Below are 72,089 nucleotides of genomic sequence, written 5' to 3' on the forward strand. Positions count from 1 at the left end.
AATCTCTTCTCCGATATTTATCTTTTGATGTCAAACCCAAATGTTTTCAGTCTACAGCAAAAAATAAAGGAATTGGCCTCATTGTCCCAATACTTTTGGAGGGGAGTGTATATAGGTATATGGTGCATATATATATATATATATATATATATATATATAAATAAATTACCATTTATACATCTTAGTAGTATTTGTTTTATTGATTTTGAGAAGATATAAATTTAAAAAATAATTAAATGACTAAATATTTTTCTAATTTTAATATTACTATACTAATTTCAGTAGTGTTATTTTCAGTATTGCAATAATAAGAATATAACAACCACCACCACTGGGACAAATGTCAATTACATTAAAAAAAAAAAAAAAATATATATATATATATATATACACAAGCACATTATGGTAATAAGAATTTGTGTAAGATGCACTTAACAATCATAAGAATAATGTCACAATTAAAAAAAATTTAAATGCCCTAAAAAAATTTTTTATAAAAAGTATAATTTCTTTGGTTTCGGGTGAAATGCTTCTGCGAGATTCACCCAAACTTGTATAATTGAATCTGGTCACACATTGTCCTAGCCAAACATGTTTTGCCCAGATGCATTAACAGTTTGTTGGGTCACAAGCGTCATTTCTCCAGGGCCGTGGCCCAGACGTCGTTGGCTGCTTGGTCGGGCAGAACCCAGCCCTGAGGAACCGATGTACCGTCAGGGTGTTCGGCAGAAACCAGGAACTGATCCCACTCTCTCCTGTCAGGGGAAACGCGATATGAACACATTCTTTGAGTTGTGTCACATTTACACATTTAGAGAGTTATTTTTAGAGCTTATTTCTGATCTGAAAATAGACCTTATTTGAATCAGCGCAGGAAGAGAGCGCTCTGCCTGTGTGTAGTAATCAAGGAACGGCTGAAGAGGGTGATCAGGAGGCAATTCAGCTAAACAAAAAGGAATACAGTTTACATGCGTGCAGTTAAACAATTATTAACAATGAAACAGGGGAACAAGTGCCATATAAATACCACTGCACAAATAGATCAACAGTAGGTTTATTCTGTACTATTTCAAGATGTGCTACACTATGTATATATCTGTACACACAGTGAAGCACATACTGAAATAGAAAAATGACTATACTGCCAACTAGTGGTGTCTTTAGGAAAACAAGCCTAATGAATGATAAGGAAACTTGCTTTGGACATATTTTGTTTCATGCATATTTACATTTATAGTGTGCATATAGAAAAAGGGACAAAAAAATTGTTTTCCATTTTATTACATTGGCTATATAGTATATTAACTACACACACACACACACACACACACATATATATATATATATATATAACATATTAACATAACAGCACAACTGTTTTCAAAATTAAAAAATCTAAACAATTTCAACATCAAAATTATTTTCTAGAAGCATATAGAAGCGATATGTTGATACACACACACACACACACACACACACACACACATACATATATATACACACACATAGATAGATAGACACTCAGACAGATAGATACATAGATATGACAGATAGAGATGTACATGTAAAATTACCTCCAAATAGCATCGCATCCACCTCTCGCTTCTTCTGCAACAGTTTCTCTTTTTCTTTCTTCTGTCGTTTCTCGCGGTCTCGTTTGCGCTCCTCCTCCTGCTCTCCCTCCAGCATGACTCTCAGAGCTTTCTCCTCTGTCGCGTACACAGCAGTGCGTTTACAGATCAGACTCCTCAGCCGCTCCAAATGACCCTCAAATCTCTCATCACTCTCCTTTCCTGGAAACATGCCTGGTAAAATTGGAAAAAGGAAAGAAAATTGAACATTATAGATGAAGTAATTAGGCAGCGGCTATTTACACTAAGTGCAAATAGCTATAGATTCTATTTACACTATGTTAAAGTAGCAAGATTTTCTGCTATTTATACTACTTATTGCAAATAGTGGCAATTATCTGCACCTCAGTATTGTAGTACATTATAAAACAGCGTGCAATAATAACGTATTGAGTGCAAATTATAGTTTTAATTCAAATTATTAAATGGATGCCACCTTATAAAGCCCTCCCTACACCTACCCGATACTTTTATTTTCAACTTTGATTATTTCCTTCATTTTTATTGAAAATAAATGCCTTTCAGATGCGATATGAGATTTGAAAGGGGAGAATTTTTTTTTGGCAAAAGGTGGGATTGAAAAGCATGCGCCTTACCATCTACACCACTGAAACTGATATGGGGTTAGCGTTTTTTTTAGTGTTGACTAACCGAATCAAACGTTGGTGGGCGGAGTTAGTGTAAATAGCCTTTGCCAACAAGACGGGCTATTTGCACTTAGTTTAAATAGACACTCCGAAGTAATTAAGCTAAATTATTTTTTGTTGAAATTATTTTTTAAATCCCAGTTTAATATATAGAAAAACTACAAAAAAGCCATTCATAGACTGATTTCTACAAAAGGTGTGAAGAATAATGTTATACAAAAAGTGTCAAGATCAATTTCTTTGGGATATTTTTTACATTAAATCATGCAAACCTAATCATATTTTTATGTTTTACCCTTCCTGGCCGCAGCCTCTTTCCGGAGTTTTCTGAGTTTTTCCAGAGATTTCAGGATGTCCAGCATTCTCTTGGCATCGGCTTGTTTCTTTCTGACCTCTGAGAGAACAGCATCAGCAGCCATCTTCAGCTCTTTCTCCTGAACAACAACAAAACATTTAGATCGGACACTGTTTGACATTTAAATGCATGCTCTCAACTGCATTCGAGAGTATGCACTCTCAAACTACAGTATATACTCTCTCTCTCTAAATATATCTATACCATGAAATATATAACATAATTAGCAATAGATGGTTCTGCATGGTTAACACAGCAGTGATGTCCAATTTGTGAAAAAACTGTTCCTTTGAGTCGGTTCTTTTACAAGAAAAGTTCATTAAGAGACTTTTGTTTGTTAAAATGTTATTAAAATTATAATCTGATTAGAAACCAATATTCACAAAAACATGTCTGATTTTAAAAGTAAAGACTACAGAAACATCCAGAATATTCTTAATAAACTGGCCATTTTTGACAAAAACGGCATCTGTTCAAAGCAAAGCAGGGAGAAATTATTTAAAATTCATAATACATTTAATTTCCTCTTAACTGAAATGTTTTATTAAAAGAAAACTCATTGAAATAAATTATTTGAAATATATTTTATACAATATCTAAATAAAATAGTGCAATATTAATTAAAATTCTAAAATTATTTATATAATATTACAATTTTATAGTATTATATTTATATAGTATTATTATTAAAATAATAATGGTCTAAAAAATAATATTATGAAATTAATTAATGATTGGTATATACATTGTTATAGGACAAATTAAATATATTATATGGATATCTAAATAATACAGTAGAATACTAATTAACATTAACAATTAAAATGATAAAATATATAATAAAACATTTAAATAATATGGTATGTTATTAATATAGTATAATAAATATATATATATATATATATAGAATAACTCCAAAATCATAATAATAGTATAATATTAATTAGTTATAAGCTCCGTAATAGTATATGGAACATGAAATATGATGGGGATATTTGAATAATACAGCACAATATTAATTAACATTATACTGTATTTAGTAATTATAATATATTATCTACATGGTATACTAATTTTAATTATTATTTTTATTTATTCATTATACTATATTATCTACATGATATACTAATTTTAATTATTATTTTTATTTATTCATTATACTATATTATCTACATGGAATACTAATTTTAATTATTATTTTTATTTATTAATTATACTATATTATCTACATGGTATACTAATTTTAATTAGTATTTTTATTTATTAATTATACTATATTATCTACATGGTATACTAATTTTAATTATTATTTTTATTTATTAATTATACTATATTATCTACATGGTATACTAATTTTAATACATACATATACATGTATATATAAAATATCATAATTTAGTATCAAAATAGTATTATAAAACTATATAGTATAATTAATAAATAAAAATTATAATACAGTATATTATTCATAATATTTATAAATGCACTATTTTATGGGACATTATAAGAAATATATGATTAGGTAGTGTAATGGATAACATGAATGAACCATTGGTGGCAAAACGCCTCTATTGGAAGATACTGATATAAGCTGAGTTTTCCTCACTCTGTTCTTCTCCTCCACTTCATGAATGCGTTTCATCTGCCATTTATCAACCTCCGCCTCTCGTTCAGCGCGTCTAGCCTCCCGTTCTTGCTTTTCCTCCCTTTGCTGCATCTTTCTTCTCCTCATCCTTGCTCTCTTCTTGTTAATCAGCAGTAATTTCCTCTTGACGCTGCTGACACAGTCCGGGTCCTTCAGGTCCATCAGGCTCTCCTGGATGCTGCTCTTCAGTTTGTTTGCTTTTGAGAGGCTCTCAATCCAAACATCTTCATTCTCCAAATGATCCTTCAGCATCTGACACACGATATTTAACTCAGACAGCATTTTAACCGTCCCATACAGCTTCTCTCTGAACTGAGAGATGGAGGGTTTGGACTCGGTTTGCTTTGGTTCAGTGGATTTATTTCTTCTTTTAAGCAGGAAACTCTGAAGCCACTGCTCATCTCTCAGTCTCTGCATGGATGCTTCATCAGATGATGTTATTTTTTGCCAGGGTCTGTTCATGGTCTGGTTGTTAAATGGGTTGGAGGTGTAAACCTGAGCTGGATTATCCGGTCTGGTGTTGGACTGATACGATGGAGGTGCTGGATTTGGAAACTGTTGCTGATTTGGTGGGAATTGTCCCCTGAAATTATGCTCAGGAGGAGTCCACTGGTTCTGGGGCCAAGCGAGAGGCGGTTTCTCGCTGTGCTGATGAGGTTCAAAGCTCCCTGGAGGTGGTCTGCTCGGGTCGAAGAGTGGAAACGGGGGCCAGTGGTGCTGTAGCGCCGGTGGTGGATGCCGATACACGCTCCAGGCTTGTCCCGCTGCAGGAGGAGGTGGAGGCGGCACCGGTCCATCTAAACCCGCGGGAGGCGGAGGAGCGCCCATATAACTGAACTGCTCAGGGTTATCCATTATTTCACCCTGAAATCATCTGCAATCCGGCGCTGTTGTGAGGTACATTCAGAAAACAGCCTATAAACAGAAGTTATGAAGGAAGGACTTCCGGGACGTCTTCAAAATAAAATCCCCTTCAAATTAAGAGTCAGATGTTCCTACTAAAGATGGACCCAACTAACTGTCCAAAATATATATTAAATTCTATATGAAATATATATATACTTTTAATTAGAAATTATGCATTAAATTTATTAAAAGCGAGAGTATATACTCTTAGACTTTTATGTTCTTGCAAAATATTTTTTATTTAAAAACTGCTGTTTATTTATCAAAGAATCATGTACGGTTTCCACAAAAATATTAAACAGTGCATTGATATTAATAAAAAAAAAAAAAAAGAGACATGTGACACTGAAAACTGGAGTCATGATGTTGAAAATTTAGCTTTGCCATCAGGGGACTAAATTACATTTTAAAATATATTCGAATAGAGGACAAGTTATTTTAAATTGTAATATTTTTTCACAATATTACCCTTTACTGGATTTTTATTAAAGAATGCAGCCTTGGAGATCATTAGAGACAATAAAAATACAATATTTATAAATATATTAATAAAATATAAAAGAAAAGCTTCTGTTCTTCTCTACTACACACACACCTATTGAATGAAACATTTGTTAGTGTCTTCAATATTCATTATATATTTATGCATTATTTTGCCAATAACTTCCCTCTATTTTTCTGCTCTGTAAATAAGGAAATTAAGGAAACATTTGGTATTTAAAACAGTTTAACTTCAAATTACAACTTTGGCATCATTTACTCACCTTCATGTTATAACTTTCTTCCATGGAACACAAAAAGAGACATGAGACAGAACGAAAGCATCCATCATCACTCACTTTCATTACTTCTTTGCATGCTGTCAAAGTGAATGATGACTAAAGCTGTCATCTGCTTTTGTGTTCAATGGAGGAAAGTCATAGAGGTTTGAAACAGCCTGATCTTTCTCTAATTGTCATTGCAGTGTTCCTTAAAATACAACAGAAGACCTGCATTGCTCAGTGAGAATATTTAGTTTATTCCTACATATATGCTTTGACTTGAAGTGTGAGGATCAAAAACATACATGGTTTGTAGTCTCTCTATACAAAAAAGTAACCCATTTGCACTTAATCAGAGTATATTCTGTAACAATGCAATTAAAAAAAAAAATCTTATTTCTGTGAAGCGACTGAAAATGAATTACATTGGGAATTCAGCAGCGATCACTTACTGATGCACAACTTTCTCAACAGAAATCATGACAGCACATTAATACGATTCAATACAATTCCAGCTAGTTACTGATTTTCTTGACCCTTATCATAATGTAAATAGCAGTAGACTCAATAGCAGATGCAAATTGAGTGTACTAGCAAAATTGACGTAAAGATCCCATAGCATTGATTGAAGGAAAAAACTAAAACAAGGAAGCTCATTCAGAGACCTAATTAAGTTACGCAGACCTTAATAAAATACATATTCTAATTACTATACACGTGGTTCAGCTACAAAAACTGATTTACCATTGGGCATATTGGGATATTTTATGAAAGTGATCTGATATAGCTTTATAATGAACTCTATTTATATCAATATAACAAGTACATGACCAGTGTGACACAAAAGCGTAATTTTATTCCAAGCAGGGCAAAGAGAGACACAGGGAATCTGAAGTCAAACATACATTGGTACAAGCCCTCTTCACGTTTCTGTTTGGTGTCCAATCAAACGGTTCATAAAAATCACTTACATGATCAAGTTAATAAAAATAAAATAATATTCTCTTTAAGTTTCACATACTGTTAATCTCTTTCCAAGGAAAGTGTCAGGGGAGAATTTGGTTGACTTTAATTTCTCTAAGTGAGAGAAGATTTGGGATATTTTGGGAAGGAATAAGATTTTCCAAAGTGAGTAACAAGTCTGCACAAGCATACAGTGAGAAATGGACCCTTAGGAGAACCAAGGAGGCAAACAATCTGCTAAAGAAAAGTCTTTACTATAAACCGGGTTTGTAGTTTTTAGTTCTTGGCGGCATCAGCCTGTCTTGTCCAGTTTTCCTCTTCGATTCCAGAGTCGTACTCCTCCTCAGAAGAGTCTTTAGCTGCAGCTCTGAGTGGAAAGAACAGCAATACAGTCAATAACACTAATTCAAATGACCACAAAGTGCCATTAATCGAATGAGAGGCAGTACATTGAAAGGGACAGCAATGTGTGCTGGTTTACTTAGAGAACACTTTCTAGGTTATCAGTGTGTACATAATAACAACAGTTTAATATTTTTTTTTATTGAACCCAGAATGAGGAACCATTATTTGTTTGCATTAAAAAAATGATACAGAGCAGATAAATATTTTATTCTTATTTCGAATACTTATTGAATTATAAAGTGTGTGTGTGTGTGTATATATATATATATATATATATATATATATATATATACACACATACACACACACATATACAGTGCCCTCCATAAGTATTGGAACAGTAAAGACAAAATTGCTCTGTTGGCTGTGGAGTCAAGACATTTGCAAATATGATTAAAAGATGAATATGAGACAAAACTACAGAATGTCATATTTTATTATTAGCCGTTTCAACACATACACGCTTTACCAAATAAAAATAACAGCACTTTTAGAGTTCATCCCACTCATTGATGTGAGCATAAGTATTGGGACAGTTGAACATAAGGCAGATATAAAAGATTAAAAGCTATTATTTAGTTGCAGATCCCTTGCGTACAATCACAGCAGTGAGTCTGTGACCCATAGACATCACCAGACTGTTTTGGGACATTGTCCTGATGCAATATGAAGCACTTCCCAATGAATCTGGTGGCATTTTCTTGAATATTGTAGGCAAGATGGTTTTGTACCCTTCCAAATTCATTCTGCTACTGTCATCATACATTAAGTCATCAGTAAAGTTGAGAGGGCCTGTTCCAGAGACAGCCATGCAGGCCCATGCCATGACACCACCTCCACCATGCTTTACAGATGAGGCTGTATGCTTGGGATCATTTGCAGTTCCCTTTTTCCTCCACATTTTTGCTTTCCCATCACTTAGATAAAGGTTCATCTTTGTCTCATCGGTCCATAAACACAGTTCAAAAACTCTTCTGGCTCACCTTTGTGCTTTTTTGCAAACTCTAATCTTGCCTTTCTATTTTTGGTGCTGGTCAGAGGTTTGCATCTTGCTGTGTAGCATCTGTAATTCTGTGTCAAAGTCTCCTGAGGACCGTAGATTGTCAGAGCATCACCCCAGCTTTCTGGAAGTTGTTGGTGATTTTACAGACACGTCTTTTAGGGTTCATTTTCACAGCTTTTATGATTTGTCTGTCATCAACTACTGTTGTTTTCTCAGGCGATCAGGTCGTTGTTGGTTGCTGGTGTCGCTGGTGGTATCTTGATTTCTCCATACCCTTTGTTTTTGCTAGAGCTCTACTTAACTTCCTCTTTTCTTTTAGCATCCAAATTGCTTGCTTTTCTCTCAAAGTCAGCTCCCTCCTCTTCATCCTGGTTTGTGTGTGTCATCATCGAATGCAAGATTCAGAATGCAGAAGTAATGGATATAACTGATACGACACATTCCCTGCTTTTAATATCTGAAGAATTAATGCAACAGGACACAGCTGATCACTTAGAAAGACCCGTGAGGCATCTGTTCCAATACTTATGCTCACATCAGATAGAGGGATGAAACTCTAAAAGTGCTGAACTTCTTAGCTGGTAAAACATCTGTGTTGAATCATCCAATAATAAAATGTGACATTCTGTAGTTTTGTCTCATATTCATCTTTTAATCATATTTGTAAATGTCTCGACTCCACAGCCAACAGAGCAATTTTGTCTTTACTGTTCCAATACTTATGGAGGGCACTGTATAATTTTTTTTTAATTATTTTGATAAAAAGGGTTTAATTGCAACATGCATTACAGTTTAAATAAATCTATAAACAAATAAAAAGATTAAATAAATTCTTCATTCTGCATGACAGACCTACTTATATTTTAAATTTTTAATTAATTAATTATCACTCTCAGCACATTTGTTCAGAAAAATAATAACTTTTAAGGCATAAAAGAGTCCATAGTTCCAAGTGTGTCAAGTGAGACTTTAAGCTTTATTGCAGACACACAAGATGACAAAATAACAAAAGGCAATGTGAGCTCTCACCGTATGTACTGAGGTTGTGCTTTTCCTTCAACAACTTCCTTGTTCACTTCCACGGCTACAATATCTGAATGTGGCACCTCAAACATTGGATCTAGCAGCAGTTTTTCCTGTTGAGAAATGGCGGCTTATGACCTCACAGAGCACACGTCATTATACGAGCATGCCTTTGAGGAAGTGAAAACTTCACAAAACAAACAACAAAACAGCATTCTCTTACCATTATGGATCTAAGGCCACGTGCTCCGGTTTTGCGCTCCAGAGCCAGTCTGGCAATCGCTCTCAGGGCATCAGGTGTCATGTTGAGATCACACTAATACAAAGACATTCAGAAACACTTCATGATTCACTTTTAATTTATGTCGCATTACATTATACTACATTATATATTTACTGAATTAAAAGCATTATAAACCATTGGTTTATTAATCAAATAAAAATTAATATAAATGCAATATTAATTTAAACATCTATGCACCAAGGCAGTGTTGCTATAGTATCACTGATATACAATTATATTTTATTTTCCATTTAAATTTTAAAGTTGTTTAAAACTTTGTTTTTGTAATTTTAGCTTTTTTTTTTTTTATTAAAAAAACAATTTCAAATAAGTTTAAAAAAATTTTAACCTATTTTATTTCCAATACCGAAAATGTTTTTCTTTGTGGTTTTAGTGTAGTTTTTATTTTACTTAACAATAATAACCCTGCACCAAGGAAATACTTATGACTACATAGATTGGCACAGGACTCTTTTTACGGTTTGTATATTAGGCACCAACCTTGTCCATGTTGAAGAGAGCCTGATACTGAGGCACAACAGCATTGCGTGGCTCTGTGAGGATCCGCACCAGTGTCTCCTCATCCAGACTGTGCAGTGGAACCACAACAGGAAGACGGCCCACAAACTCAGGAATCATGCCGAACTCAATGAGGTCTCTGGCCTCCACGTGTTTCAGAAGCCGGTCCTTCTCCTCGATCTCGGCCACCGCGTCCACCTCTCCACCCGTGGTGTTAGCCAAGTCAGCCGCTGCTGCTGCCCGTCGACCTTTCCCCATGTTAGACGGTGTTCCAAACCCAAGGTACTACATATGGAATATGAAGGTAACAGTTAGATTACATAAATATCATTTTCAGTCAATTTTCCAAAACACCTAACTCTTCCTAGACAGTTTTTTTCACCAAAATTAATTAATCGAGAAGATCTTGCATCATTGTGTGAATAAAACCTTGTTGTTATTTGTCAACATTCTGTTATTACTCACCTTCTCATTCTTTCTCCTGCTGATGATACGATCAAGGCCATTAAATGCTCCAGATGCTACAAACAGGATGTTGGTGGTGTCAACTTGGACAGTTTCACCTCTCAGTTTTCTCGTGTTCTTCTCAGGAACATTAACAATAGTGCCTTCCAGTAGCTTCAGTAAACCCTATCAAAAACAATGAAACATGTCAGTCATCACCACAAAATTGTTTTTTTTTTTTTTTTTAATCTTGCAGTAAAGACATCATATTTTTAGGCATGACTCAAATCTGTTTTCTGAAGGCATTGAAATGCTGCATTTTGTTGAGGTTTGTTTCAGCCACAGGATACAAAAACCTAAAAATGGAATTGCAACTTTTTGTCACAATTTGTGACTATTTTTGTCACTTTTGGTTAGGGCTGGACAATAATTCAATATCAATATGTATTGCGATGATTTCACATTTCTTGTTTGTATGAAGGCTAAATACAAATAAAAGGTGAACATTATTTATTTGTGCATTTTGTTTTTTAAATAAAATATATCGTCTTATAGGAGGAGGTTTCGTAGACTTGGCAAAAGTATTTTTCATAAGTTTGTAGGTACAGACATCTGTTGCGACCATTCTTGGCAGTTTTTATGAAGCTTTTTAAAAATAGTTCTTATCGACCGAAATTAAGAAATATATTGTGATATAAATTTTGGCCATATCGTCCAGCCCTACTTTTGGTAGTGAATATGAAAATGGGGAGGAAAATAAATAAATAAATTTTATTTATTTTTTTTATCCTGTGGTGGAAACAAGTTTTTGTAGCATTTTGCAGAAATGAGTCAATCGCAAGTTATTTTTAGTGATTAAAGGAGTACAGAAATACAGAAGTGAGATGAATTATTCCAAGAATAACAAACTGTTTCTGTTAATCGTTAACAGCCATGTGAGCATTCTGGTAATTTAGGGCAAAGTTCAGCTGAATATCAGTGACATATCTGAAGTGTGACCTAGGACATGGAATCTGGTTCATTTGTAATGACCAACCTGCTGCACTCCCTCTCCTCCCACATCCCTTAGCTGATGGATTCCAGGAACGCTACCTATCTTGTCTACTTCGTCCAAAAACACGATACCTGAAACAATTTCAACATCCAAATCAAAGTTTAATTGAACAAGCTCCTGGACTAATGTCACATAAGTTTCCCACAACAGTTACCTTGTTGAGCTTTCTCGATCACATAGTTGGCATCCTGCAGGAGCTTTGCGATGACTGACTCAATGTCCTCTCCCACGTACCCTGCCTGAGTGAGGGTGGTGCAGTCACAGATTGCAAAGGGAACATCCAAGCACTTAGCCAGCGTTTGGGCCAGAAGTGTTTTCCCTGTAGTACAGATTAGTTAGGTTTCTAGTTGTCATATTAGCACACTTTACCCAAAACATAATTTTAAGGCTGCTTTTATTCAATACATTACCATTCAAATTTGCTGCTCAAGAAACAATTCTTATTATCAATGTTAAAAATAGTTCTGCTGTTATATATATTTGTGGAAACGGTGATAAATAGAAAGTTCAAAAGAACAACATTTATTTGAAATAGAAATCTCGTTACCTTCCACGTCTTTACCGTCATTTTTGATGATAATAGTTGCTGAATAAAAGTACTAATTGTTTTTTTTTTTAATCTTACTGACTTTTGAACAATTGTCAAATTGTACACGACACTGAAAGTGTGTTCTGTCTCACCTGAGCCGGTGGGGCCCAACAGCACTACGTTGCTTTTCTCTAGTTTTATGTCAGCGTGTGTGGAGTCCAGCACTTCTCCTCCTCTCTTCTCTGGAGGTGCCTGCTGGTTCAGCTGCTGCTGCATGGAGGCGCCCAGAGCGTTTCCATGAGGACTGATCCCTGCAATCTGCAGCAGCTCTGGACAAATTACATTACAAAAGCAAAAACAAAACAAAACATAAAAAGCAAAAATTATTACTTAGGGCACTCAGAAATGACTTCTGACTTTTAGGGAATCTTCATTATGTATATAATAATTCAGTGCTTTGAAAATCTCATCTTAAGAAACATTTTTATGTCTTACATAATTAGTCCAGTTTACATAAGACCTTTAAAATGAATGTTCCACAGATATAAACTTCTCAGTCATTATGTTAACGTTAAAGCACTTACTGTGGCAGTCTATAAGGCAAGACATTCAAAAACAGTTTGAATCAAAACATTCAAAGCTCAGAATGTTTATTAAACCAACTTTACGATACAAAGATGTATAATATTTAAAATAAATTCGCACAGGCAAAATGAATAGCCAGTTTTCTCAATCAAACTGAGGGATGAGCTGAAATTATTATTTGTTGTAAATGACAGCATACATGATGTCAATTCAGATTAATTAGTGTTAATTAGACATTATTACTGAACGTTTCTTTAGGAGTCAATTCATTAAAAAAAAGCAAATCATTAATTGAAATAAAGCTAAAATCAATTAAAATATAAATAATTGGTAAAAAAACTTGGTAAAACAGTCAAACATGCTGCTTTTGCAAATAACTAACAAAAGCAGTTGAAATACTAATGTTACTAATACTAAATAAAAATAAAGCTAAACAGACATATTTAAAAGCTAATCACACACTTGCATAAAAATATAAAAATTAAACCAAAATTACAATGAAAACTAAAGATATATAAATAAAAGCCAATCATTTAGTTTTATTTCACAAATAAGTATAAATAATCTTAAAAGAACAGATAACTACTAGGAGTGTGACGAGACACTTATCCCACGAGACGAGACGAGACACGAGACTGGGTTCATGAGAACAAGACGAGCTTTTTCGACTTTTTTTTTTTTTTTCTAAATCCTCAATGATTAAATATATAGGAAAAATGCTCTGTTATTCAACTGAAAAACACAAAATGCAAAAAAAAAAAAAAAAAAAACTGTAGGTGCATTTTGAAATCAACCTGTACTTTATGAAATGAAACTTCTATTTTAATGAATCATATGCAGTAATAAACAACATGTAAACTAGAGCTGCACGATTCTGGATAAATTGAGAATCACAATTTTTTTAAATATATTGCAGATCATGATTCTGAAAAAAAAAAAAAATTAATTATATACATGCATATATATATATATATATATATATATATATACACACACACACATGCATATATATATGCATATATATACACACATGCATATATATATATATATACACACATGCATATATATATATATATATATATATATATATATATATATATATATATATATATATATATATATATATATATATGTATGTATATATATATATATATATATATATATATATATATATATATATATATATATATATATATATATATATATAGATATATTAGATAACTAAAGAAAATAACGTAATTTAATAGTGGTTCTGACAAAATGTTCATTGCTGAATGTATAAAAATATACATTCATTTGAACAAAATAAAATAAAAATTCAATGAAGGAGTCAGTGTCTCAGTTAATAAAGACTCGTTTCACTATTGAAATCTCCTGAATGAATGATTCAAGTAGGCCTACTTCTGTTATTTAAATGTCTGTAACACAGAAATGATGTGTGGTTGAAAAGACTGTTTGCGTTGCTCTTTCTGGATCAGCAGCAGCATGAATGCAGATTTGAATGTCTTTAAGATGCTTACGATGTGAAACAGGTGTTAGTGGAGCTGTTGGTATGAGCAGCGCATGTTTTGTCGCCACCCATATCAGTGAAGAACAGCATTCACATCGGAAGCGTGATGATGGCCGACCCTCTGAGTCATTAACATGGGCAACATGCTTCTCTCGATCCACTGACACTCGCGATGTTAAACAGTCGTAATAGACATAGCTGCATCATGGTCATTCAGGATTCACATCGGAAGCGTGATGATGGCCGACCCTCTGAGTCATTAACATGGGCAACATGCTTCTCTCGATCCACTGACACTCGCGATGTTAAACAGTCGTAATAGACATAGCTGCATCATGGTCATTCAGGAATAAGATTGCGTGGGTGTTTGAAGCAAGATCGTAATTTTTTTAATGGTGCAACTCTGATGTAAACACTGCAAAATGTTTTGCGAGGATATTTTCACGTTCTCGCGAGACACATCTGATCTCGCGAGATCTTGTCACATCCCTAATAACTACAGCACTAAAATATGTCCTTTCTTCTTCAGTAAAGACTAGTTGCTGCGTGCACTGTTAACTGGTAAGGTCAAATTGCTTAGTGTGCACAGCTGCTCTATTCACAGGATCTAAAGGGATTTCCTGCGACAAGAACTTCTGAAAGCTGCATATGACAAAAGCGACACATGAACCAGGAGCTAAATCAGGTCACTAGGGCACTCTCCCTCTCTGCTTATCTGCTCAAACATAACACCATTGTTTCTGATACATGCATTGTCACTTACGTCAATATGCATTAATATAACACTCCAACAATGACAAAGGTTAAAGGAAATGAAGAAAACCAACTACATGTTTTTTGGCATTTGTACAACACCCAACAAAATAAGCAAACTGAAACAACACATTTGTTTAGAAAAATCAATGGTTTAAATGACATATAGACAATAATGCAGATTATGGGTGTTGACATACACTTACTTGTAAACCTGTATTCATCCTCCCGTCGTCTTAGCTCTAGCTCTACAGAAAAAGGAGGACAGTTACGACAAAATCACTACCAATCCTCACAGAACAAGAAACCTCGACCTATTCAGTGAACTCTGCAAAAAAATTGCAGCTGAATTGTACAAATGCCAAATGACGACAGATTTCATGAAATGCTGCTGTTGGATTATATACTAATGGACAGAGAACATCACAATGAAGGTTATATTGGCTTCTAAAATGAGAAGATTAGACGATTCAAAAAGGTACACAATGGAGACCTATCATGAAGGGCTTGTCCTTTATTTCAAACATGACACAACCAAAATAAATAAAAAGCCCATTTAAAGGAAAATTTCACCCAAAAATGAAAAATTACTCACCCTTATGTCATCCAAAAACATTTAGAGAAATTTAGCATTTCATCACTTGTTCACCAATGGATCCTCTGCAGTGAATGGGTGCCGCCAGAATGAGAGTCTAAATGCAAAGTTGCGTGTCTGTAATAAACAAATCTATCCTTAAGTTTTTTCATTTTAAGCCGTTGCTTCTGGCCAAAATGTCCATAATAATGCTTCCAGTCAGTATGAAGTCTTAATTAAGGGTTTGTGTTTCTTACAAGCTTGAATTTGATGGAGTGGAGTTACATTACTTGTGGATTATCGTGATGTTTTTAGTGGTTCATAGTTGATTTGTAATTCGTACGAACCTAGCCCCACGGTTCGGCAGACATGTAACCCGTGGATTAATTGCAAAATGTAATCATAATACAGTGAAAGTTTACCATGCAAGCGATTTTAATCTATATTTAATTTATAAGTGAACACTATGCAACGTTATTGTACACTTAATTATTACATTTCTGTACCTGCATACTACCGACGGCACCCATTCACTGCAGAGGATCCATTGGTGAGCAAATGATGAAATCCTACATTTCTCCAAATGAGTTGAGAGGGTGCGTTAATTTACAGAAAATTTTTATTTTTGTGTGAATTATTCTTTTAAAAGTGGGATATGATATTATTCTCATATTTAGATTTAGGGATTTGAAAAAAAAAAACTACCAAAACTTTGATATGTAAAGGAATAGCACACTTCAATAAACATTTAAAGTGCCCCTATTATGCCTTTTCGAATATTCCCTTTCATGCATGTCATGTAGCAGTATGTGAACATAAACTTTCTGCAAAGTCGTGAAGCCGAAAGTGCACGATATATAAAGTTATTGTCTATCAAAAAAAAAAGTTGACTCGCAATCATCAGTCATCAGGAATTCGAATCTTATTCTGTTATGGCTCTACGTCACAAAGTAACACATTTGCATAATGTCCGCCCATGGGCTGTCATTCGCGCTGTACGAGGTAAACCAATCACAAAGGACTGCGCCATCTGACCAATCACAACAGCGAGGGCTCACGGAAAGGAGGGGTTTAGAAAGACTGATTCTTTGAACTGCTTCGCACGAGTCGTTTAGGAATCATTTAGAAATGAGGTAAAATTAAAGCTACTTTTGAGAAAACTAAACTGTTTTTTGTTTCAGGACACTCATAAAACAATATTAGCAACCTTAAAAATGGCATAATAGGGGCACTTTAAATTTTTTTTAAAGAGCTGAATTCATTTTAATTTTAATCTTCGAAGCACAAAAACCTGTGTTTTACCAAAGAGTCACTTCTCCATTTTCTGCTTTCAACTGATTGAGTGAGACCTGGCTTTCTGAGGACACCAAGTATAATTTGTATCCTGGAATACATTAATTTCCTAATGGCTATGAGTTTCTTCCATAAGAACCGTTTAGTGAAAACCACCTGTTCCTACCTTCTGTGTGTGTTCAACATACATACACACGCTCTGCAGTACAAACCTCGAGGAGTGAGGGAGGCCTGTTTCTCCACCTCCACCTGCTGCTGCCTGGAGCCTGCCGGCATGTTGTTGTAGATGCGTTTATAATGATTGTACACGGCCACCGACAGAACCTTCTTAGCATGATCCTGACCCACAACATACTTATCAAGATAAGTATAGATCTGAGAGAAAACAAAAGCAGAGACATTACACACAAAGGAGGGAACCACCCGCTAACCTTGGGTGTTACACTGCTTTAAAATCTCAAAGTTAAAAGAATATTTACCTTTTTAGGTGGCGGAGGGGGTTTCTGCTGGAAAGCCAACTTGACAGCTTCAGCTGCAGACTCTGGGTCTTTACTCAAACTCTTCTTAGTGTCAGTTTCTGAAAGCACCACAAAAAAGTGGTGGCATTTTTCACATTTCACAAAGCGAGTAGATGCTGCAAAAGAGAAATAACAACTTCCTCAGTGTTGTTTTTTTAAGCACTGCAAGATTAACTGAATTAAAACCATAATCACGACATTGCGTAGTGAGATTATCAAATCACAAAGGCTGCAATTTAATTAAAATATGGGTTACATGTTTTAGATTGAACCACGGCACTCAAGCAGCTCATGATCCAGTGTTTTCAGTGTCTTAAAGTTTACATCAACTCATCTTCTGCATCTGTTCCGAGTTTGGGAATCTTATAATGTTTATTTGGGAATGCAACATGCACAAACCTTATATTAAAATTGTAATTTCAGTTGTACTGTAAAATAAAATTATTAATACATTTTTGAATATAATTGATTTCACAGTGAAATACTACAACAGTAAAAAAAAAAAAAAAACAATTTAAGTGATTTTTTTTTATTTTACAGTACAACTGTGAAATTACAACTCTGCTATAAGAAATCCATGCATATTGCATTCCCTAATATTATTATTATTATTATTACAAACAAGCCCGCAAACTGGAAGATTTGAAAGAGAGCCTTGAAACAATTACATTAAATTAAAATATTAAAGAAAAAATAAAGTTGCAATTTAAATCAATCTCAATCTTTACTTTTAACTAGGCAACTTTTAAACCATGTTACTAATTAAAGTAGCAGCAGTTGAAAAAGCAACTTGTTGTGTATGATTTATTTTTAGCATTGAACAGTTAGTACAGTCTGGCCTACTTAAGCATACACAAGGCCAACAACTCTTTGAAAACAGGGTCAGTATTACAAAAAAATTAATAAATATGATCACCTTTACAATCAGTAAAATATTATATGAAATGAAGTACTCACAAACAAATGTTTCTACATGTGTGCAAGGATCTCCACATTTGGGGCACCTCAGCTGACTTCCTCCTTTGCCGGAATTACTAGAGCTGGATCTTTTTCCACTTCCTTCACCAACTGATTTCTTAAAAGGAAAACAAAGCAAAAAATAAATAAATTTCCAGGGAGAGAATGAATTACACTGGCAAAGTTATTACTTCCTTCTCATACCCTTGTTGTCAGAGAATAAGGAGTGTATGACATGTAACGCTGCATATTTGTCATTTTACCTTTCCACCATCTCCATCTTTCATCCCATCTTTTGAAGCATAATACACAGTCGTCTCGGAGAATGACCTCAAGGGGACACGGCATGCCAGACGAACCTCACGAGTCCCTGGACAGCTCAGTGACAGTAACTGGACTCTGGAGCCAGATATTCCTGTCATAAACACAAACATGAGAGCTTCAGCAGGAAATTCACTCAAAATAACAATAACAATAATGATATGAAGTCATATTAAATTGAAATGCCTCTACAGGACATTGGCAACAAAAATCACACTTAACTGGAGCACAAATCCAAACCATAAGATAAAATAATGTTTCTAATTAGATTACATAAGAGTCTTGACAAATCAAGTTATTTAATTTTCATATTATGAAAAAAGACATTTTACATAATCACCAATGACATACAATAAACAACTAAATAAATTCATTAATGAGTCGTAGGTTATCATTTTAATAAATAATCGTATTATATAAACAATGCGCATGTGTACTGAAGTAGAAGTAGTTGATAAATGTCCATTTTTATTAATATTTTTTCTTTATAAAGCATTTAAAAATACATTGTTCTAAATGAAAGCTGATTTGTAATTTTTTTTTTATAACCGTACTAAATCATTACGGTTTGTTTCTATATTGTTAGCAAACTAGCAGCAGCGCTAGCCAAACTAAGCTGAGAAACAAACATCAATATGACTTTCTTCTTACCTCTATGAGCTGAATTTATGAGTTTTCTTGCTGCTGAAGCACACGTACACGACATGTTTGAGTGTTGTTGTTGTTTTGGAGGAACTGAATCTGTTGAATTTGAGGAGCGCTGGAAGGTTAGCGCTAGCTGAGAGCTAACGCACTCAAAGCCATTCGATACAGGCCCGACAATAATAAATGACTTAACCCCAATCTGCGAATTCAATAATAATCAATTACATTAATATACGAAATATGTTATTTCGGGAGCTGCTGTAGGCAACTGAACTAAACCCACACTGCTGTCTGAGTAAACAACTGATAATACTCTTGAGTCACTGAATCATTCTGACCGAGAATCAGTGAATCAATCTCCAAAGATTCAAAGAATCATTAGGGTCAGTGAATCACTTGCGTCGCTGAATTAATACAGCAGTAGTGAATCAAATGAATCAATAAATCGCAAAAGCCGGTGAATCAATGAACAGGGAAACAAAAAGTCCATCCCCACAACTACAATACAACAACTTATTTCACAACACACCGCAGCAATAAATAGCTGCCCTGAAACTGTACAGAGAAAAGTACAAAGTGATATTACATCATTTGCATGGTTCATTACAGATGAATTACAGAATAAACACCCTGAAAAAAACCCATCTCAGTCTACATAGTACATCTAACTAACTAACTAAATAAATAAATAAAAGACAAACACAATTACTAAAGATGCAAAACAAACATTCAATTTAGGGAAGCATGGACAGACATACCTAATATTTAATAATATATATATATAGCATCTTATTACATACAAAATAGTACTAATACACTGAAACCCAAAAGGAGTTGTGAATATATTAATTCGTTCTTCTCCCCAGTTTCTGAGTCTAAAAGTGAATTGTGACCAAAACTATCATTCATTTCCTTTTTTTGTTCCACAGAAGAAAGTAACATGAGTGTGTGTCTTGTTTGTTTTTTGGGTGAACTATTCCTTTAATAGCGCTCCGTTGCTCTGACCGCGCATGCGCATAATTCGCGGGTGCTGATTGGCCGGTGTCTCTGCGTGTGCCATCGATCGTTTGTTGGCTGCGGAAGCTGCTGTCATGTGATTCAGCGAAAGGCTACAATGTTTTTCAAATCTGTGGATGAAAGTCAATAAAAGGTGATTTATTTCGCAAATAAGCGCGGTAATATTTACTCATCTATCGCTCGAAATAGTCGCCTGATGTACGATGTTGTGAAGCGTAAACAACGCCAGTTTTGTAGCGGCAGATGTGTTGTGTTTTTGAGCATCTAAAACAATCTTAGGTCCGGTTTTCTATTTATTTAAACGATTATTTCAGAGAAACCGTCAATTGTATAATTTGATGTAAGTTAAGCGTTCGCCTGTCGCATTTACTCACGAGATCATTTTGTACTCTAGTCACATGTTTTCTATGGTGAAATTCACGAAAGGGGTGTAAAATAATTGACACGGTGCCTTTTCTTTTCATCTACATTGCAAGCTTTGAGTCAGTTATTCTGTGAATACACATATTTAACCTCATTTTTCATTTGCATTTCAGCAATGGAGGAGATAAGAGTATCTCCTGACTATAACTGGTTCAGAAGCACCGTACCTCTGAAAAGAGTAAGTTCATCTTTCTTTAGGTAACAATTTAGTATAGGGACCAATTTTCACTATTAACTAGTTGCTTATTAGCATGCCTATTATTTACATATTGGCTGTTTATTCTTATATTCTGCAGGACCATATTCTACATCCCTAATCCTGTCTGTCTGTCTGTCTGTCTATCTATCTGTCTGTCTATCTGTCTACCTATCTATCTATATATCTATCTGTCTGTCTGTCCTTCTGTCTATGTATCTGTCTGTCTGTCCTTCTGTCTATGTATCTGTCTGTCTATCTATCTGTCTGTCTGTCTATCTATCTATCTATCTGTCTGTCTGTCTGTCTACCTACCTATCTATCTATCTGTCTGTGTGTCCTTCTGTCTATGTAATTGTCTGTCTGTCTGTCTATGTGTCTGTCTGTCTGTCTATGTAACTGTCTGTCTGTCTACCTATCTATCTATATATCTATCTGTCTGTCTACCTACCTATCTATCTATATATCTATAAGTCCTTCTGTCTGTCTACGTATCTGTCTGTCTGTCTGTCTGTCTGTCTGTCTGTCTGTCTGTCTGTCTATCTACCTGTCTGTCTGTCTGTCTACTTGCCTGTCTGTCTATATATCTGTCTATCTGTCTATCTATCTATCTGTCTGTCTGTGTCTGTCTACCTATCTGTCTGTCTATATATCTATCTGTCTGTCTGTCTGTCTATGTATCTGTCTGTCTGTCTACCTATCTGTATGTCTGTCTGTCTGTCTAACACTGTCTATCTATCTATCTGTCTGTCTGTGTCTGTCTACCTATCTGTCTGTCTATATATCTATCTGTCTGTCTGTCTGTCTGTCTGTTTATGTATGTATCTGTCTGTCTACCTATCTATATATCTATCTGTCTCTCTGTCTGTCTATGTATCTGTCTGTCTGTCTACCTATCTGTATGTCTGTCTGTCTGTCTACCTGTCTGTCTACCTGTCTGTCTGTCTGTCTGTCTGTCTGTCTGTCTGTCTAAGTTTAAATTGTGGTAGAAAACAGAATGCATAATTGTCGTTGTTAATTGTCAATTTTAAAAAGTAGAGTTAAAATGAAATTAAATACATAAATAAATGTAAATTAGAATAATATATGTATATTATGAGGCTGAAGTAGCACATTTGTGAGAGATTTTGCCTGTGCATGTTCTGTAGATAATCGTGGATGATGATGACAGTAAAGTGTGGTCGTTGTATGATGCTGGGCCGAAAAGCATCAGGTGCCCCATCATCTTCCTCCCGCCTGTGAGCGGCACGGCAGAGGTTTTCTTCCAGCAGGTGCTGGCTCTCTCTGGATGGGGCTACCGCATCATCTCCGTATGTTTTCACATCAACTACAGATAGTCCTGCTGGAATAGATATCAGTTAACAATTGAAAGCTTTATTCAGTTGCTTTCTATTTCCAAAATGGCATTTTGCATAACTAACATTGTTTCTCTTCTGATATTTTTGCTTTTTTTCTGGTTTATTCCATGATGTGTAACTTGATATTGGCGTATGTAGCTCCAGTATCCTGTCTATTGGGATCTGCTGGAATTTTGTGATGGATTTAGGAAGCTTTTAGACCACTTACAGCTGGACAAGGTACAGTGTATTGACTGTTTTATTTATAAAAGACGAGAAATGGGTCTCTTTCACAACCTGTTTTTTGTTCTGTCTGTGCAGGTGCATTTGTTTGGTGCCTCTCTGGGTGGATTCCTGGCTCAGAAATTTGCTGAAGTCACACATAAATCTCCCAGAGTTCATTCTCTGATCCTGTGCAACTCATTTAGCGACACATCAATCTTCAACCAGACATGGACAGCAAACAGGTAGAGACTCATACTGGATACTTTTGCAGTGGTAACATCTCCATCAATGTGGATTTGTCTCATGTTGTATAATATTTCTTTTCTAGTTTCTGGTTGATGCCTTCTTTCATGCTCAAAAAGATTTTGCTTGGTAACTTTGCCAAAGGACCTGTGGACCCAAAAATGGCAGATGCAATTGACTTTATGGTTGACAGAGTGAGTATTTCTACTGTACTGATTGTTTACAGTGTTGATGTAATGTCATTTTACAATATTTGACCTACCTCTAGTAAAATGTCACAAAAATGATTACAAATCATACATTCAGAGCATTTATCTAAGTTGGTTTATTGCCTTAAGGACATTTAATATGAACACGAAATGTGTAAATATGCTAACTTTCATTGTACTGAAATAGTTATGTGAAAATTGCACATACATCAAACCACATTTAGTGCTTATTCTGGATTGTAGTTAGTTATAGATCTCATACTGATGTGTGAAGGTAATTTGTCTCACTCTTTGCTCATTTATCTCTGTTTGTTTGTGCTTCAGCTGGAAAGTCTGAACCAGAGTGAACTGGCCTCTCGACTCACGCTGAACTGCCAAAACTCCTATGTGGAACCTCACAAGATAAAGGATATTGCCGTCACCATAATGGATGTAGGTCTTCTTTATACACCACTGGTCGAAAGTCTGAAATAGTTATGATTTTTTTAAATAGTTTTTGAAAGACGTTACTTGTTATCACCTAACCTGCATTTATTTGATAAAAAATACAGTAAAGAGAGTAATATTATGATGTTGAGTTTTTATTTAGATATATTAAAATATAATTTATTTCTGCGATGCAATTCTGTGATCATTACTCCAGTCTTCAGTGTCACATGATTCTTCAGAAATCATTCTAATATGCTGATCTGCTACTTAATTATTATTGCTGCTCAATTATTATTAATGGTACATATTATAATCAGTGTTGAAAATGGTTTTGCTGCGGTGTAAAAACTGTGGTATTTTTTCCAGGAATCTTTGATGAATAGAAAGTTCAGTGAAAGCATTAATTTGAAACAAGATATCTTTTGTAACATTGCAAATGTCATTAATGTCACCTTTGATCAATTTAATGTGGCCTTGATGTAAAAAGTTTTTTTTTTTTTTTTTTCCATCTTTCTTGTGCATCACAATTTCCACAAAAATATTACGCAGCGAAAACCTTTTCGACATGGATAATAAGAAATGTTTCTTAAAGGCAGGGTAGGTGATTTAGTTCAAAAACATTTTTTTGTTATGCTGGTTGAAAGTCTCTTAACCTCCCGATAGCAATCATTAAGTTAAGTGATCTAAATGTATTTCTGTGGAAGGCATAAGACCAAAAAAATTTCATCCAATCAAAATGGTCAGTCTGAACATTACGATAGGCTGTCTTCTTTCGAAATCATTAAAAAAAACTGAATTCTTCTAAACATTTGAAACTTTGTATAAAGTTGTGTGATTCTAACTGAAAAAGTCTACATAAGTTACAGAAATAAGATGCAAGTTTATCATTTTACAAATATTTTGCCCTTATTTTCACTTAGGTTTTTGATCAGAGTGCCCTGTCACATGAGGCAAAGGAAGAAATGTATAAGCTGTACCCCAACGCTAGAAGAGCTCACCTCAAAACAGGAGGAAACTTCCCATATCTGTGCAGAAGTGCAGAAGTCAACCTGTACATACAAGTGAGTTTCAAGTTGTTGAAAGGAGTATTTCAACCACAAATTTAAATTCTGTCATTATTTACTCACCTTCATGTTTTTTGACCCCAAATAACTGACTTTTTTCTGTGTATGAGGAAAATTTGAAGACCGTTTTACATGCTCATTTTCCTGCGATTTATAGTAATCCAAAGCTTTAAAAGTTCAAAAAAGAAGCAAGTAATAGTAGCCAGACTTATGTCTGAATTTTAGCCATATGATAGATTTCTGCGAGAAACAGAGTAATTTGTTATTTGCTAAAAATCCTCAGTTCTTGAACAAATTGTTCTTTTGACTCACAAATTCGTGACTCCGTGATCTGATTGCAATAGTTGCATACTTTTTGGAGGAAGATTCTCAGACGGTCTGTTTTAAAGACATAAGGGCCAGTTTTATGATACTAAAGCTTGACATTTTCAGTGAAATAGTGATTTAAAAACAATGCAATCATGTGATTTCAGTGGCTTAATTTGCATCGTTTACTCTGTAGATACACCTGCGTCAGTTTCATGGGACACGGTACGCCGCTATCAGTCCAGAGATGGTCAGCGCGGAGGAGCTGGAAGTGCAGAGGACAAATCTGAGCAACAACAGTGAGAGTGACAACGAATCGTAGAGAGACCAAGGGGCTTCATACAAACATCCTCTGAATGTTGACTAGATGAATCGGGATCTTAATTGAACCCATTTCAGCTACACAACATTCAGAGATCACATTCCGGTATTCTGTTTTTCTATGACCTTAAACTCTGTTAAATGTGAATGGACTTTAAAGAGCCTATTTTTACTTTACGGAAAAAAGATACAATATTTTGATAAGTATGATGACTGTAAATAAGTGAAATTGATTACATTGTAAGAGTTTTCATAGAATGCCATATTTTGACCCGGTTGCCTTACACAATATAAAATGCACGCATTTGTTCAATTTAGCACTTTTTACTCCTTGAACTTAATTTTCTGCCTTTTGTACGTTGGTGTTATTTTTTTGTCATGTATTTGGTTTGTTTGTATGAATGTTGTCAACGTCATTGTCTGTTGGAGTCATGCACTGATATAAAACTAAACTCGTTTCAACACAAGATTGTATAAATCTCGTACCTTTTCCAAATGACCTATCAGGAGTCTTTGATTTGGAAACAAATCAAAAAGTGTCATTATTTACTTAAATAAAAGCCGTGTAACCGCAAAAGACAGGTATTGATCATTATTCTAGACTTACAACAATTTATTACACATTCTGCATATGTTAAACTCTCACCTGCCAATTACGTTCACTCAATCATTACCATACAATTAAAACACTGATATGGTTACACAATAAAAATTATTCATAAGAATCAGATTAATGAATTGGGCATTCCAAATTTATGGCATGCAAATAAACTCCTGTCTCTACCACAGTAAGCCACATTATACATTTTTTTTAGACCATCACCTAAATACAATAGTATATGAATATAGTAATCATTCAGTACCATGATATTATGATCTGGTACCACCATAATAGGTTTTTGAAGGAGCCAGCACATTAAACTTGGTATGAAATAGAAGTTGCAACCAACATTACAACAGTATTGTGATCTTTTTCTGAGTGAAACGTCAGGTTCAGAATAGAGGTGGATGTGAATGCCGCTGGTTTAAAGGCACAGTTCACCTAAAAATGTCAATTTGTTGCAAATTTACTCACCCTCAGGCCATCCAAGCTGTAAATGAGTTTTTTCTTTATCAGAACAGATTTGGAGAAATGTAGCATTAACTCACTTGTTCACCAGTGGATCTACTGCAGTGAATGGGTGCCGTCAGAATGACAGGCCAAACAGCTAATAAAAGCATCACAATAATCCACACCACTCCAGTCCATCAATTAACATCTTGTGAAGTGAAAAGCTGCGTGTCTGTAATAAACGCATCCATCATTAAGATGTTTTAACTTTAAAAGCCATTATACCAGAAATATGCACAGCACCAGTTACAAGTGAAAACAGTCCAAAACAATTAAAAACAAATATGATGGACTATTACAGAAAGATTAATTCTTGGGAGGAAACCTTGTGGCAAGGAAAATACTGTACTGTAATAAGCAGAACTTCCTTTTGTAATATTTTTGTTTATTGAGACGGTTTGTTTTGCTAGGAGACAGTTTGCAAAATCATTTCAAAAGAAACAGCTGCCTGTTCCTCAGATACGGCTGGTTTTGATTGATTTGTTTGAATCATACTTTCACCTCATTCACTTTCTATTTCACTTTCTGACTAGCATTTTGGTTTGCATATGTAATCTTTGGTTTGGTTACAACCCGATAAGCTGCATGTTTGCAAATTTGCATCTTTGTCTTGGCAGAAAAATATTTTCATACATCAATATTAACCTTTTACGGGCTTCAGCACTGAATTTCCTGTTGAGTCACAGTTCACTGAAGCCATTATAACAGAAATATGACAAAATATCTACATAGAGTTTTAAGTGCAATCTACAATTAAATTAAATTAAATGAACAGCCTGTTAGTGAGGGGTAAAAAAACAAAACTAAACAATACCCTAACAACAACTCTAGTCATGCTGTATACTGCGACTCATATTTTACCCAGTACTTTAAAACAAGCAGAACTACACTTACAAATCAAACAAGTACAGTTTCAGTTACAGTCTACACATTTTGCAGGCATCTTTAACATCACAACCAACATCTCTTACACATCTCTTGCTTAGGCAGGTTGAATATATTTAGAATGTTTGTATTTGGACTGGGGTGACACAAATTTCACAATTCGATTTTCATTCTCAAGCTTGTAATTCGATTCAGTTTCAATCTTGATTCGATACTGATTCATTTGGATAGGTATCAGGTACAATACATGTCAATTTTTCTCAAAGTAAAGAAATCTCAACTGATGCTGTAAATGGAAGAAGATAATACTTAGCGTATATTTAATGATATAATTATGCTCCAATTCATGTTTTAAAATATAAACATTTAAACGGTGGCTGTCTTATAAACGTGTTTTGATAACAGATTTATTCAAATATCGAAGAACAGGTCAAGTAAAAAATATAATGATATGTAATGGTGCATATATTCACCAAAAGTTATTTATAGCCAACTATTAAGTTGTGGGCGTTGAATGTCTTTTCTGAGGTAAATGTTACGTGACTTCGTTAAGCTTTCTATTGATGTATTTCTGCGGCTGAAACACTGATTGAGCACTTACATAAGACATTATAGATTTAATATAACTTCCGATGTTCATTCATGTTTATTTCATGCAATAACAAGTAGTAAAGGGGAAAATATGTTTGGTTCACGTGCGCTCCGCGTTGCGGCTGGAAATGACGTGCTACAGCGATCTGTCGCACTTCATTAAAAAGTGACAAAACTGTATTTATTATTTGAATTTCGTAAAAAAAAGTCACAGAATTTTAAAGCCAAGACTTTGATTTTCCTTTTTTTTTTTTTTGAGTAAATCCCAACAAGCTTTGTTACTTTTGATATAAAACAATGTCAACCCAGCCCTAATCTGCATAAATACTGCAGTGGTTTATTCTCTTAATTTCACCTTCCCTCTTTTTTCCCGCGTACATTTGCACAAAAAAAAAAAATGTTCGGGCCTTTCAGTCTTGCAAATCCCATAATGAACAGGATGATCACACACATTTAAACACACATAAAACGTGTGTTACCCAGTATCCTGAGCAATGCAGCTGTATCAGTATTGTCTTTGTTTCTAGTCTTAAAAATAACAGTTTCAGAAGAAAAGCTGCAAGTACAAATCAATAAAGGACAGAAAGACATGCATAACTATAAAAATGAACCTGAAATTCACCATGACCAAAAATGTTATTGCTTGGTGAGAGAGAGAAAAAATATATATACCTGTTCTCCTAAAAAAAGTGCTGTCATATTTTCTCAATATGAATGGTTCCACAGAAACACATTGTTTCAATCCAAAGTCATGTTTGCTGTAAATATTTTCTCTTGGTGTGAACAGGCTAAGTCTTCTTAGTCACATCACTGAGGTTGTATTTTAGGGAGTATTTGTGTTTCATCAGTGCTGTGTATTTGAAGAGCATTCAATCCTCCTGGTTGGTATGTGCTCGGTCTAGGCCTTTCTCAATGAATCTCACATTACATTGTAGAGCATTTTTTAGCAGAGGACGGATCCGCATTTGCCTGCTGCCGCATCCTTTCTGTTTGGAAGAAAAAAAAGTTATAAGGGAAGGTAAAGGTAAACTATATAACATATATACTCAATAGCTCTGACCCGAAACACAGAAAGCTTTCTTGCTGCTTACAATCATCTAACGCATAATCCTAGTCAAAATGACATGCAAAACTTTAGTTGGTCACATACATGAAAAGACAGACATATAAAGTGATATGTCTTGGCCAGAATAATAATCTAACTCGAATTTTAAAATTGAATTTGCATAGAAATTCACTACAGTGCATTCTGGAATTGCCTTCCATAAAAGACACATGCAGTTCTGCCAACAAGATTTTAATTTTGCTTCCTTTGAGTCTGAAATGCACATATGATGCTTAAAATTCTGTCTAGATAGGCATCACAGTATGTTTAGAAACAGACCTTATAGACATATGAACTGTAACGCTGAATTCACCTGCCAAATCAACCCTTGAGATTCCATTCAGACCTTCGTACAAGCCCTTGATGGGGTTTTCTCCAGCGGTGATCACTCCGTGCAGCCAGATGAGCAGCATTCTATGCCCGTGCTCCTTGTAGCTCTTTGTACCTTTTAAAGTTCAGAGCTATGACAGGTTATCTTATCAAACTGAACACACTGGGGCTGCCCTGTGAGAACTATGCACTACATTTGGGAAAATGGTGCAAATTGAAGGCTAGCGTAACTGTATGAGGAATAGTGCTGAGGAATACAATGGCTCTTAGGGGTGTTGGTTTCTGATTTAGAATTCAAAGTTAAGCAGACTGCTTTACACTAATTACTATGATTACTGGCTCATGTAATGAACCTATTTTCCTTAGTTTAATAAAAACAGTATGTCTTCAGAAAACTTCTGAGAAATGTCTATTTCCAGACCTCATTTATTCAGACGTTTTGTATTTTTGTACATATTTCGACATTAGGATTTTGGGCATTTTCAGGAACGCGTTTATAGCCCCATTAAAAACGTTATTTACTTCTAATAAAATAATAAACCCATTTGTATTTCCCCATTTATAATCATTACATTTTAAAGGGTTACATAGAATACAATATTGCTTTAATTTAAATCATATTCTAACTAAAAAACAATCATAGGGTTCAAAAGTTTGGAGTCAGTATTTTTAATTTATTTTTTGTTTGCATTTATTTCTTAAAATACAGTTTTAAGAAATATCATGTCTTCAGTGTCACATGATCTTTCAGAAATCATTCTAATATGCTGATTTGCTGCTCAAGAAACATTTATGATTATCAATGTTGAAAACAGTTGTGCCATTGGTGTGTGTGTATATATATATATATATATATATATATATATTTTGTAAAAACAGATAACTCCGTTTTTTAAAAATGTCAAAAATCATGTTTTTTCATTGTGTTTTACTGTTTTAGTTAGCTGTATTTTTTATTTATTTTTTACCTAATCACAATAACCCAGCTGCAGTCTGATTGAGATTAATTGGAATGCACAATGAAAAAACATGATTTTTGAAAATAGTTAAAAACAGAGTTTTTGCAAAAGAACTCTTCATATATTATATATAAATATGTTTTTTAAAGATGCACTCAGCAGATTATGTTAAATGACGTACCTGTCCATTGGTGCTCTATGGCTCGAATATGTGCGTCTGAGAACTTCCAGTGCCGAGCCAGTGTTTTCCACTCGCCTGGTTTGAGATATTTGGAGGCAAGTTTCCACAGAACAGATCGGATATGTTGTGTCTCCTGTCTATGATCTTGCTTAAAAGTAAGACTCGTTCCCACCAGAGAGTCAGAGTCATTCGTCACATTTTCCTAGAAAGCAAATTAACACATTTAAAATCTTTAATATTCAAATAATGATAATAATATCTGGATCAATTAATTTAAGCTTAATGTACACTGAACATACCTTCTCCCATTTGTAAAATCTGTCAGCTTTGATAATCATGTCAACGACATTCACATGGTTGCCTCGTGCTGCAACATCCAGTGACGTCTTTCCCTGCTGTAACATTTGAAGTAAATATCTTTTGTTCAATTGTTTGATCACAAGTGTATTACAATATGAAAACTGATCAACCACACTCAAGTATGCCAACAGTAATTTGCACCTTGTCGAGCAGATTGAGGTTGACTCCAGATATCAGGATCATCTCAGCGATGCTCTGCCGTCCATGTTCTGCTGCTATGTGCAAAGCAGTTTGAAGCCACTGTGAGGAACAATTGTTGATGAATGAATGAAGAAACCATTCCCTTAATCAGTGAAATCATGACTGCATTTGTAAATGTGAAACACTCACATTGTCAAAGATGTCCAGGTCGCATCCCGCATCGATAAGATCCTTGACTATTCCTGTGGAGTTGTTGAGTACTGCCAAGTGCAGAGCTGAAGTATGTTGCTGGTAAGGAAAAATGTCTGTAAATACTTTAGGTTTTCTGAAGAGTAAAACTTCAAATTGTAAAGTTTCTGATGTGAATTGCGAATCAGGTAAATTTTTAAATGTGCCCAAATTCTGCACTACACATTGTGATCTTATTAAATGAATTCTCATCAGTGTATTTTTTTCTTTAAGAGGCGTTAACGTTGTCTGGATGTTGCCTTACGATGTGTCCATGCATGTGTATTTGCTGCCCAGCTAACAGAATGTTCTCAGAACTTTAGCTCACATTCTGGCAAAGTTCTAACAGTTTATGAACAAGTAACATTAATAGAATGTTATAATAATGTTCTGAAAACGTTAGTACAAAACATTTTTTTAAGGAACATTTTCTGAAACCTTTCATTTGGATGTTAATCTAAGATGGTTTAGAGAACATTTAAAAGTAACATTCCCATAATTTTTGCAAAATAATGAAATGTAACACTCCCCATAATGTTGCCTTTAAAGGAACACTCCACTTTTTTGAAAATAGGCTCATTTTACAACTCCCCTAGAGTTAAACAGTTGAGTTTTACCATTTGTGAATCCATTCAGTCAATCTCCGGGTCTGCACTTTTAGCTTAGCTTAGCATACATCATTGAATCAGATTAGACCATTAGCATCTCGCTCAAAAATGACCAAAGCGTTTCGATAATTTATCATTGCGCCTGCTGCACCCATGGTACGGCAGCAAAGTTCCTTGATTATTACACTGGAATGAGAGTATAGTTCCTAGCCATATCAGCCTAGGAAATCACAACTTTTCATTTTCCATCGGTCTTAGTACACGTTGTAACTACAGAAGAGTCCAGCTTTAAATAGGAAAATTATCGAAACTCTTTGGTCATTTTTGATGACCAAATGCAAATGGTCTAATCCGATTCAAAGATCTATGCTAAGCTACGCTAAAAGTGCTACCGCTAGACCCGGAGATCGGCCGAATGGATTAAAAAACTGTAAAACTCAACGGTTTAACTCTAGGGGAGTTGTAAAATGAGCCTATTTCCAAAAAAAGTGGAGTGTCCCTTTAAGTACTCACTGTATCCACTGAATCCAGATTGATCCCAGCCTGTACCAGCAGTTTGACCTCTCTTCCTGAGCCATGCTGGGTCACCAGATGAAGAGCCGTCCTGTTACTCTATAAGAAGAGACACTTTAGTGTGTTGTACTGAAAGTTGAAAACCGCATGAATTATTACGCAGACTGATAATACTATAAATCAATGTCCTCACATTTGTAAGTTCATTGACATTGCAGCCAGCCTCCAGCAAGAGTCTGATACATTCATAATGCCCTCCTTCAGCTGCCAAATGTAAAGCTGTCATGCCATCCTGAGAAAAGATCACAATGTGAAGCAAATAACACCAAAACCAAAATAAACTCTTATAAATGCACATAAAAATGGGATCTACTTACAATGTTTTTTTCATCAATGCTCTCCCCAGTCTCCATGATCTTCTGTAGGACGTCACTGTGGCCTTGCTTAGCTGCCAAATGCAGTGCAGTGTTTTCCTCCTGCAGTTCATGATCATCATATTAGTGCTGTATCAGTGTTTGATATTCCTTTTTCCTTTGTTATTGCTAATGTTTTCCCGTTCTTTGTATGTTTTTGTTTTGGTTAGTTTAACTAAGCATGCTGAATGTGTTTAGTTTCTCTTTTTCTTTTGTTGTTAGGTCAGATTTATACATCTGTAGTTGATTTGTTTTCTATTTTGACGATTTCTTTGGAACCTCTGAATTTGGCACCATTCTGCATCGCTTTTCTCTTTTCTTCTTATATAAATTAGTGCTTTCAAACGATTAATCACGATTAAATCGCATCCAAAATAAAAGTTTTTGTTTATATAATATATGTGTGTATACTGTGTATATTTATTATGTATTGTGGCGGGAGGAGCAAACGACAGACACAGTGGGCGTGGCGTCAAGCCTCGGAGAGGTTTTTAGTCAACAATAAAAAGGGAAAATAAAGTGTCCAAGGGGAAAAGTGTCCAAATAAACGGGGAATCTGGTGTCCTCGTTGTGCCGCGGGGCTAGTGAAGGAGGGTAGTGTTCATCAGGGAAGGGTCCAGGGAAGGGGCGGAGTCCGGTGGCCGCACGCGCTCCTCTCTCGGGGCCGGGAGCGAGTGGCGGCGGCGTCTCTTGCGCGGCTTCGTCCATCTCCTGGGTTCCCGGCGCTTCTGGGGGATTCGGCGGCCCGGCATCCTGGCCCGTCAGCCGCCTAACGGGTGCGGCATTCCTCCTCGACGCACCCTTCCTGGACCCACGAGGACACCAGCGTGCATGCATGGGGAAGAGACCGGTCTCCCGAGGAGAGGCGCGTTCGGCATTTAACGGCGGCGGTGATGAGGCTCTATTCACATCAGGTGTGCCTCATCACACGCGCCAGCCCTGGCTGTTTCAGCGCCCCTCCTCTCTCACACACCCACTCCCGTCGGGAGCCTGGTGAAGGGCGGCGAATATGGGACGGGGTGGTGATGATAGAAAGGGGGAGGCAGCCGACTCGTCACAGTATATATAGATATACTTACAGCATATATTTAGGAAATATTTACATGTATATACATTTATATTCATATATTATATATAAACATATTTAATATATAAACATACATTTTTTCTTACATATACATGCATGTTTGTATTTATATATATATATATATATATATATATATATAAATACACAGCCCACATATATATATATTATGTAAACAAAACGTTTATTTTAGATGTGATTAATCGCGATTAATCGTTTGACAGCACTAAAATAAATACTTTTTATCATGTTGCAATTTAGATTTTTTTTTGTTTAACCTCACATGGCACATTTGACGTCAGCAAACACTGATTACAATAAAAATTCACTGCCACACCACTCAAGTCTAGAGTGTTCATTTTAAATCTAGTAGTATAATATTATAAAATCTAATTAGCACACACTGACCCGTGACTCTTGCTGTCCCTCACCTTATCCTTGAGATCATGAGCACAGCCCATACCAATGAGAAACTCCACCACCTCCAGGTGTCCATGCTCTGCGGCCAAATGAAACGCTGTCTTACCTGACTGACACAGCAGATGGACACACGTTAGAAAGGACATAATGTGCTACACTCTCTAAAATAAAAGGTTACAACAGGGGGGTTGAAACTACTCGAGAATATTGATTGTGTGATATTCGTATTATTGATCTACTTTGCAGACACCTAACGGGGCATAAATCTCATCATAAGCTCATGTGTAATGAGTAGCACAATTCACAACAACTGGAAATAGTTAAATCAGAGTCTTAAGACAACATGACATCAAAATTGACCCATAATACATGTCCCACAATCATACTGACTGTGCATGATTCATTTATTTTCTTCACCTCTGAATTGAATTTCTAATCAAGGCAGAGAAAAATAATATTAGCAAATCAATCCACACAAACAAATAATCCAATAAACTACTTGTGGATAACATTTTTACCTGTCCTACTGTTTATAAATTACATTTGAATTAGATGAAGCTATTTGTCCTTTCTGATGCTTGACAGCTTTTTAAGTCAACAAAACTCTTCCTTAAGACAATTCCTTCCTTAAAGCCATTCCTTGAAACTGTTTAACTGGTGTTTGCATGAACACTGTGCAATCATCACAGTCGTTATCAGTCTCTCTGATGAAAAACACATATCTTCTACTTTCTACTTTGAATCAATGGATAAAACTGAGCCTCAAAACACTTACAGAATGTTGCAAATCTTTTTTTTTAAACCATTTTTTTTAAAGCATCAGCAAACAGTATATGAAAGGAAAACAGTATGTGAAAGAAAACCCAAAACATTTTTGGAAAGTGATGATCAAAATGTCATGTGATCAAAATGTAAGCAAACATAACTTACATATTTGTATCAAACACTCTTTCAGAATTTTCTCTAGTTTAAAAGCACCTTAAGATGTTCTTGTAGTTACAATACATTGGAAAACAAAACCCATTCTGTCTCTAAACTTTGTCTGAGCTCTAGCTTTTAGCAGGGAACTGAGGGTACAATTAAAAGACATTACACTTCAAGATCATGGGCACTGTGGCAAAACAAGAGATTCTCACCTTGTCGACTTTATTAAGCTGCACGTTTTCCAGATCTTCCATAATATACTCCAAAATACTGATGTGACCCCTCTGGGCAGCACAGTGCAAGAGATTCAAGCCATTCTGAAAGAAAAAAAAAAGACAGTTCAGTCAGTAAGACGCACTGAAATGAATGTTGAAGCCTGAATGTAGGCCAGTACACACATCAATCTCTTTTGTTTTGGTTAGTGGTCTTTAAAGAACGGCTTCAGAACGCTATTCGTCAAGAGCATAGTCAACCATGAGAGAGCGGAGCACATCGAGTGCTCAGATAAAAGATATCTGAAACTTGACAAGGATTTTTCTGAGTAGAGTCTTACTTTGTTTTCACAGGTGAGCTTTGCACCAGTTGAGACAAGGATCTTTAGGATTGAGAGGTGACCAAACCATGCCGCCAAGAGCAGAGCGTTCATCCCGAACTGGAAAACAAAAGAATGTATACATAGTCACACGACTTTTGAAAAACAGTATTAGCCTAAAGTAACACTTCCTTAATTACATGATTAACAATTGTATTCCAGCTATGAGTTTACCAGTGGCTCATGAACTGCAATGCATGTGTAGAACCTTCTACTAGGACATGGGTTTGACTCCAAGGGAATAAACATTCTGGTAAAATGTATTGCTTGCCTGAATGTATTGCTGTGAGTCACTTAAAAGTGTCCACCAAATGCAGAAATGTAAAAATTTTAATAATGAAGCTAAATAGATTTTTTCACCAAAAGCATATGAAATGACGTAGTGAGACATTCTATATACTTCATCAAAATCTTTTATGAATAGCATGTTTTCAATATTATTTTCATTTTCTGTAAAATTTAATAAAATAAAACTGCATGTGTTATAATTAAATGAATCATGCCCACGATGCTACTTTTAGAGGGACTACATAGGAAATTTGTATTTTAACATGAAAGGCACTCCACAGGACCATTTATGTGATCTCCAAATACAAAAAGGCAATTCAAAAATTTAGAGCATCTAAGAAGATATACACATTAACATTAATTTTAATCTTAAATTACATTTTGATGTTTTAATTATCCCTTGCGTTTCATGGCCACTCTTTGGTGTCAGTGTCAAAAGTTGCACACAATTTATTTATTTTTGCCAAATGCATGTGGAATGACACTAAAATACAATAAAAATATTTTTATTTTAAAAAGCATTTTTTAGATTTTATTTGCTGTATATATATTTTTAAATCATTTAAATATTATGCATTCAGCTTTTAGCATATGTGACCCTGGACCATAAAACCAGTCATAAGTAGCACTGGTATATTTGTAGCAATAGCCAAAAATACATAGTATGGGTCAAAATTATAGATTTTTCTTTTATGTCAAAAATCATTAGGATATTTAGTAAAGATCACGTTCCATGAAAATATTTTGTAAATTTCCTACCGTAAATGTATCAAAACTTAATTTTTGATTAGTAATATGCAATGCTAAGAACTTAATTCGGACAACTTTAAAGGAGATTTTCTCAATATTTAGATTTTTTTGCACCCTCAGATTCCAGATTTTCAAATAGTTGTATCTCAGCTAAATATTGTCCGATCCTAACAAACCATACATTAATGGAAATTTATTCAGCTTCATTTATTCATATTTTTATTTAAATTGACACTTAAAACTGGTTTTGTGGTTCAGGGTCACATATGAAAAAATATTTACTATAAAAAAATAATTGTCACATAATGGTATGAATATTTATGTAAAATGCAAAAAAAAAATCATATAAAAACGATGACCAGTTACAACATAAACAAAAATACATACATATGATAAAATCATACACTTTCACTTATACGTCTATATAAATTTAACTCAAAATTTCATCATTACATCTTCCCCAGGCACATATTAGTCATCTACTCAATTATCTAAAAAAGTTCTGCCTTGCATTTCAGGACCACTCTTTGTCTCTTCAGTCATTGTTGGTGTAACAAGCTTATAGCCTCCAGTAATTTACAGGCCACATGGTGAGCAAACAGCAGCCCATTAAAGATTTATTCAGTGGAGCAGTATTTGACTTATTTGTGCTTTTACAGTAAATAAACACAGAACATAAAATATTCAGCCTAAAATGTAACTAAATGTGAACCTGTTCACTGTTTGTTCACACAGTTTGGCAGCGCTCAAACAAAATGCATTTGACACGTACGCTATCCATATCATCCACGTCCATGTCGTGGTCCAGCAGCAGACGCACTGCCTGCTCACTGCCGGCTCCTGCTGCCCAGTGCAAGGCCTTACGGTCCATCTGTAAAACCAGAGTCACATGGAAAAATGAAACAGCCACACTGACTCAAGCGCCATTGTCTTTGCCATGCTTTTAGATGATAAATACTGTTGTCTAGGGTAAAACAAAGGGCATATCCTGTGCTGACATCAACAACGTGTGTTTCCGTCACTCTGGAAAAACATAACTGGGAAAAACAAAACATTCCAGGCGGAGAAATTGGCATGGTGGATGGCAACATAACTTCCTCTGACACAGCTTCCTGTACATTCAGCATGCTTCGCTCAGCTTTCTTCACCGTGCCACCATGTTTAGGAGTGTACATCATAGTTTATTTGCTTATTTGAATGAATATGTATTTATTATATAATATATATTAATTCATAAACATCTTTTACTAGAAAGACTGCTTTATGTAGCACATAATCTCTTCCTTGGATGTAGTTTTGCATTGTTCAACTGTTTCTGTATTGGTTATATCTCACCTTATTTTTGACTTTGATGTCCACCCCTCTTCTGATGAGCTCCTGCATTCCCTCTGTATCGTTCCTCTTTGCAGCATCATGAAACTCCTTCTCTGAGCGAAGCACTGGATAAGAGTGGAAGGTGACAGGAGTTATATACAGTATGGTGTATGTACAGGTACAAACATCAGCAGGATCCATGATTGTCCACATGCATCAACAGTATTCATATCTAACGTTTTCATCACTTTGTTTCAATCTAGGTTTTAGATTCTATCCTAATTGTATACATAATTAAGATATGACCCACAATTTAAAAATGTATGCAATTACAAAATCAGCAGGATCCATGATTGTCCACATGCATCAACAATATTGATATGTTTCTTATCATTTTTATAGGTTTTAGATTTTTATTCTACACTATTCTATTCAAATTTGATACATAATTAAGATTAAGGATTAAAGAAGCATTTTTTGCAGATTTGATAAATAAATCTTAAAATAATTAATTTATACACACACACAAATACATTTTCGTCTGTAAATATGTTCAAGAATCCAACACAGCCTTAGTAATCAAGTCTCTTTAGTCTTATATAATAACATTTTTATTAGCCACAGTTAGTTTTATGAGCCATATAATACAGTGAGATGATTTTAGCCATTGAATATATTTCTCTCACTTGCCCTAGTTAGTATCCGTACCGCACTAGTCACTGTTTTTTCTTTTTTAGTATTTTAAGACTCACAAATATCGTCTTCAGACACCAGTCCGTCTTCCATCATCATCAGTCGATGGTGTGTTATGTCTATGGTGTATTATCTTCTGATATATGTCTACATTTTCATGTTTTGATGCGATGTTGGGCTGTGTTTCCGAGCTCAAGCCTGCCGCTTCGGGAAATAACGAATCCTGCTGAAGTGAACGAGCTCATGAATATTAATTAGGCCATGCTGACGTTTCCTCGTGTTCTTCCAATGATACGGATGTGCTCATAAATATTAATTAGATTCTGCTGAAGCCACTTCCAATGGCGACTTGGCAGTTAATTAATATTAAATAGGTTGTGTCGACGTTGCCTTGTGAAGATACATTGCCGAAAGGCTAGATATGAGTAGTTAAATATATTCGCCATCCGGGTAAATAATGTGACAGATAGCAGATGTCATTTTTATGGTATCATATACAGTTCAAGTGAAGCATTTTCTTCCTCAAATAAATAATAGTAACCAGTTTTAAAAAATTCAAATTCAAATTTCAAAATTCAAATTCAAATTTTATTTGTCACATACATATACATACATAGTACGACATGTAGTGAAATGTATTGTACGACTGTCCAACAAAATTAAGAAAAAAACCTCAAGTTTACAAAAATACAAATAGCAAATAGAAAAAGTACAGTAAACATATATATAGAAATAAACTAGCAATAAAATAAAATAACAAATAGATATGAGAATAAAAATAGATATGAAGAATAAAATAGAATATAATTCTATATAGATTCTGTAAAAGTAAAGTGTATGTCAGTGATAAAGTGTCTGTGTGCTGTGCAGTGCAGTAAAGTGTGTGAGTAAAAGGAATACTAAAGACAAATGGTATGTAAGTCCCACTCATTTATCCTTACGTGACCTTCTACAAATTAGTGTAGATGTAATGAAAATGTGCAAAGTGGAAGTGTGGGGTGATGTGCTTAGAGTGGAGAGAGGTTAAGACTCCGAATGGCCTGCGGGAAGAAGCTCCTCCTCATTCTCTCTGTGTTCGCCTTCATGCAGCGGAAGCGCCTCCCTGAACGCAGCAGAGAAAAGAGTCCATTGTTGGGATGGCTGAGGTCCTTCACTATCTTCCTGGCCCTGGTCAGGCACCGCTTGCTGTAGATCTCCTGCAGGTTAGGGAGCTCGGTGTGAATGTAAATTACAGTACAGTTACTGTAAATCAAAATACAGTAACTTGCTGGCAACCTTGCTGCCAGTACTGTACTGTAAAAATACAAGAAAATCGTTAACAGTGTACGTTCCGCTGAACGCACCACCCTCTGGAGGGCTCGTCTGTCCTGCATAGTGCAGTTCCCGAACCAGGAAGTGATGCTGCCCATCAGGACGCTCTCGATGGTGCAGGTGTAAAAAGTCTTAAGCACCCGAGAGGGAAGTCTAAAGTCCTTTAAGCGTCTCAGATGGTACAGACGCTGCCTGGCCTTCTTCACCAGGGTGCTGGTATGACAGGACCAAGTCAAGTCCTGCGTGATGTGAACACCCAGGTATCTGAAGCTGTCCACTCTCTCCACTGGAGTCCCGCTGATCGTGATCGGCTGGTATGACCGCTCCTGCTTCGTACTGAAGTCCACTATCAGCTCCTTAGTTTTGCTGATGTTCAGGTGTAGACTATTCACCTGGCACCAACTCTCCAGATTCTTAATCTCCTGTATGTAGGCTGTCTCGTCGTTGTCTGAGATCAGGCCCAACACAACAGTGTCATCAGCAAACTTGATGATGGTGGTGGAGTTGGAAGTGGCCACACAGTCATAAGTGTACAGTGAGTACAGCAGGGGGCTCAGAACACAACCTTGAGGGGCTCCAGTGCTTAGGGTGATGGAGGATGAGGTGTGTTTACCCATCCGTACGGCTTGCTGTCTGTCCTTCAGGAAGCTGGAGATCCATTGGCACAAGTATGTGCTGAGACCAAGGACCTCCAACTTGGAGGTGAGTGTGGAGGGAATTATGGTGTTAAACGCTGAACTGCAGTCCACAAACAGCATTTTTACATAATTCCCTTTTCTGCAGTCCAGGTGACTTGTTGTGGTGTGGAGGAGGTGTGAGATGGCATTCTCCGTGGAGCGGTTATGCCTGTATGCAAACTGTAGTGGATCCAGTGTGTCTGGTAGTGATGCAATGATGAAGTCTCTGACCAGTCTCTCAAAGCACTTCATCACCACTGATGTGAGGGCTACAGGGCGATAGTCGTTTAGGCAGGTGGGCTGCGGTTTCTTGGGGACAGGAACAATGGTGGACTGCTTAAAGCATGAGGGGACTATGGACTGTTCCAGGGAGAGGTTGAAGATCTCGGTGAACACCGGTGCTAGCTGGTCAGCGCAGGCCTTCAGAACCCGACCTGTGATGCCATCTGGTCCTGCTGCCTTCCTGATGTTCACTCTCCTGAATGCCCTCCTCACGTCATGCTCCGTGATGGTGAACACGTTGTCCTCACCGGCTTCCTCAGCCGGTGAGGATTATATTATAATCATAATAATTTATAATAATAAATAATTATATTATATTAAAATTATATTATAAAATGTGAATAAAAGATGTGCGATACAAATGATTTAAAGAATAAATGCACGATTTATTGTAAATAAAACACGCAGATTATACATAATATCGCACATTATATACGATAAAATCTTATTTTTATAGGCTACTCCTCCTTATTTGGTCCAGGTACTTTTATTTCATTTATGAGGTTTCATTTTTATTTTATATTCATCAGCAAATATTTAAATTCATTACTCGTTGTTATCAGACTCATTCAGAGCTGATTCCTCATGGATTAATTTTCTCATCCGATTTAATCTTTGTTGTGTAGCAATATGCATGTTTGGAACAATACTGGAACCAAACAGAAAAACAGACTGGCTCGGTAAGTGATAAACGCAATACAATACTCGGCAGAGAGGAAGAGGTAGTCCATGGTTTATGTAGGGTGTGTGATCAGTGACATGACACAAAGAAAGGTGTGATATTATTATTATTATTATAAGAAACCTCCACTAGGGAGCGCTGCAGATTCACAGACTGCGTTGTGTGTCATGTTGACAGGTTTCAGACCAATTTCATTTTCCATGCACAGCTGTTGAGGCTAATAGGCCATTTAAAGTTTGTGAGTCACAAATTGAGTTGATTTGTGCTTGCATCATTGCATATAACTGTTTAAGCAATGCATGCTGGATAGAGAGGCAATCCAATATGTGTGTCAGAAGAAACCACTGTGGACAAGGCCAAGTAGGAATGCAATTATCACATTTTTGTTTTGCAATTCAAGTGTGTTAAAGTGTGTTAAAGAAATAGCTCACAAAAAAATAAAAAATCACCAATGGATACTCTGCAGTAAATGGGTATACTGTATGAATCGAAGTCCAAACAAAAACATCACAATAATCCACACGACCCCAGTCCATCAATTAAAATCTTGTGAAGCGACAAGTGGTTTGGATTACTTGTGTTGGATTATGGTGATGTTTTTATCAGCTGGACTTTCATTCTGACGGCACCCATTCACTGCAGAGGATCCATTGGTGAGCAAGTGATGTAATGCTACATTTCTCCAAATCTCTTCTGATGAACAAACAAACGCATCTACATCTTGGGTGGCCTGAGGGTGAGTAAATTCAGCTAATTAAAATTTTGGGCAAACTATTCCTCGAACTACAAATATATATATGATCAACAGTTTTTGAAAATGTTCAAACAGAAAATCCAGCTCCGCATAACAGCACAGCCAGGTCATCTAAACAACATTTTTGTTTTTTTAGAGAAACATTGTCCAGTACTACATACTAAAAATACTAGAATACATTGTCCGCATGCAGTAATAATCTCAAAAACAATGTTTATTGTTTTAATTTTTAATTTTATGTGCATCGTAACTCTTGACAGTCCGGTTAAATAGTCTCAAGTTAAATCACACTTAATTTAAGCAGGACTGTCATCTCTCACACATTCAGCACGAGAAACATTCAATTGGCACTGTTCTCATGATCTCACACCACACATCCATTTTCTCACGCTGGGCCACTGACATGACATCTGTCTGTCTGTCTATGTGTGTGTGTATATATATATATATATATATGTGTGTGTGTGTGACAAATGAGGACATAAATTTGTATAATGACACAGGTATTACAAGGTGACGGTGACTTTTCAGGACATTGACCCATGTCCCCATTTTTCAAAACGCTTATAAATCATACAAAGTGAGTTTTTTTGGGGAAAGTTTAAATGCACTGTTTCCTGTGAGGGCTAAGTTTAGGTGTAGGGCAATAGCACATACAGTTTGTACAGTATAAAAACCATTACGCCTATGGGATATCCCCACTTTTCACAAAAACAAACGTGTGTGTGTGTATATATATATATCTGTGTGTGTGTGTGTGTGTGTGTTTATTGCAAAAAAATAAAAAAAAATTTAAGGAAACACAATCATCACAGTGTAAGACCAAATCAATAAAACTTAAGGGATATCAATCTGTCCGGGTAAAAAGCATAAGTGATCTGGTGCAAATGAAAGTGACGACAGGTCTCTGCACTTCTAGTTTGATCACTCTGCACTGTGGAAACACAGTAGGCCTACTACTCTGTGCAGTGTGCTCTAGTACATTATATAGGCTACTGGAAAATATTCATATTCACATCCATACTGAACATTTGTATAATGTGCATAATATATGTGACCCTGGAACACAAAACCAGTCTTAAATCGCTGGGGTGTATTTGTAGCAATAGCCAAAAATACATTGTATAGGTCAAAATTATCGCTATTTCTTTTATGCCAAAAATCATTAGAGTATTAAGTAAAGCTCATGTTCCATGAAGATCATTTGTAAATTTCTTATTTATTCAGCTTTCAGATGATGTATAAATCAATCAATTTCGAAAAACTGAGACTTAAGACTGGTTTTGTGGTCCAGGGTCACATATATACTTCATACAGTATAATTATTAAGAAAGGTATGTGATAGTATGCAGTTCCAAATATATTCTCAGTATGTGTACTTTGCAGTATGCCAATAATACCGTCACTAGGGAACAAAACAGACTGGGATCCTAAAAAAAATTCCCAGCAGAGGGAGACGGGTGAAACCGAGGCCTGTTTTCTGCACACTATTTCGATATCCTACCACATAAGGAAGGACAAATACAGATCACTTCTATCGACTTTATAAGATATTTATTTGCAAGATATTTATGCTTCATTAGCCACTATAGGCAGATAACTAGAACAATAACAAACGGCAGTAAATGGTATTTGCACTACAAAACACTGTTTATGATAACAATACATTAAAATAATACGATAAGAAACACCAGTCTGCAATATGAAGCAGGGCTGTTTTTGTACAGCCAAAATAACTGGAATTTTTAAGTTACTAATGACCGTACGTAATAAATCAGAGGGATAAATGAAGAAAATAGAGGATAAGTAACAAAATTGTTTACCAAAATATTGATCAACATATTTTCATGTGTAAAAAGGGTAGGCTTTATGATGCAGCGTCCTACTGATCAGTTCCACATTTTGCTATTACCATGCATGAAGCAGAACAGATTCTTTCGGCTAAAACCCAGCGTGCCTGCCCTGCCCATGTAACACGCACACACATCTGGTTAGCTATCCTATCCTTGTAGGGACTCTCCATAGGTATAATGGTTTTTATACTGTACAAACCGTATTTTCCATCGCCCTATACCAACCTTACAGGAAACTTTGTCAAGTCAAGTCACCTTTATTTATATAGCGCTTTTAACTATGTAAATTGTGTCAAAGCAACTGCACAATATCAAAAAAGGAAAATAGTGTGTCAATAATGTAAAATGAAAAGATTAAAAAAAGATGTTCAGTTAAAGGCATTTCATTATTGAATTCAGTGATGTCATCATCCAGTTCAGTTCAGTTTAAATAGTGTCTTTGCAATCAGGTCAACGATATCGCTGGAAATGAAGGGTCCCCAACTAAGCAAGCCAGAGGCGACAGCGGCAAGGAGCCAAAACTCCATCGGAGACAGAATGGAGAAAAAAAACCTTGGGAGAAACCAGTCTCAGTCGGGGGGCCAGTTCTCCTCTGGCCAAACGAACCAGCAGTTCAATTCCAACTGCAGCAATGTTAGATTGTAAGGGCTCAACTGGTTCCAGTGGTCTTTTCCGATGGCTGTCTAAGTGGCGGGGTCCTCACTGGGGATCTGTCTCTGGCGCTCATCTCGGTGTTCTGGTCTCCGCTGACGTTCAGGGCTGTAGAGGTCGTCTCTGGGTGCTGATCCACCATCTGATCTGGATACAGACTGCATCTGGTGACTACAGTGACCATCTGGGCTGGATACGGACCGGATCGGGTGGCTACGGTGACTGGGGATATGTCCCCGGGGCCCATCCAGGTGTCCGGCCTCCACCGACGATCAGGGCCACATACATAATCTCCCGGCGCCGATCCACCATCTGATCCGGACACGGACTGAGAAACAGACAAATATTAGCATAGATGCCATTCTTCTTATGATGTAACGAGTACATCGTGTTATGGGGAGTGTTCCCGGTTCCGGTTGATCTAATTAATGCAGCCTAACAATCCTTTAACGGACTTGAATAATAGAAGTGTATTAGTATGTTATGTGTAAGCCAGGTTAAAGAAATGTGTCTTTAATCTAGATTTAAACTGACAGAGTCTGCCTCCTGAACAGTATTAGGTAGATTGTTCCAGAGTTTGGGTGCTAAATAGGAAAAGGATCTGCCGCCCGCAGTCAATTTTGATATTCTAGGTATTCAAGGTATTATGAAATGGCCAGAGTTTCAAGAACGCAGCAGACATGGAGGACTATAATGTGATAAGAGCTCGCTCAAGTACTGAGGAGCTAAGCCATTCAGGGCTTTATAAGTAATTAACAAGATTTTAAAATCTATACGATGTTTGATAGGGAGCCAATGCAGTGTTGACAAAACCGGGCTAATATGGTTGTACTTCCTGGTTCTAGTAAGGACTCTAGCTGCTGCATTTTGGACCAACTGTATTTTGTTGATCAAGCGTGCAGAACAACCACCCAATAAAGCATTACAATAGTCTAACCTTGAGGTCATAAACGCATTAATTAGTATTTCTGCATTTGACGTTGAGAGCATAGGTCGCAATTTAGATATGTTTTTGAGATGGAAAAACGCAGTTTTACAGATGCTAGAAACATGGCTTTCAAATGAAAGATTGCTATCAAACAACACACCTAGGTTCCTAACTGATGAAGAAGAATTGGCAGAGCAGCCGTCACGTGTTAGATAGTGTTCTATTACATGTGGGGTTTTTAGGTCTGATAATTAACACCCTTTTTTTCAGAATTTAGCAGTAAGAAGTTACTCGTCATCCAGTTTTTTATATCGACTATGCATTCCGTTAGTTTCTTAATTTGGTGTGTTTCACTGGGCCGCGAAGAAATATAGAGCTGAGTATCATCAGCATAACAGTGAAAGCTAACACCATGTCACCTGATAATATCTCCCAAGGGTAACATGTAAAGCGTGAAAAGTAACGGCCCTAGTACTGAGCCTTGAGGTACTCCGTACTGCACTTGTGATCGATATGATACCTCTTCATTCACTGCTACGAACCGATGGCGTTCAGATAAGTATGATTTGAACCATGCTAATGCACTTCCACTAATGCCAACAAAGTGTTCTAGTCTATTTAAAAGAATGTTGTGGTCGATAGTGTCGAGCGCAGCACTAAGATCCAGTAGAACTAATAAAGAGATACAACCACGATCAGATGATAGAAGCTGGTCATTTGTAACTCTAATGAGAGCAGTCTCAGTACTATGATACGGTCTAAATCCTGACTGGAATTCCTCACAAATACAATTTTTCTCTAAGAAGGAATATAATTGCAAGGATACTACCTTTTCTAGTATCTTTGACAGAAAAGGGAGATTTGAGATCGGTCTGTAATTAACTAGATCTTTGGGGTCAAGTTGTGTTTTTTTAATGAGAGGCTTAATAACAGCCAATTTGAAGGTTTTGGGGACATATCCTAATGACAGTGATAAATTAATAACAGCCAAAAGAGGATCTATGACTTCTGGAAGTAGCTCTTTTAGTAGTTAAATAGAATAGGGTCTAACATACATGTTGTTGGTTTAGATAATTTAACAAATTTATACAATTCTTCCTCTCCTATAGTAGAGAATGAGTGGAATTGTTCCTCAGGGGATCTATAGTGCACTATCTGATGCAATATTGTAGCTGACGGCTGAATGGTTACAATTTTATCTCTGATAGAATGGATCTTGGAAGTAAAGTAGTTCATAAAGTCATTACTGCTGTGATCTTGGGAAATGCCAACACCTGTTGATACTTTATTTTTCGTTAATTTAGTGACTGTATTGAATAAATACTGGGGGTTATGTTTGTTTTCTTCTAGAAGAAACGAAAGTATTCAGATCTAGCGGTTTTTAATGCTTTTCTGTAGGATAGGGTATTTTCCCGCCAGGCTATACGAAATACCTCTAGTTTTGTTTTCCTCCATCTGCGCTCCATTTTCCGGGCTGCTCTCTTTAAGGTGCGAGTGTGCTCATTATACCACGGAGTCGGACTGTTTTCTTTGATCTTCCTTAAGCGTAAAGGAGCAACTGTATCTACAGTGCTAGAAAAGAGAGAGTCCATAGTTTCTGTTACATCATCAAGTTTTTCTGCGCTGTTGGATATGCTGAGGAATTGAGATAAATCAGGAAGATTACTTACAAAGCAGTCTTTTGTGGTAGAGGTGATGGTTCTACCATACTTGTAACAAGGAGTAGAATTTACAGTTTTAGCTATATGGAGTTTACACAAGACTAGATAATGATCTGAGATATCATCGCTTTGCTGCAGAATTTCAACACCACTAACATCAATTCCATGTGACCGTATTAAATCTAGAGTATGATTTCGACAATGAGTAGGTCCTGAAACGTGTTGTCTAACCCCAATAGAGTTCAGAATGTCTATGAATGCTGATCCTAATGCATCTTTTTTATTATCTACATGGATATTAAAATCACCAACAATTAAGACTTTATCTGCAGCCAATACTAACTCGGATAGAAAATCAGCAAATTCTTTAATAAAGTCTGTGTGGTGCCCTGGTGGCCTATATACAGTTGCCAGTACAAACATCACAGGGAATTTATCACTAACACGTGTTTCTCTAGATAATGTTATACGCAGCACCATAACTTCAAACGAGTTAAACTTAAAGCCTGCTCTCAGACAAATACTGAGAATATTGCTATAAATTGTAGCAACACCTCCCCCTTTACCTTTCGGACGTGGCTCATTTTTATAGCAGTAATCTTGGGGGGTGGACTCATTTAAAGTAATGTATTCATCTGGTTTTAGCCATGTTTCTGTCAAACAGAGCAAATCTAGATTATGATCATTGATCAAATCATTTACAAAAAGTGCTTTTGTAGAAAGGGACCTGATATTCAGTAAGCCAAGCTTTATCAATTGTTTCTCTGTATTGTAAACATTTTTTATTTGTTGAACATCAATTAAATTGTTACTCTTAATTTGGTTTGGACGTTTTCTGTATTTTCTAGTTCGGGGAACAGACACAGTCTCTATAGTGTGATATCTAGGTGAAGGAGTCTCTATGTGCTGAGAATTAACTGACTTCTGTGATGTGAGGCGGCTAGCAGACGGTCGGTTTAGCCAGTCTGTGTGCTTCCTGACCTGGGCCCCAGTTAGTCAAGTACGTACTCTAAGACTATGTGCCATATTTCTAGAGAGAAGAGCGGCACCACCCCAGGAGGGATGAACACTCATCGCCATGGTAAACAGGGAGCGGACCAGAGCATATTACAGTGTCTGACATCGTACTTGCAAGTTCACACACCTCTTTAACATTATTTTTAGTGATCTCCAACTGGCGAAGTCGAACATCATTAGCACCGACGTGGATAACAATCTTACTGAATTTACGTTTAGCATTAGCCAGCACTTTTAAATTTGCCAAGATATCAGGCGCTCTGGCTCCCGGTAAACATTGGACTATGGTGGCTGGTGTCTCTATTTTCACGTTCCGTACAATAGAATCGCCAATAACCAGAGCACTTTCATCAGGTTTCTCAGTAGGTGCTTCACTGAGTGGGGAGAACCTGTTTGATGATCGGAACGGAAGAGCGGTGTTTTGACCCGCGACTAGGCCGCCTCACAGTCACCCAGCTGCCCTGCTGCATGGGCTCTAATGCAGGAACCGAACAATGTACAGGACTCCCTGAGCTAGTCGCATCCAAAGCAGTATTTACAGCCCTCACATTCTTACTATCCTCAACTAAAGTTTGGATGCGTGTCTCTAATTCTGAAACCTTCTCTGTCAGCCTAACTATTTCCCTGCATTTATCACATGTGAATTCCTCATCGCCGACAGAGAGAGATAAACTATACATGTAACATGAAGTGCAAACAACAATAGCAGGAGAAGAAGCCATTACCCACTGTGACTGATGAATGATACCAACTTAACTTACCACTGTTGTTTGATGAACTCGTGAAAAACGGAGCGAGAGAGAAATGAAACCGGAGCGAGAAAAAAGAAGACAATAATAGGGGGAATAGAAACGCGAATGAAAAAAAGCGAACAATCAAATTAGTTAGATTAGTTTGATAGATAATACCAGAAATATGGTGGGAATTAAGTTATATATTATCACTTTAAACAACAGAAAGTGAAAGTAAGGTAAAGATTCAATAAAAAAGCGGAGCTACAAATGCAAACCTCTCAGCAGCACAACAGACAGGGACAGACTGAAGCAATCGATGTGCATTTTTACTTTCTCAAACTCATTCTGTGTGATTTATAAGCTTTTGTACCCATGGGGACTTCAATTTAGGTCCCCACCGTTCCATGAGTCTGTGTGTATTCAGGTTTAACCGTTTAAGTCCCCACCAGGATATATAAACCTGTACACACACACGTTGGGGTTCCATGATTTATGGGAACATTCCATAAGCGTAATGTTTTTATACTGTAAGCCTGCTGCATTTTCTATCCCTTACCCTGCCCCTCACACAAAATTTTCCAGATTTTCCTCATGGGGACCAAAAAATTTCTCCACAAGGTTAAAAATACTGGTATTACTATACATCCTAATGTTGCCCTAATGTTGGGAATACCAGGTATATACACATACACACACACAAGATTGATTCTCATAACATACATTTTCTGTTTATGCAATCCAATTAATGGCATAAATCGCATAGACATGTTAAAAGCTGAAACCTGTAAAACACTTCCTGTTTTGGTTAATTCTAAACTGACCATATTTGTAAACCACTGTGTATGTATATACAGTGTGTGTTTGTTTTTATATACCGGTGGGGACTTAAACCTGAATACACACAGACTCATGGGGACTTGTGTCACGGTGAGGACCTAAATTGAGGTCCCCATGGGTAAACAAGCTTATAAATCACACAGAATTAAGTTTTTAAAACGCAAAAAGTCTCCTGTAAGGGCCAAGTTTAGGTGTAGGGCAATAGCATATACAGTTAGTAGAAAAACCATTACGCCTATGGAAGTCCCCACAAGGATAGCAAAACAAGTGTGTGTGTGTGTGTGTGTGTATACATAATAAATGCACATTACTGTTCAAAGTAATTATGTTGATAAAAGAAACTCTATAAACTTGAATAAACTTACATCTAGATAGCAAAATGCAAAAGCTATTGTTGAAACAATTTGAAGAGTATAGCATTCATTTGAAAAATATTTTTGATTAATGCAGATGTGATAAAAGTATCAGTTTCTTTCAAAAACAAAAACATAACCCTAACTTCTGAATTATTCGGCATATACCTCATATATAAAAATGGACAGATAAAGTAACAGAGTCTGACAAAAGTGAATATTAAAGACACTTTGTCTTTATTAAGACATGCTTTGCAAAGCAATTATTTCCCATTTCTGCACATTTAATATGCATTTAGATTAAAAGAAAATTAGTCCAGTTAGCAAATGCAATTAACAGATACTGTAATAAAATCATTAGCCTCTTCAAACTTCAACAGTAAACATTTAACAGTAAACAGCATTTCTAAATTTGTTCTTTAGCTTTGTTTTAGACAGACAATACACATGAATATGTCAGAACATTAATAACTTAAATATTAAGCATTTCCCTGGTGGCCGTGTTATTTACAACATAATGTTCAAATATTCACTGAGCTATAGTTTAATTCAAAATATGAGATAAATGATACAAATCAAAACTTAAGAGGGAAATTAAACACTAAAATGTACTGCGCAAAGGACAAAGAGCTAAAATGAATCTCATTATCAAAGACTATGTACTTTATATCAAAGACTATTTACATGTAAGATCATATCTTACAAAATGGTACCACAAAAAACACTTTTCATCATGGGAATTATATTCTTGATTCTGTTAGGTCTAGAATACGTTGAAGTAAAACTACCTTGATGTTCTCATCTTCTGCACGGTTGGTTTTGCAGACTCTCATTAACCGTTACCCATAATAGCCTTCGCTAACCAGTTCTCTCTGCGTAACGAAACTAAAGATGAAGTACAACATGAAACCAGTATCTGTAGATTATTAATAGACTGTGTGAACAGAGAACCACTGTGCCCACCGAATTAGTATCATAAAGAACAGACTATTAACTACGCTTTGCATGATTATGTGGCTCTGTGCAGTGCTACCACGTGCAAACACATTCAGACACAAAAAACATTAAGCTGTAAGCTACCGTTCAAAAGTTTCGAGTCAGGAAGCTTTTTTTAAAGAAATTAATACTTTCATTCAGCAAGGATGCATTAAATTTTTCAAAAGTGACAGTAAAGTCATTTATATTTCAACGTTCTTTTAAACATTCTATTCATCAAAGAATCCTGAAAATAAAAATGTATTATGGGTTCAACAAATATTAAACAAACGTTATTTTTAATTGTAATACAATTTCACAGTATTACTGTTTTTACTGTATTTTTGATCCAATAAATGCAGCCTTGGTGACTTCTTTCAACAACATTTAAAAAGTCTTACTAATCCCAAATGTTTGAACGGTAGTGTATTTATGAAAATCTACATTGTGGATATTTTTAGATTAGGTAATCATTAATTATTCAGACCTGAATGCTAGCACAAAACTAAAGACTAAAGGTCACTGCGTCCAAAATTCTCGTCCGAAATTTTCGCATAAATACAACCACACATTGTGTCAATCATATTTACACACTGCCTCCGGAACTTTCATTTGTCATAAAAAATTCGGATCAGGTTCGATTTTCTGCGTTTTCGCATTCGTAGCAAGCATTTTGATAGGAAAGGATGACGTATATGAAAAAAAAAACGCATATAAAATTTCGGGCTCAGTGTGCAAGGACCTTTACTGTAAACTCTTACCTGCACTTTATAGAACAGACATGAATCAGGAAATATATAGCAATGCTATTCATATGCTACATATTTAGCTTTATTAACCTTTATATATTATTATACCTACCTTTACATATTATTATTATTATAAGTTTAAGGTGCTGTAATTGTATTTATTTTTTATTTTACTAGACAGATATTACTGAAAAAGGTGTCTCAAAGATGTTGGATGAGAGCCAGAGTTTTGAAGAGAGGTTGTGTGGTTGAAGGGGCTGGTGGTCTAATTCAGTTTGGCCTTAGTTAGCAAAATGGCTTCGGAAAATTGGTGGGAAATTGAGACTTCTGATTAAAACATACAAACACAACTTTTAAAAGCACTCTGGTATCTATCTGCTTGGTAGCTACTTTCTAGAAACTTTGTGAACGTGAGTGATGTCCCTCGACTCTTAATTTTCAACTCCTCCTTTTTACTCAGACTAACATACAACATATCCCCCTTCAACAAATGTGTTAAAAGTGTAAAACGCTAACTTATCCAAATATTGGTTGTGTGTAGATGTAATTTATGGGGGTTTAAATCCAACTAACAAAGTGGCAAATATAACTAAACGTATGGAATAAGAAACACCGTAAGCCTAAAGTGAGATCAGAAGCAAGCTAAAACCACATAACAGCAGGTATATTAACTGGCTAGCAAATTTTGCATGTTTCTCCACAAAATAAAATGTAGCATGTACAAATTTGTCAATTTGGAGAGAAAATGGTTTGTCTTCCTACCAACAATACGCAGGCCTGCAGTGTCATTATCTAGAGCAGGGGTCCTCAAGGTCCACTTTCTTGCAGAGTTTAGCTCCAAACTTGATCATACTCACCTGTCTGTAATGTCTAGTAATTCTGAAGAACTTGATTAGGCTGTTCAGGTGTGTTTGATTAGGGATTCTTGAGAAACCCTGATCTAGAGCACATACAGACTTTACTGGAAAATTACCAGTAAATTGCCGTAAAGAGATCATGTGTGAACAGGACCTTTTCAAAAACACTGGTAAATTCATTCCACAATGAGAAGGTGTAACATTACCAGTACATTGCCTGAATGGCTCTGTGTGTGAACGCAGAATGAAGATTACCGGTATGAGCACATACGAGTTCAGAGCGCGGTGATGTAAGATCTACTCTGGGCCAATCCAGAGCCGTTGAATTTTGATTCAGCATCAATCATAACATTCTGACGCAGATGGCACATTTACTCCACGCTGTGTAATTCGGTTTGAAGTTGTGTAATGCGAAGTCTCTGGCCCAATCGCACAGCATAAATGTGAACATTTGACACAACAAAATGTAAACATCAATAAAAACACCTCTTTATGTTTACAAACACAACACCGGGAGGTGGAGCCGTTTAGAGGTCATTTCTGGTTAATGTCATCACAGAATTTACCGGTAATTTGAGACGGATGTGTGAATGGTGTTTTTCTGGAAAAAAGACAGAACATCGTTGCCTGTGTGAACAGCGCATTTGTTAAAATACCAGTAAAGACGTTGCGATAACTTTACGGCAATTTACTGGTATTACTGTGTGAAAGGGGCTATTGTCTCAGCTTTAAAATTGTGTCATTTTTTAAGAAATTCAAACAATAAATACCACTTTCCATTTTGGCTCTTTAACGTGTCGTGACAGATCGCTGTAGCGGCACATGAACCAATTATCTCTTCATCTATACCAGTTATCACTCAAAATACACATGAATGAACATCAGAAGGTATCGTGTTTCAACTGTGTAAAGAGATCAGTACACACCTTTCTTTTTTAATTCAAGTCAACTGACGTTAATCTACTCTCCTGACTGGTTTGTTTGTCGTACAAAAATGACAGATTCGCCATTATGATTGGTCAGATTGCCTGGGTCAATTAAACACACCTGAGCAAGCTCATCAAGGTCTTCAGAATCCCTAGAAAATCACAGGTAACTGAGTTTGATCAGGGTTTGAGCTAAACTCTGTAAGGCAGTGGCTCTCCAGGACCGGATTTGAGGAACCCTGCTGCAGAAGCTATACAGCTACATTAGCAAAACCTTTAAGCCTAAAGTATACTTTGGCCATCTATGTTCTGCAATGGTCTGCAGACTGTTCACTTGACACCATTTTAGTCATCAGAATTGTCCACGGATATCTGTGCACCATGTTTGCTTGCAGCCCAATTATTGTGTCCATGTACAACAGCGCAGGCATGTAAAGTTGAGACAGAACGAGTTCACTAGGTGGTACAACTCATCCATCCACCCTCATCTGTGGTTGATTATACTTTGAAAATTGTGGGGACATGGCTGAGCACAAGATGAAGTGGAACGTGGAAAGAAGTAAACGTGGGCATTAAGGTATCTTAGCCTTGCGAGGTTTAAACAGTTGCTCAGAGATTTGAAAATGGTTGGGGATAGATTATTTGCATACTGTGAAACTGCAGTTTCAGCATAGATCATCCCTACAGGTTCCTTCCACCAACACTTACCATTACAAACTTAATCTGTTTCTTTTATTAAGATCTTTTAGATTTGTGGCTTCCTTCAAGAACTGGTCAGCTTTCCTGAGCTTCTCCATTGCTGCAGAGAGCAAGATCTCCGGACTCGCGTCCCCCTTCATTTCCGTCTCACCACTCTGTGCAGTCGCGATTGTGTTCAGTAGCTCTCCAGTCTCTTTGATCTCAGAAGACACTTTGCTTTGCAAGTCCTTTACGTCACTTCCGTCTGGTTTAATTGGTAACTTTTTTCCATTGCTTTCCATCGTCTCCGCATTCTCCACAAGGAGGTCGCCTAGGGATGTGGAGCGGGGCTTGGAAGAAAGCTTGAGAGGCCTGGTGAGGTGCAGGGACATGTTGGTACATTGGTTTGGGGTTGGATGTGCATTGAGAACTGAGGTCTTTGGGGTGGTGGACGGGGCTTCTAGCGATGGGTCCTCCAAACTCTCAGCTTTGCTGTCAGATGGTTCTAGATCATCCTCGCTGGTCTCCAAATCTAGTCCCTGGGAGCTTCCTTTGAGCTTTGCAGAGGATGGTGTAACTTGGTCACCGGTCTCAGACTCCTCTCCTGAGTGCTGGCCACTGTCTAAAGACTTCTCCTCCAAATCTTCACTTGTAACATCACCAACTGGCTCAGTTTTGGGTTCGGGAATCGTCAATTTGATGTCAACTGTTTCTGAAGACGAAGTGGTGGTGGAGTGGGTAACGACCATTGGGTCACTTTGTGCGGGAGTGTCCTCTTTTTTGGCAGGTGCCTTGATTGGCTTCTTCTTGGGTGGAGCAGGGGGCCCGGGGCTCTTGTTTACAGATTCAGGGGTTGAAAGTGGAGTTAGATTAAGTTGTGGAGGCTCTAGTGATGTTGCAACTTCTCCAGTGGTATCAGAGGCTTTCTTTGAGTTTTGCACTTCTTGTTCATCTCTAGGTTCTTTTGATGGTATAGTGGGTGAATCCCACATCACTACTTGTGGTTTCATGACCTTTGTGGACAGAACAAAGGTCTCTATGTCCTCTAACTTATCCACGTCTTCTATCTCATTTGAAGCTCCATCTCCCTTGTTATCTTCACTGTCAACCTCTGTATTCTTCTCTTTTTCCTCTATCGTGACTGTGGCTGGTGTTACTGGTTGGCTAGGCTTCATATTTTTGGAAGGAGGAGTAGGGGGCTGGACGCTCTTGGTGGAAGGGGTCGGTTCAGAAGAGTCAGTGCTTTCTGCTTCAACCTCCACTTTAGTATCTGAGACATTCTTCTCAACAGCAGCCCCATCAACAGAGACGCAAGGCTTAGACTCCTTTGATGGAGGCATCGGTGGCATCGTCTTCTTTTGAGCTGCAGTTTCCTCATTTTTGGGCTCATCCTCTTTATGAGTTTCGTTGGGTCTGTTGTCTTTTGATGGCGGCATGGGTGGCTTTATAACTTTCTTTTGGGGTGTGGACCCTTCATCGACGTCCTCCTCTGGAATGTTGTTCATTGCCACAGATGGTTTAGAAGTTTCGGTTTGTTTATCCACTTCTGTGTTCAAGCCATGGGTTCCATTTAGCATGGTAACTTCACCATCAAGGTCCAGTCTTAATATTCCATCACTTGAAACATTCGCAACCTGTAAGAATAGACAGAATATTACATTTAGATGATATTTCTGGCTTACTGTTGTTAGGCATTTAATGTAAGTATCCACTCAATTGATTAAAAGTGATAGTTGAAACTTTTACATTGTTACAAAGGATTTCAATTTCAAATAAATGCTGTGCTTTTGAACTTTCTATTCATTAAAGATTTCTATAAAAAATTCACTATTTTGAAAAATATATAAGTGATCACAACTATTATCTTTTTTGAAATTTTGAAAATTGATAATAGTAAGAAATGTTTCTTGAGCAACAAATCAGCATAATAATTTCTGACATTAAAGACTGGAATAATGATGCTGAAAATTCAGCCTTGCATCACATAAAATCTTCTCTCATCTTATCTTGGGGTCTGCTGTAAATAGTTATAAAATCTAAAATGTTTAATAAGCAAAATGTAAAAAAATACATTGAAAAAGAAAAGAGTTCATTTAAATTGTAATAATATTTCACAATATTACTGTTTTACTGTATTTTGATAAAAAAATGATTATAATAGACTGGTTACAAAAATAATCTCAATACTGCATAATGCATAATTTAATTTTCTTTACTACCTTTTCCGTCATCGAACACTCATTTAAAAGTTCAACTTTAAAACACTAATGATTTCATAGTGATCTTAAATGGAATATTTGGCAAATCTCAAAATGAATATTCAATACCATACTGTACATTATACATTTTTAATTTTTATTATATTTAAAATGTAATTTTTTTAGACACGTTATTATAGAATTTTAATAACAGCTTAAGTCAGAAATATATCTGTGCATCCTTAGTTGCTCTCCAACAGGGTTGATAAAAAAAAAAAAAAAGTTTTTGTGCATGTGAAATGATTATATTATACCTCCTTCATGTGTATCCTTGTTGGCGGCCTTCTTCCATGGTTCCCCTTTGGTCGGTTCCGTGTAACATGCTCTAAAGAGCAGCTTTCATCAACTTTTACCTTTTAAAACATAAAAAAAAATAAGAATCTGTAACTGTATATATATGTTCATTCATGCAACACCATTATTTATTCAAGAAGATCACAGAGAAATGTTGAGTACATGCTGTGCTCATTTGAAAAAACTGAAAACATTTTTTTGTCATGGTTCTATTTATGTGCATGTGTCTTTAAAATTCATAGTAAAATTTTACAGGTGAGCAATAAACAGTACCTCATCAAAAATTTTGTTCTTTGCCTTATTGATTCCTTCACTGAATGCCTTGATCCAGGCCTCTTTCTCCTCAGGAGTTTGTGCCTGAAGTTTGACATCTTGGATCTAAATGAACACAACAAATTTATATGAAGTCATAGATGACATGCATAAACAGGAATAAAATATTGAAAAAATGACAGACTCAGTTGCACATGCCAATCCTGTTTTGCTTTTCTGTATGATATAAAATTAGGAAATAACCCAAGCTGGATCAAGCATCTGGTATTATTCTGGATCACAAGCTTTACCTGCCAGACCACATTTTAACAATTACATTCAGTGCAGTATAAAGGGTTCATTAAAGATCTAATTTCAGTTTTGAAACTTCATTAAAATGAAACCGAAAAATACAGACTCATTTGTCCGTAGGATATCCCATTGTTCAATTAGGCTTATATAAAGTGTGTCTAGCATCCTGTATAGTGCCAGACTCAGCACGAGTCTCCGAAGTGCACTTCACCCTTAAAAAATAAAAAGGAAGGATTTATGTTCTTAGAGTAGGGTGTGTCTAAAATATTTGTGAAACAGGAGGGTTTGGAATCTCTTGAATCTTTAAACTCTTTTCAAGAACTACAGTATGTGAGGTTTAGTTATGAAATAAAACACTAGGCTGTGGTGTCTGACTCATCCAGCTGGCTGGTCACAGTATTCAGGAGAGGAAAAAGTGACCTGATGGTCTGGCTGCTCTTTATACACACACACACACATTTTCTCCTCTAGAGAAGTCTCTTGACATCTGCTGAGCTCTTTGCAGTTCGCCAACGCTTCGCTCTCGTCATCTGTTAGTAATAATGCATATTTCGCCTGTTAGGTATCTTCCGCATTTCTCAAGTCTTCTCCCCACCTCCAATACTCTGGATTCAGTGTTATAGTGTACAGTAAACAATGAATAAATACAGACTATTCCAAGGAACTATACCACCCGGTAAAGAATAGATTAGGCTGTAATAGATATGAGCTCATGGAGCAGTATGACACACACACTGTGTGTGTGTGTGTGTGTGTGTCCAAAAGTTATGACATATCATGTGCAATACAGTACACACTCCTCCGGATGAAGTCATCATTTACCATCAACTCTAAAGCGTCAGCAAACAAGGGTTTGACGGGTAAAACAATCCAGCAGTTTAATCTCAAAAATAATTCACCGCATAACATAAAGACACCGAATGCTTATACATTTTCTAAAAGTGCAATACCCTTAAAACTGTATCTGGGTCAATGACACGATGCTCCTTTTAAAGTGTCTATTAATTTTCAAACATGCATTAAAAATGCAGTCCATACAGACAATGACTTCAATACACCTCTTCTATTATTAATATGCTTTCAATTTCTGAATTAAAATGCATTTCTGTGGAGCTTAACATCAAAGATTATATGTTGGTGAAACTGCCATTAAAAGATGGAAATAAAATCATTATTTATTTAAAAATACAAGTTTTAAAACATTCTTATTATAATCCTGCCTGTGTGTCAAGGTCAGTAAGTCCATTAAAAATATCAGATCATTTGAACTTATGACGAAGCGCTTGTGGTTGGCAGATCTCTGACGGATAACAACTAGAAAATTTACAACATTTTATTCATGATTCAAAAATTCATGATATTTGACGATAGATACCTATATATTAAATGAAAAACTTAAACTTGCTTCATCAAGCTTAATCTGAAATATTAAAATGACAAAAACTGAAATAAAGGATTTCAAATAAATTTAATTTGAACCTAAACATTTTTTTTTTAAATGAATGTAAAAATAGAAAAATAAAAGCGATTACAAAATATTAATAAATAATATAATAGTATATAAAACACTGGTATGTAAAAAATAATAATTTTCTTATTTTACTTGTCATTTTTAGAGTCATTAAATAAAAATAAAAAACAGCATCAAAACAAAGATTACATAAAAAAAAAAAAAAAAACAGTTTAGAACGCGTTTTCCTTTTATTGTCTCAAACATCCTTATTCATCAGTGGCCATATTTTGACATTCTGCATATAGTCTACAGAGGAAAATCCACTTTTCACTAGAAAGTGAAAAAAATTATGGTTTGTGGGTGTTTTGATATACCACAAGTACTTGCATAGTTATACCGGAAATCTTGCCTCTGCGTTTTTGAATATATAAACACTAGGACAGGAAATGATGCCTTGCGTTTCACACTATAACTGTGCTAACATCTTTAACCTTGAGTAGAGGCCACTTTTAACAAAAAGTCAGCAACATTTTTAAACCTGCGTTATTAGACTAAAATACAGTGCCAAAGGTTTATATCGTGGATTACCAACCCATGATAAAGTATAATTAATGTGAAAAATAACCCTGCGTCAAGACACAGGATGTTTATCATTTATCAACAAGTGTTGGAATATTTGACACCAAGCGTAAAGGAAAAACAGCACTCATGCAATAGGCGACCTTTCACACACGTTCTGCCATTATTTAAAGCAACTTTGAAAGCAGTGAAGTGTCACAGAGCATGAGGCATGAGTAATTGGCTCATCATTGGTCATGTGTCCATTCAGATATGTGTCTGATTCATTAGACTCAGTACAATGACCTAGTGTGCCTCTAGTGCGTGCCATATTGAACTACTGACGTCACGACTGCAAGCTAGCCATCGACGACTGTGTATTGCATTGTCATCCTAATGTGAGCCACTCTTTATATCACACACAAAGGGAAGGGTAGACGGACATATTTGACGTGGTGCAGCAATGAAATGTTAATTATTACCTTGTTACCGCACTTTGGGCTTCGTATTAGTACCAGTCTGTGTTTCTTCTTGAAAGGACTCTTTAACTCGTGGCAAGTGTTGTAGTTGTCCAAGTCCAGTTTCTCCAGACATGTGGTCAATTCCTGCACGACAGGGAAATTTTTTCTTATTTGTAAAAATGACAAATCAGAGGAAAATTGTGTTGTTCAGAGGTTGTTCAATTGAGTTTAGTTATGTTTTATTTCAAGGAAAAGTTTACCCAAATATGAAAATTCTGTCATCATTTACATACTATCATATTGTTTCAAACCTGTATGGCTTTCTTTCTTCCATGGAAAACAAAAGGACATAGTTAGCAGAATGTTTATACTGCATGAGGATTAAAATATTCAATGACTTGTGCACTACATTGCAAATTGTTGAGATTATATTTTTTGCATGTTATACAGATGAAGAGTCATATAGATTTAAAAAGGTAAATGGAGACAATTTTCATTTATCGGTATTATCTTTGTCTCAGATACAGAGTTATCATCGTTAAATAAAATTAAACTGACACTGTTAAAAGCATTTTTGTTAACCGAAATAAATCTAAAATAAAAAGTATAAATATTGGATGAAAAAACAAAGTAATTGAAAATTAGGAATGTTGACTTGGCACCTAAATGAAATCATTTTAAGCAGTAAAAATAAAATTACACAGAAATATTGAAAACCAATCAAATTGACAAAAGCGCATACAATTCGTAAAAATGTTACTAAAATTATTACAAAAATATATAAAAACTCATTCAAAATATTGCTACAACTATAATAAATAATACTAAAATAACACTCCTCAGATGTTTCTTCTAAAACTCCTCATGGGAAAAAAAAAATGACTTGTTGACAATTAAGGCTGAAACGTAGTTCGTTTTGAGTTCGTTCGGCAGTTCTCACCAAAGCCAACTTTCTGGGGGAGTTTGTTTTGGCTCCTAAACACCTTTGAGCTACCATTGGTCCGTTTCTCATTCAACAAAGTCAGGCAGGAGAACAACATCTCCAAGTCACTAGCAACATAAATACACCGTGTCGAATAGCTAAGCTGCCACAGATATATCCGCACCTCTCGCGGAGATAAAGGTTCAGAGAAAGCATTTAATTCCTAGAAAGAAATCGAAACGAAGCTCGGTGTCGACGACCCGGAATTATGCAAAAAGCAACATAGAGAAACATCAGATGCAAGTTTTCCAAAGCCATGAAAAGAATGAAATGAAAGGGTTAAGATATAAGGTGGCAAGTAACAAATATATGCGTTTCAAATAAACGTGTCACCATACTGCTGCTGTTGTTCTTTCAATAAGCGAATTTAAAAGGTATACAGTGAATGAAATGCCATAACATACAATAATAAACCTGTGTTTTTATCAAATTATGACACATAAAATATAAAGACGTGTAATAATTAATCCAGTTTAATAAAAGACCTAGATACAGCATCATTGCGACATGTTTACAGCCCGCCTCCAGCAGGGACCTTTAGCGTACAAAGCTATAAAACTCTAAAAGCTGTACTTCGTGATTTTGCTTTATTGTTATGTCTTCACATGATGGTAGATGCTTTAGTACAATGAGGTGATTTATTTATTCTGTGAAACAACTTTTTTTTTAATAAGTACTTCAAAGAAAAGTAATCAATTTTAAATGTCTGGATGAATCATGGATGGATAACAATTAATTGAAATACTTTCTGCTTTTGCAATTCATCCCAAAACAAACGCTTTCTAGAAAAAATGTGACGAGTATTTTCTTAATTTACAATCCCAATGCATATTAATCTTATAATTGTTAATTTTATTAAGCCTATTGCTGTCATTTTCCATCAAAACGTCATGACTTTCCCCGTCTGTAACAAGACTTTAGTTTCCAGTTGAAACAGGAAGCTACACAATCTATTTTTAGCCGATGTAATGGCTAAACCAATGTTAAGCCAAATAGCTATTAATAAAAGTAATTTTATGATGGACCACTTTACAATCCAATTCACTCCCAGTGGATATACAATCATGCCCCAACCAACATTGCAATAACATATTTAACTCAGAAATTCATGTAATTATGAAAGTATAGCAGGGTGGTTTCATGTTGACTTCATATCCATGTTTCATCATGATTTAGCAGACTTACCTCATTCTCATAGACAGCAATCACTGTTCGTTCCAGCTGAATGTATCGGTCCTTGTAGCTGCTCAAGAACTTCCCTGAAGACTTCTTCAACCAGCCGGCCTTCCCAGTGCTCGTCACCTCTTTGGGCTTGGCTGGCTCCTCTTTCACACCCTGTTAAGGAAAGGAAAGAGGAAATCAGCATTGCTTAGTGAACCAAAATTGGCATGCATTGAGCTCTGAGTCCACCGAGAGCATTCCTTCAAGGGGAGGATGAATGTAGCAGCTAGATTATAATTTTTTGGCCGGCATATGGGTTTCACTCGACCTTCAACACCTTTTCAAATTTAATAGAAAGGACAGATGACGCCTTATTTCCACATCTGCTCCGTTTCATTTTTTTTACAGCCTTCTCATGACTTTTGGGGATCTTATCTGAATTTATTATTCAGCATGTAATTACTGGCGTTTGCTTAGGAAAGAATTACTAATATAATTTCTCATAATTTAGGGTTAGAGATTTAAACAAATTTTAGAATTGAACTTTGAAGGTGCACTATTACGTTTTAAGTGATCAGACTCAGGGTTATTATTGTTAACTAAAATTAAACCCATAAAACAATTTCATGACTTTAAATAAAATAAATGTTAACTGAATAAAACTAAATATTAAAAAAAGCATTTAATTTCAGCTAGTTGCATATTAAGGCAACACTTCATTTTTGTTTAGTTTAAGTTGAAATACTAAAATAACTAAATTTAAATAAACTAATAAATAAATAAATAAAACAAACTACAGACATATTTAAAAAAAAAAATACTAAAAATGACAAAAATCACACAACAATGGAAATATAAAACAAAAATAAAATCTAATTCAAAATATTAACGACTATTATAGTATCAAAGATGCTAAAATAATGATTGTAATATTTAAAAAAACTAATAAAAATGACAAAAGCACAAAACTAAATTGATAAAAAATAAACTAAAATTGATCTAATATTGAAAATAAAAGTAAAAGGTAATTCAAAATATTTATTAAAACTATAATAGTACATAAACAATACTAAGACATTGAACACTGCATTGAAATAAAGATTTGTGCCAGAATGTGGGATAACAAGCAACAACCTAGCAACCCCCAGAACAGCCTAGCAACTGCATATCAATGCACTTCATTACCGTTACCTAAGCACCACACACAATTCCTTAAGAAAATGTACAAAAAAAACTAATTCTAACCATCTTGGCAATGAAAGTGACACAGGTGATTATAGCTGTACGCTTAAAAAAAAAAAAAATGTTTTTTAAGTTTTGCAATTATTATTAAATTACAAAAATAAAATGCAGCCCAATGCAGCTGAATTTAGAATTTCCAGGAATTTTCAATAGGAGTCTATGCAAGGAAATTCCTCAGGATGTCTCTTTAGAGGGTCATCGAGCTGTTTTTTCCACTTTCACTGGGCCTTTGGTAATAGCAGCGTGCGCTAGAGAAGGTGCAGCTGTCCGAGGGAGGAAAACCTGCAGAATAATAGGAGCAGCACTGTGCCATGAATTTCTCACACTGCCCTGTCCGGGAAACCACCAGGTTACTCGTACACTTGCAGCGCTTGCGCCGAGGGACGGGGACGGAGCGTGAGGAGGCTCTTTGTTTCTCTTCTTCTGTTTCTGTGTAAACTGGAGCAGAGCGCACGGCACATCACAACACAACATACTCGCTGGAGAGAGACTTTGGGTGGGACGGAAAAATCTATATTGTGAAAAAACACAGTGGAGCCAATTTGGACCAACAAAGCAGAGCGCAAACGAGAGCAGAGTGAGAGAGAGCATAAAGTGTTTTAAAGCATATGATAAAACAGGAAATAAGCCAAAACATACGCTAAGCTCGCGTTGATCAAACAGGAACTTGCTGTGCTAGATGAGATAATTTAAGAGAGTGAGAAGTTCTCTCACTATCTATGAGGCAGAATATCATAGAGACTTTAGGGTTTGGGCTTTTCTGACTTGGACTTAAAAACATCCACCTAGTAACAGGCCTAGAAACATTGCAGAAATGCACTGAAAAGCACTCGTACCCTAGCGACCGCATAGCGATGAGCAGAAACACTTCCAAAACATCTAAACAATGTGTGTAAACTTTTGCGTGGGCAAGAGCAGAAATTATTCCACAAATTAATATATATTAAATTATTACATTTGGATTTTCACAAAACTTGATCATGCAATCAAGGAAAGCACAGAAAATGTTCAAAGGAAGTGAATAATAATAATAATAAATAATAATAAATGAGAAATACATAAAAACTATATGTAATATATAATATTAAAGTAATAATAATATGAATTATTATTAGTAGTAGTAAAATTAGTAATTATTATTAATCATAATATTATAATTAATAATAATTTTATTAAGACAAATAGAAATGATACAAATAGTAACATTATTATTATTTTTAATTGTATATATTTTAAAGGCAGTTTACATGAGACAAAGACATAAAAACAATATCTAATACATAATATAAAATAATTATTATCATTAGTAGTAACAGTAGTCATTCTTATTAATAATAATAATAATATTACTATTAATAATAATAATTTTATAAAGCTCCTTTAAACTTTAAGGCAGTTTACATAAGACATTAATAATAATAATATAATCTTAATAAAATTATTATTGTTAATTGTATATATCATTGTTTTTAAATGCAGTTAACACGAGACAGACAATCTGTAATATATAATATAATATAATATTAAAACACTAGATATAAACAGTATAATAATAATGATTATTTGTAGTAGCATTATTATATATTTCTATTAATTATAATAATTTTATAAAGCTTCCTTGAAGTTTTCAAGACAAAAAAAAATTCTTTTTTTTTTTTTTTTAAACGCTATGCTTTAAAAATGGTTTCTAATGCTGATGGTAGATGATCCATGCAAAAACTCCATAGAACTCTTCATGATCGTTTAGTGAGACACACTTTAGCCATCATGTGTTTCATATACATACAAAAGGCCATGCATGCGCACAGCTCCATCTAGGTCAGATATCAGAGCCCTGACCTGTGTCAACTCGCCACACGTCTACATATGAATCATCTGTGATCCGCTTCTTCCCAAGACCTCACTGCAACCCAGACCAGAGCGACTCAACTTGCTCAAAGACTCTGCAATAAAAAGCTAATTTTGGCAAGCATCTAACTTTCCATGGTCCAATAATAGTTCTGTCCAAACAAATGTAAACCTGTCCTCTTCAACAACTGTTGCAGCATCTTTGTAGTGTATTTGCAAAATCTCAATCAGGGAAGTGTAAAACATGAATGCCAAGCAGAGAAGTATAAAAGAGGAAATAGTAACCAACGTTAGAGAATTTACAGGAATTAAGTGTTCTTGCTACACTATAGTCCTCCTTACCGCTAGATTTTAACAAAAAAGAGTAGAGAAGGGACAATTGTCAACGTGAAACCAGGTCACTCCTAACAAAGAAAGAATCAATTGGAATGCGCAAGTGCTTTTGCATGGTGGGAGCATAGCATAGTGTGGCGTAAACTCAGGGCCAGAACGTAAAAGTTGCTGGTTTGAGTCCTTCAAGGAAATAAGCCATGAGCTTTGACCACTGTAACCTTGAGCAAGACAGCAAACAACGGGTCGCTCTCAGCTTCAGACAGCATGGGTACACACAGACCACCCACAGTCCATTTACTGACCGTCCGATACATGTTACACACAAACATTTCTAGAGCAGCAAATAAACTATCCATGAGCAATGCGTTTTCTGGAAAATGAAAATGAAAAATAAATATTGCATACACTTCCATTCAAAAGTGAAACTTTTAATGTTTTAAAAAGAATGTTTTAATGCCTCTTATGCTCACCAAGGCTGCATTTATTTGATCAAAATACAGTATTATTCAGAAATATTATTGCAATTTCAAATAACTGTTTCCTATTTGAATATATTACAAAATGTAATGTATTGCTGTGATCAAAGCTGTATTTTCAGCATCATTACTCCAGTCTTCAGTGTCACATGGTCCTTCAGAAATCATTCTAATATGCTGACTTGCTGCTTAAGAAACATTTCTGATTATGCTGCGTAATATGTTTTTGTGGAAACTGTGATACTTTTTTTTTAACTGATTCACAATTTTTTTTGTAACATTATAAAACCTTATTAAATGTAATAGGCAATACTTATTTAGTATCCTTGCTCAATTAAAGTATAAATTTGTTGCTGTATAGACATATTTGAATGGCAGTGTATTATTTTTGGACAAACAGAATTCCAAATATTTCTGCTCATTCATTTTTATGCTGTTTTTGAATGAGTTTTTTTCTTTTATGGTGATATTGAGTAGGTTATATGTTACTCTACAAAAAGTAATTAATTACTAGTTGCTAATCACATCTTTAATAGTGTAATTAGATGACTAGTTACTGTACTAATTACTTTCTCTAAAAAGTACTGCATTACTTATTGCATTACTTTCTAAATCCCATATCAACCTTGGACTAGTTGAACAATACAACGATAGACAAGAAACTGTTCTTCCAAATAAATGCAGAAATTATTTCTAACGGACCAAAGGGAGAAGGTTACCTTAAAAACATACATTTCAAGATTAGATGATAGATTCTGATGTTAAATCCACTATAGTTTTATATCAATATAATTGTTCTGTAGTGCATACAGTATTTAGTAACTATTTAAATGACAGAAAAAATAAAAGTAATCCCTTACTTTACTTTTTATAGGGAAGAGTAATTAAATTACATTAATTACTTAATAATGCATTACACCCAATACTGTTTACCAACCAATAAATGTCACATAAAAACAAAATGAACTTTGCTTGGTCGCTTTACATGGCGGTCTGACAGTCTCTTCCGGTGTAAGTAGGCGGATCTTGACCAAAACAAGCTGCGAAGTGACAAAGACTTTACACTGATAGTGAAAAGATAAATGACTACAAAAATGGCACACAAGCGCTCTTTTACTGCTGATGCTTTTAAAAGTTTATGACAAGCTGAAAAGATGAGGGCAGCCTCATTAAGAGCTTCATTAGGAGGTAAACACTGGGTGATCTTCATAAAAAACAGTGAACAGTGAGAAGCATTTTCATGGCTCTCTGAAGTATATAAACCACAGATGCAGCCCCACAACAACCAACATTTACTGTGAGCAACAGCTGCTCTTTGTCTTAACGTCACATTAAATTGGGTATGTTTTTCCATGCTGTCCTTATGTTCAGATAAATATGGCATCAAGTTGGCCGCGATGTACACAAAGGCCATTCAGGCACAAACGGATTCCTTTACACAAACATCTGTCGCTATTCATCTTGATTCACATTTCAACTTCAGATACATCTGTTCTAATAAATGACTACCAAGACTGCATGCTAATGTCAAGGTAATGTCGTCTTATCAAAGCTCAGTAAAGATTGTAGATGGGTCTGTGTACACTACATATTAACAGTGTGGCTTTTCAGCTCTGCCTTCCAGCACCACTGACCAACATAACTTCCTCATTTCAGTGAGCATTTCCTGAAACTACTGCCTCACATAGTAAAAGGATGTTTTTCCCAGAAATCTATGTTTATAGACAGACAGACAGACAGATATATAGATAGATAGATATATAGACAGACAGACAGACAGACAGATATATAGATAGATAGACATGACAGACAGACAGACAGACAGACAGATAGACAGATAGATATGATCTTGAACATGTTCCATCCATCCAGGGGTGTATGTCTGTCTGTAGCTACATCTAGGGCGTTATCTATCTATCTATCTATCTATCTATCTATCTATCTATCTATCTATCTATCTATATCTGACTATCCGTCTATCTGATTGTCTGTCCGTCTGTCTATCTATCTATCTATCTATCTATCTATCTATCTATCTATCTGTCTGTCTATCTGTCGATCAATCTGTCAGTCTATCTATCTGTCTATCTATCTGTCTGTCTGTCTATCTATCTGTCTATCATCTGTCTGTCAATATCTGACTATCTATCTATCTATCTATCTATCTATCTATCTATCTATCTATCTATCTATCTATCATCTGTCTGTCAATAGCTGACTATCTGTCATCTCTATCTATCTATCTATCTATCTGTCTGTCTATCTATCTATCTATCTGTCTGTCTATCCGTCTATCTGATTGTCTGTCTGTCTGTCTATCATCTGCCTGCCTATCTATCTATCTATCTATCTATCTATCTATCTATCTATCTATCTATCTATCTGTCTGTCTGTCTGTCTGTCTATCTATCTATCTATCTGTCAATATCTGTCTATCCGTCTATCTGATTGTCTGTCTGTCTGTCTATCATCTGCCTGCCTATCTATCTATCTATCTATCTGTCAATATCTGACTATCTGTCATCTATCTATCTATCTATCTATCTAAACAGAAAACAGTTAACAAACACAAGGCTTGTCTTTGAAGGGTTGGATGCTGCTTCATTTCCTGATGCCGATCTAAAGCTACATCATCTCGATCTGATGAACAGAATATTAATAGTTCTTAACTAAGACTGACTCTGTTGGATTTCACGACGAGTTTAATTCCAGTGCACCAAAGACGCTTCCAACAAACAAGTCATGCAACCCACCATGTCAATGCATTCAGTTCCTACTCGCACGAGAAAGAATAACAGTATCAGCACTGAACGAAGTCAAAGTTAAAGAAAAGTCAAGTGAGTTTTGCTTCACGTCGCCAATGATGTTGCAACAGAGTTAGATTGTTTATATAACAAAGCTTAAATGTTTCATTTTAAAACACGATCTGTACAGCGATAAAGAAAGATGTCAAATACTCACATCTTCCATGATATAAAAACAAAGATCCCGTTATGCGCAAAAGAAAACGCTCGACGCAGGACTTTATCTGGGGTTAAAACTGTTGATCTGTCTTCGTCTCAACTTTCTCACATCCAACATGACGATGAAAAACAAGGAACTGTGTGTGAGGCAGAGATGTAACGGGACGCTGCTGCTCTTTTCCTCTTTAGACTTTCAGCAGTTACAAAGTTTGAGGCTTGAAAAAAAAAAAAAAACTTTGGTTTCCGGTAAGTCCCCAAAAGCTCCGCCGCTGCCAAGAGACACCACGGCCGCGTCTCAAAACACAGCGAGCTGCCTATCTAGACAGCCTAAACTCTCGCTCCCTAACAAAAATGCGCGAGAGGTCTAAATGACTTTCCAGTTAAAAGATTTTGAATGGAATTTGTAGATATATTTTGGGTAATCTCACGGAACCCAAATTGTGATAAATTAGATTTAGATCTGCAATGACTTGATTAATGACAGTAGGCCTATTTATGTTTTGTCATTGTTCTCTCCTGAAATTAACTAATAGTACTGTTGCCATGGTTACCTCAAGGTCAAGCGATTTTTGAGTAGGCCTACCACCCATTTTCTCTCAAAATTCAAAATTTTTCTCACAATTCCGAAAGTCAGTATTAAAGTAAAAATTCAGGCCTGCGAGATACAAACTCGGAATTTAAAAAAAAGTCAAGATTCTGAGTTTATATCTCACAATTCTGACTTTTATATAGACACAAAATTGCGAGATGTAAACTACATAGGCCTACACATTTTTTCTTTTTATCATTGTTTTTCTTTGTTTTTCTTTTTCTTTATATATTTTTGGCAGAAACAGGCTTCCATAGAGATAAAGTGTTATGGTAAATATAAATAAAGAAGATATTTTGAATGGCTACCGTCAACTGTTTGATTACCAACGTTCTTCAAAATATCTTCTTTTGTGCTCAACAGTGAGTAAATAATGACAGAATTTTCATTTTTGGGTGAACTATCTCTTTAAGACCCTCCATTTGAATTCATAGATTTTGTATAATATTAGGGTGTATATGCAAAAAACCCCAAAAAAAACAAAAAAAAAACTGTGACATAACAAAACAAGTGTCAGAGGCAAAAAAAAAAAAAAGGTGTACATAAAATTCTCACGAAGCATAAATTTGTTTGCATGATGCAAATGCGAAGTAAACTAGCACTAGTATAACTACATATGCTATGCAAGTATAAATATACCTATACAAGTAAAAAAAGTGTAAAATATATAAAAAAATATAGCTGTAATAACTGACATATGTAAAATAGTTTGTGAATAGTTTATTAATAAAACACTGATAAAGTACTTTTGCATGATGCCCATATAGAACAGTAAGCTCAGGTAAAGCATAAAAACACTTAATTTAGATTTCTCCATGATTGCACAAGCAGGCCAAAGGCTGTATCTGCAGAAATGATGCACTTCCTGGGGGTTGGAGGAGCACATCAGTGTGTGTCATAACCGAGGAGGAAGAGGATGCAACCAGTTTCCTAATAATCACACATCACATAACAAACACAATGACAGGTGGAGGGAATTACTGGCTTTTTTATGAAAGGTTGTGACCCCAGTGAGCACTGGAAATTTTTATGTGGCAACCAGCATCACTTACCCACTTCATCTGCTATTTATAAAGACGACCACTCAGTTTCTGTTTCACGTAGGTCTGAGGTGATGATAAAATAAAATTGACAAAATGGGGGTATTGCTTTCTGGTTTGCAAATGTCATCAAACCAAATGGGCCTTTACTCATTTAGTAGATTTGAGGCTTACAAGTCGGTCAAACTATCTTGTGCACTTTTGTGATACTTATGTAGCTTTAAGCATAAATATTCAGCTAAAACTAAATTACTTACAGAGTTTCTGTTGCTTAATACTACGCTTCCCCCTATATAGCCTAGCAGTGCTGCATCTGAGCCACACCACTCAAACCACACGCTGTGTTTTAAACCACAGAGCTTTGTATTTAGCCTCAGGTTTCTTTTCTAGAGTATTTCAGAGTTCCTCTGATGGATGGCTCTCAGGTAGCTGGGTCTTTTTTTAAATGCATACTTGCACAAAATCAACATCATTGTTCAATGCATTAAGAGCACCACACAAGAGGAAGTAATATGATGGCTGATGATTGCACTGGTTGAAATTAATATTTCAGCAACATGCTATGTGGCTTCAATTATAGTGTGAACAGGGAGGAGTTTCCTGTTTCAGAGAAACAACACGGCAGTTGATATTAAATCTATAACCAACAAAAAAATCTAGAGATGCATTATAGCTTTTCTTCATATTTGTTGCTTTAAAGAATCTGAAAATCTTCACATGTATGTTTTACTTTTATACTTGCGAGCATGGTTGTATTAAAATGATGTGCTACGAATCTTGCACTGATGTGAAACCGCACCCATCCGCAGCGAGAAGACAGGGGAAGCACACGAAGACCCTCCTTTATTTTTCTGGCTCGAGTTTCTGAGGCGTCTCGCGCCCCCTACTGCTCCTTCACAAATATATCTGTTAATAGAAACTATGCATTTTAACACGATAGCCTACATTCATGGATTGACACCTTTTATTCACAAACTCAAGGCTTATTCACACCAAGAGCAAAATGGGGGAAAAAAAAAAAACAATTATTATTATTATCAGTTAACTTTATATATTAGAAAAATAATATTTTAATATGCATACATGTTTGACTAAATATTTCCAGGTAGCATCAAATGAAACCATGACCAAATGCTTTTGAATGAGATTTATTTAAATAGGACATTTTTATAAGAATGGTTATAACACAGGAAAGCCAACGTAGATGAACATTTCTCTAAATCAGAGACTGTTCACTTTTAATTCATATATTCACACTTTGGTGAAAAAAAATATCATCTGTCAGGACAGGCAACACTGCTGTTTCTCAGTTGTTTTTTTTCTTTTCCAATGATGGATTAATAAAACATGAGCACAAA

General features: G+C 35.7%; 6 protein-coding genes across 7 annotated transcripts in view; 1 reads left to right on the forward strand and 5 right to left on the reverse strand.

The window, feature by feature from the left end:
• Window positions 1-482: 482 nt before the first annotated feature.
• LOC306883157 (programmed cell death protein 7-like) lies at window positions 483-5,225 on the reverse strand. Its single transcript, XM_079438275.1, has 5 exons — window positions 4,240-5,225; window positions 2,574-2,712; window positions 1,575-1,805; window positions 856-943; window positions 483-755 (listed from the first exon to the last, which is right to left on the reverse strand). Exons 1-5 carry the CDS (start codon window positions 5,131-5,133, stop codon window positions 635-637), a joined length of 1,473 nt encoding a protein of 490 aa, XP_079294401.1. The 5' UTR covers window positions 5,134-5,225; the 3' UTR covers window positions 483-634.
• Window positions 5,226-6,176: 951 nt separating this feature from the next.
• Window positions 6,177-19,710, reverse strand: LOC306878039 (ATP-dependent clpX-like chaperone, mitochondrial). Its single transcript, XM_079430133.1, has 14 exons — window positions 19,331-19,710; window positions 18,622-18,773; window positions 18,359-18,476; window positions 17,363-17,517; window positions 17,096-17,258; window positions 15,223-15,264; window positions 12,321-12,497; window positions 11,794-11,958; window positions 11,622-11,710; window positions 10,607-10,771; window positions 10,124-10,426; window positions 9,563-9,655; window positions 9,346-9,452; window positions 6,177-7,275 (listed from the first exon to the last, which is right to left on the reverse strand). Exons 1-14 carry the CDS (start codon window positions 19,383-19,385, stop codon window positions 7,185-7,187), a joined length of 1,875 nt encoding a protein of 624 aa, XP_079286259.1. The 5' UTR covers window positions 19,386-19,710; the 3' UTR covers window positions 6,177-7,184.
• A 643-nt stretch (window positions 19,711-20,353) lies between these two features.
• LOC306883577 (maspardin) lies at window positions 20,354-25,668 on the forward strand. Its single transcript, XM_079438944.1, has 9 exons — window positions 20,354-20,474; window positions 20,878-20,942; window positions 22,109-22,270; window positions 22,457-22,537; window positions 22,619-22,764; window positions 22,851-22,959; window positions 23,299-23,406; window positions 24,324-24,464; window positions 24,970-25,668. Exons 2-9 carry the CDS (start codon window positions 20,880-20,882, stop codon window positions 25,093-25,095), a joined length of 936 nt encoding a protein of 311 aa, XP_079295070.1. The 5' UTR covers window positions 20,354-20,474; window positions 20,878-20,879; the 3' UTR covers window positions 25,096-25,668.
• Window positions 25,669-26,595: 927 nt separating this feature from the next.
• LOC306883585 (uncharacterized protein) lies at window positions 26,596-38,833 on the reverse strand. Its single transcript, XM_079438955.1, has 15 exons — window positions 38,644-38,833; window positions 37,913-38,016; window positions 37,350-37,448; window positions 35,501-35,599; window positions 35,160-35,264; window positions 34,035-34,133; window positions 32,484-32,582; window positions 32,300-32,398; window positions 32,107-32,205; window positions 30,947-31,045; window positions 30,758-30,856; window positions 30,556-30,651; window positions 30,257-30,458; window positions 29,100-29,231; window positions 26,596-28,667 (listed from the first exon to the last, which is right to left on the reverse strand). The coding sequence occupies exons 1-15, from the start codon at window positions 38,681-38,683 to the stop codon at window positions 28,606-28,608; spliced, it is 1,533 nt and encodes a 510-aa protein (XP_079295081.1). The 5' UTR covers window positions 38,684-38,833; the 3' UTR covers window positions 26,596-28,605.
• Window positions 38,834-50,539: 11,706 nt separating this feature from the next.
• LOC306883595 (uncharacterized protein) lies at window positions 50,540-69,350 on the reverse strand. The gene is made up of 6 exons (XM_079438965.1): window positions 69,101-69,350; window positions 62,265-62,414; window positions 60,119-60,241; window positions 57,335-57,439; window positions 57,022-57,120; window positions 50,540-56,143 (listed from the first exon to the last, which is right to left on the reverse strand). Exons 1-6 carry the CDS (start codon window positions 69,107-69,109, stop codon window positions 54,542-54,544), a joined length of 2,088 nt encoding a protein of 695 aa, XP_079295091.1. The 5' UTR covers window positions 69,110-69,350; the 3' UTR covers window positions 50,540-54,541.
• Window positions 69,351-71,870: 2,520 nt separating this feature from the next.
• Window positions 71,871-72,089, reverse strand: part of LOC306885453 (E3 ubiquitin-protein ligase arih1l) — an 8,618-nt gene continuing 8,399 nt past the window's right edge. For both annotated transcript variants that reach the window (XR_013785539.1, XM_079441977.1), the window contains exon 14: window positions 71,871-72,089. This exon is cut by the window's right edge and continues 1,858 nt beyond it. The gene's annotated coding sequence lies outside the window, so the exon portion shown is untranslated.

This window comes from Barbus barbus (assembly GCF_936440315.1).
Source record: "Barbus barbus genome assembly, chromosome: 2".
Taxonomy (NCBI): Eukaryota; Metazoa; Chordata; class Actinopteri; order Cypriniformes; family Cyprinidae; genus Barbus; species Barbus barbus.

Excerpts from the sequence above, each read along its gene's own strand:
- LOC306883157 (XM_079438275.1), bottom strand. The coding sequence starts at position 5,133 with ATGGATAACCCTGAGCAGTTCAGTTATATGGGCGCTCCTCCGCCTCCC. Across the intron at positions 944-1,574 it reads GGATGCGATGCTATTTGGAG|CTGAATTGCCTCCTGATCAC; the intron begins GTAATTTTACAT and ends CTTTTTGTTTAG. Across the intron at positions 756-855 it reads CCTGCGCTGATTCAAATAAG|GAGAGAGTGGGATCAGTTCC; the intron begins GTCTATTTTCAG and ends TTCCCCTGACAG.
- LOC306878039 (XM_079430133.1), bottom strand. The coding sequence starts at position 19,385 with ATGTCGTGTACGTGTGCTTCAGCAGCAAGAAAACTCATAAATTCAGCT. Across the intron at positions 17,259-17,362 it reads CCCCTCCGCCACCTAAAAAG|ATCTATACTTATCTTGATAA; the intron begins GTAAATATTCTT and ends GTTTTCTCTCAG. Across the intron at positions 11,711-11,793 it reads GATCGAGAAAGCTCAACAAG|GTATCGTGTTTTTGGACGAA; the intron begins GTAACTGTTGTG and ends AAATTGTTTCAG.
- LOC306883577 (XM_079438944.1), top strand. The coding sequence starts at position 20,880 with ATGGAGGAGATAAGAGTATCTCCTGACTATAACTGGTTCAGAAGCACC. Across the intron at positions 20,943-22,108 it reads GCACCGTACCTCTGAAAAGA|ATAATCGTGGATGATGATGA; the intron begins GTAAGTTCATCT and ends CATGTTCTGTAG. Across the intron at positions 22,271-22,456 it reads GGGGCTACCGCATCATCTCC|CTCCAGTATCCTGTCTATTG; the intron begins GTATGTTTTCAC and ends TGGCGTATGTAG.
- LOC306883585 (XM_079438955.1), bottom strand. The coding sequence starts at position 38,683 with ATGATGATGGAAGACGGACTGGTGTCTGAAGACGATATTT. Across the intron at positions 34,134-35,159 it reads AGCTTAATAAAGTCGACAAG|TCAGGTAAGACAGCGTTTCA; the intron begins GTGAGAATCTCT and ends CTGCTGTGTCAG. Across the intron at positions 30,857-30,946 it reads ACCTGGACATCTTTGACAAT|TGGCTTCAAACTGCTTTGCA; the intron begins GTGAGTGTTTCA and ends TGTTCCTCACAG.
- LOC306883595 (XM_079438965.1), bottom strand. Across the intron at positions 60,242-62,264 it reads TTGCTGTCTATGAGAATGAG|GAATTGACCACATGTCTGGA; the intron begins GTAAGTCTGCTA and ends CCTGTCGTGCAG. Across the intron at positions 56,144-57,021 it reads CAAGGATACACATGAAGGAG|GTTGCGAATGTTTCAAGTGA; the intron begins GTATAATATAAT and ends CTATTCTTACAG.